At 43.2% G+C, this 71,699-nt stretch overlaps 2 protein-coding genes across 4 annotated transcripts; both read left to right on the plus strand.

Moving 5' to 3' along the window:
• The first annotated feature begins 1,138 nt into the window (after nt 1-1,138).
• RBBP5 (RB binding protein 5, histone lysine methyltransferase complex subunit) lies at nt 1,139-36,407 on the plus strand. 3 transcript variants are annotated; one of them, XM_056119172.1, is made up of 14 exons: nt 1,139-1,211; nt 7,305-7,330; nt 8,320-8,492; nt 14,987-15,127; nt 16,753-16,915; nt 18,671-18,780; nt 19,501-19,620; nt 19,716-19,869; nt 19,961-20,032; nt 21,408-21,525; nt 23,296-23,365; nt 23,692-23,921; nt 25,490-25,681; nt 34,510-36,407. In XM_056119172.1, the coding sequence occupies exons 1-14, from the start codon at nt 1,193-1,195 to the stop codon at nt 34,536-34,538; spliced, it is 1,617 nt and encodes a 538-aa protein (XP_055975147.1). In that variant the 5' UTR covers nt 1,139-1,192; the 3' UTR covers nt 34,539-36,407. The 3 variants fall into 3 exon arrangements, with proteins under 3 accessions (XP_055975147.1, XP_055975148.1, XP_055975149.1); XM_056119173.1 differs by having other exon boundaries at nt 25,490-25,567; XM_056119174.1 differs by lacking the exon at nt 34,510-36,407 and adding an exon at nt 33,903-33,943 and having other exon boundaries at nt 25,490-25,567.
• A 1,550-nt stretch (nt 36,408-37,957) lies between these two features.
• On the plus strand, nt 37,958-38,752 carry TMEM81 (transmembrane protein 81). The gene has a single exon (XM_056118815.1). It carries the CDS (start codon nt 37,958-37,960, stop codon nt 38,750-38,752), a length of 795 nt encoding a protein of 264 aa, XP_055974790.1.
• Nucleotides 38,753-71,699: the final 32,947 nt, after the last annotated feature.

The following is a 71,699-nucleotide window of genomic DNA, read 5'->3' on the forward strand; positions in this document are numbered from 1 at the left end:
GCAACGTTTTGGACTTGACATGCAAGGAAACAGCGTAGCATTTCTGATTCTCAATGACTGTATTTGGTCAGCGTGGGGGAATCTTACTGGCCAGAAAACAAGTGAGATAATTTTAATTTAGGAGAAAGTAAATTATTTGTAAACAACAGCTAACACTTGCTGGTGCTGGCAGTTCCAAAATTGTAATATAGGTCACCTCACTTAATTTTTACATCAATTCCATAAAACCAAGATTCTCATCCCCACTTGAAATAGCCCAGGCACAGAAGGTATCGTAGAGCAGGGGTAGAATTAGTAAAATTCAGAGTTACATTTATTGGGATTACTGACATTCAATCTAGCGCGAGCTGGAAGAGGCAGCAAAGGCTCGAGCTTTAATTCCTTGTAGGGCGGAAACGCTGTTCCAGTCGCCCCAAAACATCCACAGGCGAAACCTATCTGCTCAGAATTGGTCTCTCGTTAGTTCCCAACAGCTCCGGTCAATTGCTCCGAGATGTCTCATCAATTTCGTGCGGAGGAGCTTCGGGGCACTCAGCCTAACTTCGCCTTCCAATTCATTCGGGGCGCAAGAAAGTACTAACACGTGCTCCTGTACATTTCTATTATATCAACCGCCGACTTTACAATAGTAGAGACTTAGCCCAGGAAGAGTCAGTCCTCTCCGTACAGATCAATAATACACCGCCGAACACCCAGCACAGCCCCAAACAAGCTCTACCCCAGGACTTTTCCCGGAACCTTTCCAGCACTCCCGAGGCAGCCCGTCGGGACCACGCCGCGGAACACACAACAGTGCAAGCCTAGTAGTCCGAGGATATGCCTAAAATGTATACCTCACTTACGGGATGCGGAGTGGGGGAAACGTTTAAAATCCGTGCACTTTATCAATGAATCACGGAGCAGGATTGTTTCCTCTTAAATCATGGCGCAATAAAAATATCCAGAGGGCGTTGCTTCTTCCTTTTTCTGTTCAGGCATCTCTTTGGACAGCCTCCTCGAAACGAACAAGGCAGGCGGGGGGAAGAAAGCGGAAGCTGCGGGGTCCTCGGAAGCAGAAACTCTCCGGAGCCTGCGCTGGCCTCTTTGCGGCGCCCCCCTCCCCCCCGCCTTTAAACGCAGGTCTTGGAAGCGGCTTGCGGGACCGGTGTCCGTCGCGGGAGCTGGTGAGGCGCGGAGAGCAGATTCCTCAGGGATGAACCTCGAATTGCTGGGTGAGGAGGGCTGATGGCTGCCTCTCCGAGAGCGCCCTGGGTCCTGGAAAAGGAGCAGAAACTCGGGCGGGCAGCGCGGGGGTGGGGAGGGGGAGCGACGCAGGCTGCAACCTCACGGACACTTCTTGCTGGCGCTCACTGAGTGCTCCTGGGATGGAGCAGCCGCCGCCGCTGCAGGCACAGCTCCCCCCCACCCGCTCCCCAGCTGAATGCATTGCTTCCCACCCCCCTCCCCCCGAGGCCACGCTCAGAGCCACTGCGGGGGGGGATGGAGACCAGACCGTTTGCGACTTGAGTTTGGGTTCCTGGGCGCATCATAGGTGCTGCTGAGAGCTGAGAGCAATCAGACGGACCGAGGCTTGCGGGGAAGCTGGGAAGACTTGAAACAGGCGGGGGAGGTTCAGTGCTTGGATAGGTTAAATCTTTTAGACGCACGGGATGCCTTGAAGATGCAGGATCAGTGTCATTGACTGAACTAGTGAATAGTAATAAAAAAAAAAGGCTCAGAGGATAGCGGCTTGAAGGCACGTGACATAGTTGGATCCATCCAGCTTTCATGAGTTTCTGTTTAAAGGTCCTTGACGAACCAGGGATGCGGTGTGAAACTCTGAAGCGCGGACTATTATAGAGGCTTTTTGTCACCCTCTTTGAGTCATTGGCTCCCTCCTCTCTGTCAAGATGATTGAAAACTAATCCTTGCAGGCTTTTTTCAGTAGGCGATATTTAAAGCATGGTAACCTAGGGATGCCTGAGGTTTCTAAGGTCTCTTCGAGGAAAGAATGTGTTTGTTAGTTATGCGGACTTGCTCGAGAGCGATAAAAATAGCTAAATGGGGGGAGGAGGGCCAGAGAGATAGTGCAGCCGCTTGTCTTGCATATAGGGCTTGAAATCCTGGCACCCTGCCTGGTCGCCTGAGATCACCAGGAGTGATGCTTGAGTTCAAAGCCAGGGGTAACTCCTGAGCATGACCGGGTGTGGCCCCCAAACCTATGTACATGTTTAATTTATTTGAAGTTACCTCTAAGGGTCATTTTGTTAAACAGGAAAATTAAGGAAATTATGCAGATAGCCATGATACATTGTTTTACCGAGGTGCCTTTAAAATCATCCTCAAATGCTGAGAGCATTCAGGAAGTGAATGGGTGTCTTTGTGCTAAGGAAGAAAGGTAATCTTAAACAAAAACCATGTGAAGGGGGCGGGGTGTTGAATTGACAAATTTTAAGATTGGCCGATGAAGTACATTGCATACTACCTGTGTGTTTGAGCTAAGACAGCAGGGAGAGAAAGTCGAAAGAATTTTCCTTTTTGGACTGGAGAGATAGTACAGTGAGCATTGCACGCGACCAACCCAGGTTTGATCCCTGGCATCCCATGCGGTCCCTCCAGCACTGCCAGGAATATTCCTTTTTTCCTTTTTTTAAATTCTGTTTTCTGGTCACACTTGGCAGTGCTCAGGGCTTACTCCTTGCTCTACACTTTGGAATTACCCCTGTTGGTGCTTGGAGGACCATATTTGATGATGGCGATCAAACCATGTGCAAGGCAGACGCCCTACTTTCTTCACTATCTCTCCAGCCTCCACAAGGAGTAATTCCTGAGTACAGATCCAGGAATAGCCCCTGAGCATCACTGTGTGTGTGTGACCCTGCCCTCCCTCCCACTCCCATCCCTCCAAAAAAGTTTCCCTTTTGGGGCAGGAAAGACAGTATGGGGGTTAAGGTATTTGTCTTGCTCTCAGCTGACCCGTATTTGATCCCAGATACCACATATGTTTCCCTGAGCAGTGCCGGGAATCATCTTTGACATAGAATTTACCTCGCCAAGTGTGGTAACAAAGCAAAAAGAATTTTCCTGGTTCTGAGTAAAGAGAAGACCAGAAGTTGGGGGTAGTGCCATCTATTTTGTGGATGCTCTTGAATGCCACACTGAGAAGTTTGTGCTTTGTAAGGAGTTTGACCTGGTAAGAAGCTCATTTTGAGTTGTGATTTTTCTTTTTCCTATTTGGTTAGCCCCTCACCAGAATTAGAATTTTTATAAATCTGTTGGACAGCAGTGTGTTGTTGAGTCTTGGAGGGTGAGGAAAAGTTTGGAGGACTAGATGAGTAATAGAGAGCTGAGCTAGGAAATGGGAAGAAATGACATGAAGGAAGTTGAGCAGATGAAAATTGAGAAACAGAGTTGGAGCAGTGGATAAGGAGCTTCCCTTGCGGGCTGCCACCCGGGAATCAGTCCCTGTACCATTTATGGTCCCTCCAACCCTGCCAGTAGCAATCCCCGAGCAGAGACCAGAGTATAGACTGAACACTGCTGGGTATGACCCCAAAACAAACAAACAAAAAACCCACAAGAAACTGAGTGCAGATGGTCTTTGTGTCAAGGAAGAGAGGTAGAGTCATAGGACAGGGTTGTTTCTTTTAACTGTATAGGACATTCACAGAGGTGACACTTGGAAAGAATCTTTAGCATTGGCAGGGTGGGCATTTTGGAAAAAAAAAAAGAAAAAAACTGGGTCCAAAAGATATGTCTCTATGGAAGGGACTCTTGAGATTTAGAAGAAAGGCCGTGTTCAAAATAACAAGTAGAAGAGCAAAAGTGATGTGTTTGTGGAAGATACTTAGTGGTATTTTCCAGATGAAAGCAAGGATTGATAATGTGGTTTTTTTTTTCTTTTGGAGTGACAAGGCCTACACTTGGCAGTGCTCAGAGCTTACTGCTCACTCTCTGCTCAGAGATCACTCTAGGTGGGCTCCGACACCTTATGGGGTGATCAAACCAGGTCATTTGCATGCAAGCCCCCTACCCACTGTGCTGTCTCTCTGGTCCTGGTGATGTGTTCTTGTGCTCTTATTGTGGACAATCAAAATGCCAATTTTACTTCTGCAACCACCTTTGTTCCCTTTCCTTTGTTGTTGCAGTTTCTAGTATTGTGCTCAAACACCCAACTGGGTTTCTCACCTGTCGCATACTAGTAAACCATTTCATTAGCCTTTGCTGTGTTGGCAGCAAGCACAGGAACTACAGAGTTTTTTTTTTTGTTTTTTTTTTTTTTGCTTTTTTTTGGGTCACACCCGGTGATGCACAGGGGTTACTCCTGGCCATGCACTCAGGAATTATTTGGTGCTTGGGGAATCATATGGGATGCTGGGGATCGAACCCGGGTCAGCCGAGTGCAAGGCAAATGCCCTACCCGCTGTGCTATCGCTTCAGACCCCAGGAACTACAGAGTTATTAAGAATTGGAAGGGGTGGAGGGTAGAGGGATATTTGGGGAGGGGAGGCATTTGCTTTGCATGCCTCTGGACCCATTTCTTTTCCTGGCACCACCAGGGGTCACTCCTGAGCAGTGCCAGGTACACTGCCCTCTATATCATCACTTCCCTGTAAAAACAATTTCAGGGGCAAGAGCCATAGTACAGTGGGTAGGATGCTTGCCTTGCACGTGGTTCACCTGGTTTTGATCACTGGCATCGCATATGATCCTCTTGCATGGGAAGCATGTGCTCTCCCACTCTCAAACTTCCTTAGTTTGGATTTTGGACCATACCCAGTAGTGCCCAGGGCTTACTCCTGGAGGGCTTGGAGGATTGTATGTAGTAATGGGGATTGAACTTGGGCCAGCTGCATGCAAGGCCAGCACCATACCTATTATATTATTTCTCTGGCACGCACTTGTTTTTTTTTTTTTTTTTTTGCTTTTTGGGTTACACCCGGCGATGCACAGGGGTTATTCCTGGCTCATGCACTCAGGAATTACTCCTGGCGGTGCTCAGGGGACCATATGGGATGCTGGGAATTGAACCTGGGTCAGCTGCGTGCAAGGCAAACACCCTACCCGTTGTGCTATCGCTCCAGCCCCATGGCACTCAAACTTTTACCACAACTCATAGTAAGATATTTTCTGTCATCAAACATTACTTATAAATTTCTCAGAATTGTATGTTATATCTTTTTAAATGCTCATTGTCCACTGATGCCTTCAGTTTTTTTAGTGTAGTCTATTAAAATAACTTGTTGGGCAGGGGAGTTGGCTCAGAGGGCTGGAGTTCATGCTTGCGTACTCAGAGACTTCGGTTTAATCCTGGCACTGGTGTCCCTCTTTAGTGTAGACTTGAGGTCTCCTGGCGCTGCCCCACATGGCAAGCTTCCAGCCATACTTGGGGGCCTCCCAAGTCTACACTCAGCCTTTACAGGGTTGGTCAGGTATTACTGGGAATGGCCCTCGGATCCCTGAGCATTGCTTGAAAGGATCCCCACCAAAAAAAGAAAAAAATATTCTGAGCTTGCACAAATACTGTATCACTCACCACAGCTTACTAATAAATTGAGAAAACAAATCTGGTGCCAGAGCAACAGATAGCTTGTAGGGTACTTTCCTTGCACACAGCAGACCCGGGTTCGATTCCCATGTCTCATATGGCTTGCCAGAAGTGATCCCTGAGCACGGAGCCCAGGAGTAAGCCCTAACTGCCAGAAGTGGCCCAGCTACACTCTCTATTTCCCTGAGGGGTGAAATGACATTTTTAAATTTTATGTCCAGTTCTTTGACCGTGCCTTAGTTTAATCGGTCTTTTGCTTAGTGGCCACCTATGTTTTTGACTTGATCATTCATGTTCTTCGTTGTTTCAGTATATACATTTCTATATAATACAGGTAATAACTCCTCAGCCATCTGTTGCAAGTACTTTCTAAGTCTTTGATAGAGTTTTCTTTTAGAATGTTCTGATTTAGGGAGGGGAGGTGGGTAGACTGCACCCAGCAGTGCTCAGTGGCTACTCCTGGCTCTGCCCAGTGGTCACTGCTGTTGGTGCTCTCGGGGAGCGTGCAGAGCCAGATATCAATCCAGGCTCACCTGTGTGCAAGGCACGTGCCTTCACCCACCCCTGTAATATCTCCGGTCTCGTGTCAGGTGTTTCGGGGCAGGAGTGCTAGAAAGACTGAGCTAGACCTTATATGCAGGAGACCCAGATTCTTTGCCAGCACCGCAGGCTCTCCTGAGAGCTGCCAGGGCAGCAGTGCTGGCTGTGGCCTCAGAACAGTTTCTGTATTAAAATAACTATACTTCCTTCATTTTTATATTCTTTGTTAGCTGTTGGACCTAAGTTTTCCTGTGTTTTAAAATTTTACTGTAGTTTTCTATTAATTGGGGGCGAGGTTGGGCTACCCCTGGTGGTGCTCAGGACTTCTGGCTCTGCACTTGGGGATCACTCCTGTGGTCTTGGGGACCACTGTGGTGCTGGGGATGGAAGCCAGGTTGGCTGCATGCAAGGCAAGCACCTTGCCCACCCTATCTCTCTGGCCCCTCTCCATTAATTTTAATAAAGAAAAAATGATGAAACTGATTTTCAGACTGAAATGAATTTATTAAACCTTCTTTTAAAGACTCTGCGCCAAACATAAGGGGTGGAGGCCGACTAATATGGTGCCCGGAGCAAGACTGGGTGAGGCAAATAAACAGAAACCAGAGTAGAGGTTTATTGGATGCCAAATCTGCAAAGCCACTTTCTTGAGTTTGTGGTTCAGGCAGCGGGGCGGCGGGCAGAGCTATCTGCTGCAGGAGGCGCTCTGGGGTGCTGGGCTAGAAGGAGGGTGTGTTTTCTCCCGAGGGCTGTGTTCCCGCTGAGGCTGGTAGTGCTGGTCAAGAGTGCATGCCTTGACTGCCCCGTAAGGTTTCTCCGGCTGTACCGTTCCTGAAAAGTAACTGCTTTGTCAAACAATTTTCTGTTCTAAGAAAAAGGGCTTTGCTGCAGTTTTTCTGGGTTGGGGCAATGTTCGCAGGAGTCACGCCCCTTGCTCAGGGGAACTTAGGTGCTGGGAATCAAGTCGTGGTTGCCCCAAATTTGGCCTCGTGCCAGGCTCCGGCACATTGCCTCTCTGGCTCCTTGTTGTTTGGCTTTTCACAGATCCCGTTTAGGTGCTCTTGCCCCACTGGCATGTCTGCCCTGGGCAGGAGCCTGAGGGCAGCTCTGTCCCGGGGGGTGGGGGGGGGGGGTGGGGGGGGGTGGGGGGTGGGGGGGGGTGGGGGGGGGTGGAGAATGCCTCAAGCTCGGCTGCCTATGCACTTGGTCCTTCAACTCTTTCTCTGTTTTGTTGCAGAGTCCTTTGGGCAGAATTATCCAGAGGTAAGAACATTAATTTTTATGATTTTTTTTTTCAGTACATAGTAACTTGCTGCCTTTGAAATGTATCATTTTTACCCCCCCCCTTTTTTTTTTGACAACAGCAGCAGTGTCAAAAACACTTTTTATACATCTTATTATGTATCTTTTGCATAAGCTACTAAATGTTTAATTTTGGGGTGAGAGAGTTTTTATTTTGGTTTAAAAAATTTTTTATTTTAGGTTTTTGGCCACACCCAGCAGTGCTCAGGGGTTTCCCTTGGCTCTGCACTCAGGAATCACTCCTAGAGGTGCTCAGGGGACCATATGGGATGCAGGGATCAAACCCGGATTGGGTGCGTGCAAGGCCCTGCCCTCTGTACTATGGCTCTGGCCCCAGGAAAGAGGCGTTTAATGGTACTCCTTTTTCACAAGTGTGGGGTTTGTTTTTGGTTTGGGGCCACCCCCTGGTAGATCTCAGAGGCTCTTCCAAACTCAGTGTTGCGGATTAATTCCCAGCAGTTTGGGGACCATATGGAACTGGGGATTGAGCCCAGATCTCCTTCACTTAAAGGGGCATCTCCCCCATTGAGCCATCTCTGGGCCCTGAATGTCCCCTCGACTCTGGGACCAATTCTGGGGAACCATATGTGCCAAACCACTGGCCATATTGACCATGGGTCGGTGGTGTGGATGGCTCCTGCCTTACCTGCTGTACTGTCTCTGGCCCTCAGACAACGCTGAGTCTTGGTTAATATGTTGCATGATTGCTTCCACAGTGTTTGTGCAAAGTTACAGTAGTAATGTAAGAGGCTGCTGGTAACTGTTTCCAAAAATTCTCTCTTACCTCTTATAAACATTTTCTCATTTTTGCTAACCATAAGAAGAGATAGATTATTTTAGTGTAAATTTTAATTTAAAGTCAATAGGAGTATGATATTAGAGATCTTTAAGAAATGATTTGGATGTCTGGGTATTACTTTGTTTGTCATTGTGTCCATGTTGACTTTCAGGAAGCTGATGGGACCTTGGATTGTATCAGCATGGCCCTCACCTGCACCTTTAACAGGTGGGGCACGCTGCTTGCAGTTGGCTGCAATGACGGTCGAATTGTCATCTGGGATTTCTTGACAAGAGGCATTGCTAAAATAATCAGTGCACACATCCATCCAGTCTGTTCCCTGTGGTAAGGAATTTTTAATTATTTTTTTTTTTATTCTTGGGCCACACCTGGTGATATTCAGGGGTTAACAGTCAGAAATCACTCCTGGCGGTGCTCGGGACCTGTCTGGGATTCTGGGGATTGAACCTGGGTCAGCCCCAGAAATTTTTAATATTAATATGCTAGATAAGAGTTAAATTGGAAGGATTAATGGTGACTGATCATTATTTCACTGTGAATATTTGTTTATTGGGTTTTTTTTTTTTTTTGCTTTTTTTTGCTTTTTGGGTCAAACCCGGCGATGCACAGGGGTTCCTCTGCACTCTGCACTCAGCAGTGGCTCTGCACTCAGGGATTACTCCTGGTGGTGCTCGGGGGACCATATGGGATGCTGGGAATAGAACCCGGTCAGCCGCCTGCAAGGCAAACGCCCTACCTGCTGTGCTATTGCTCTAGCCCCTGTTTATTTATTGTTTTGGGGCCACACTTGGCTGTGCTCAGGTTTTACTCCTGGTTCTGCAGTTAGGAATCACTCTTGGCAGGCTTAAGGGACCATATGGGGTGCCAGGGATCAAAGTTGGGTTGGTCGTGTACAAGGGAACTGTCATATCCTCTGTACTCTTGTTCCAGCCTCACTGTGGTTATTTAATCGAGTCTCAAGTATTTAGCTGGTAGTAATACAGTTTCTCAGAATCCATATAGACTTTGAACCCTGATGTCTTTGAACTACCTTTGTGGGGAAATTTTAATGTGATGATATGATATCCATCAGGCTTTGAGAATATTTTAGTACAGAAATGAGATATTTACAGAATGTACGTATAGTATATTTATAATGATGACCTTTAGTTTCAAATGCAGCACCTTGGTTAGGAGGGATGCTTGGAAGCTGGCAGTCCAGCTTTGACAGGTTCTCAAAATCCAGCAATTTCACCCATCACAGCACATCTTTTTATTATATTTATTATGACTTTTACCATTACCATTATTTGGATTTGGGATCATAGAGATGATATTTTTTCAGTACATAGTAACTTGCTGCCTTTTAGCTTTCAGTGAAATATATCATTTTTACTCCCCCCCCCCCCCTTTTTTGACATCAGGAGCAGTGTCAAAAACACTTTCTGCCAAGGATTAGGGGGTCACTCGTAGCAGTACTCTGGGACCCATGGGGTGCCTGGGATTGAGCCTGGGATTCCCGCATGCAAAGCAAAGCATATACTTCCGTCAGCTGTCTCCCTGGGCCCTTATCCGGTACAGGGAGCTGATATCTGATATAGTCTCAATTCCTCCAGTATTATTCTCTGAGACTTAGCTTTGTTTTTGAAAATTTTATTTTGGGGGAACAGTGGCTTCATTTAAATCAGGGGTGGAATGCTGGAACGATAGTACAACAGTGAGGATGCTGGTCTTGCATGCTGCCCCAGGAGTGGTCCCTGAGCTCAGGGCATTGGGGTGTGGTCCCTCCCCCCCAAAAAAAAACAAAGTATGAGGTGAAGAACCTCTTTTCTCCCAGGGGTGGTTTGCTTCCTTCTGACATGTTGAAAGCTGTGTAGATTCCCAGCCTCGCCCGCCGCAGTGTCTTCCCCCTGCAGTGTGAAGTGTGCAGTATCATCCTCTAATACTCGCCCTCCTCTCAGAGCGAGAAGAGACTTCTCCGTGGTTTGTTACTTTCTGAAATACGTGTCTCTCTGAATGCAGTGTGATGAGTCTGCTCAGGGGACTGCTGGTCTTTTCCCTGTGAGCCTTCAAGTGACTGCCTACGGCCAGCCTTTTTCACGTTCTCTTTGTTTTTCCGCTGGGTTGTCTTGGCTGCCAGTGCTCTGGAGCTAGTGGGAGAGGAAGTGTCAGTCTTTTTGATGAACTTATTAGTCACTTTATATACCTTTCCTGGTCTGTCCCTGCTGTCCTTTGTCCTAGAAAACTGGAGACTGGGAACACATTTACCTTGTCACTGATAAAAATAACCGATTTCTTTTCTTTTTTTTTTTTTTTAAATTTAATCACTGTGAGATATACAGTTACAAAGTTGTTCATGATTGGGTTTCAGTCATACAATGTTCCTGCACCCATTCTTTCACCAGTGTACGTTCCCCGCTGTCCCCAGTTTCTCGCCTGCCTCCTTTGCCCAGCCTGCCTCTATGGCAGGCACTTTCTCTCTTTCTCTTCCCTCCCTCCCTCCCTCCCTCCCTCCCTCCCTCCCTCCCTCCCTCCCTCCCTCCCTCCCTCCCTCCCTCCCTTTCTCTCTCTTGCAATACAAGTATTGAAAGGTTATCATGTTTTTCTTTTTACCTACTTTCTGTACTCATTTCTTGTTCAGTGATTATTTTCAACTATCTTTGTAATAGTGTTCCCTTCTCAACCCTAGCTGCCCTCTCCCTCCCTCCAACCCCAACCCCCAACCCCCCCCCCCCCCCCCCCCAACACACATACTTACAAGCCTCCAACCCTGCACGAGTCCTCCTGGCCCTTGTTTCTACTGTCCTTAGGTATTAATCTTATACTGTAAGGTATATGGAGGACAGTGTGGGTGGAATCTTCTATGACATTGAAGCTAAAGGCATTTTCAAAGATAAAACACCACTGACCAAGCAAGTGGAAGCAAAGATAAATGGGACTACATTAAACTAAGTTTCTGCACCTCAGAAGAAACAGCAACCACGATACAAGGAAAGCCCACAGAATGGGAAAAACTATTTACTCAATACCCCTCTGACAAGAGGTTAATATCAAAGATATATAAGACTTTGGTAGAACTTTGCCAAAAAAGAAAAAAACCAAAACATCCAACCCCATCAAAAAAATGGGGAGTAGAAATGAACAGAAGCTACCTCAAAGAAGAAATTACCACAAAGACACATGAAAAAAAATGCTCTAGATCACTAATCATCAGGAAGATGCAAATCAGAATAGCAGTGAGAGATCTCACACCACAGAGACTGGCACACATCCAAAAGAACAAGCGCAAGCAGTGCTGCGCAGATGCAGGGAGAAAGGGACTCTCCTTCATTGTTGGTGGGAATAATGACTGGTCCAGCCTTTTTGGAAAACAATGTGGACTTTCTTCAAAAAATTAGAAATTAAGCTTCCGTATGACCCAGCAATACCACTTCTGAGAATATACCCCAGTAGCCCAAAAACGCGGCAGAAATGCCAGCTGCTCTTCTGTGTTCATTGCAGCACTATGCACAGTAGCAGAATCTAGAAACAGTCCAAGTGCCCGAGAACAGGTGACTGGCTAAAGAAACTATGGTACATCTACACAGTGGAATACTATGCAGTCACAGGGAAAATGAAGTCATGAAATTCGCTTACAAGTGGATGGACGTGGAGAGTATCATGTTGAGTGAAGTGAGCCAGAAGGAGAGGGACAGACATAGAATGATTGCACTCATTTGTGGGATATGATTGCTGTTTCTTCAGTACCCTTTCAATGCCCGGTATTAGCCAGGTTGTGTTTATTATTTTATTTGGTGAGGGGTTGGGAGCCTCACCCAGTATTGCTCAGCCGCTGAACCCAGATCTCTGGCACACACAGCAGGTGCTCAGCCCTTTGTGCCCATTCTCTTGCTTCTGAGTGGCTGTTAAATGTATTTTGATTTGCTCACCAGCTTTCTGCAGGCAGATGACAGGACTCTCATGCTATAGATGAGGAAACTGAAAAGAAATTAAACAGCCTGCCTGAGATCACACCACTTGAAGGCATAACATCAGCTTGAGCATGAGTCTGACCCTTGAACTAATGTCCTGTTTTTGGAGGGGCGTTCTCCCGGTGGTCACGGGGCCCTGTAGTGCCAGGGAGGGAACACTGAGTTTCTGCACAGCTTGCATTCTAGCCCTTGAGCCTGTCCCCAGTCCCTAGAGCTAATGTCCTTGATCACAGTGCTGTGTTGGCTGTTCAGTTCCTCAAAAGCAACTTGTCTTCATGTGAAATTTGGATAAGTAGTGATTATGATTTTTTTTTTCCCTGTTTGTTCTTACGTTTTCTTCTCTCTGTGTGTGGTGTCCTTCACCTGGTGGTACTGGGCGCTTACTCCTGGCTCTGCGCTCAGGAATTGCTCCTGGCAGGGCTTGAGGGGGCCATATGTGAATCTGGGGTTTGAACCTGGGATGGCCCTGTGCAAGGCAGATGCCCTACCAGCTGTACTGTTACTCTAGTCCACTTTAAGTTTCCTTTTACCATTTCCTTTCCATATAGAGAACTTAGCCATTCTTTTCGGGTAGGTCTGCTGGTGACAAGTGTCTTCGTTTATTCATGTTCCTGAAGGCTTGTCTCTGGATAGCGATTTGACAGTTCTTTCAGCTCTTGAAAAATACATCACTTCCTTTTGATCCCCATGGTTTCTGATACAGATTTGCAGCCATTCAGATTGCTGTTCCTTGTACCAGAGATGTTCTCTGCTTTCAAGAAATTTTTTGGTTTTCAGGAGGAATTTTTTTTTTTTTAACTTGTTTGAGGGTCTTTGAGCTTCTTGATTCTGTAATGTTTTCGTCTTTTGCCAGATATGGGAAATTGCAGCCATTATTTCATCTGCTTTAAAGAAACCTCCCCCAACTTCCAGGATTTCCCCCCCACCCCCTCTTTGGGACACATCCAGCAATGCTCAGGGGTTTCTCCTGGCTCTATGCTCAGGAATTACTCCTGGCGGTGCTTGATGGACCATATGGGATGCCAGGGATTGAACCCGGGTCAACTGCGTGCAAGGTAAATACCTTACCTGCTGCACTATTACTCTGGCCCTGACTTCCAGGATTTTGTTGGCATGTTTTTGCTTTATAGAATCCTCCAGGCCCCTAAGCTCTGTGCCTTTTTTCTGCTTTATTTTCTTGTAGCCATTCCACATTGAACAGTTCCTTTTCTGATTTCTGGTTCACTGATTTGTCCTCTTTATTTTCCATTGGCTGCAGTATGCACTTTTGAGTTTCATCTTTTAGTTACAATTTCTCAGGTGTTTTTGTTTTCATTTTTGCTTTATTGGGCTATACCCCAAACCTGGCAGTGCTCAGTGCTTTCTCCTGGCTCTGTGCCCAGGGATCCCTCCTGGCAGGCTCAGGGGACCATGTGGGATGCGAGGGATTAAATCCAGTTGGGCTGCATGCAAGGCAAATGCCCTATCTGCCATGCTATTTCTCCACCCCAGATTTCTCAGTTTTAAAATTAGCTTTTTTCCCCCTTGTTTTTTAGTTGAGACTGTGTTTTTGTTTTTCATTTCAGACATGTTTTGTTACTGTTCTTTGAAACACTTTTATTTTTGCTTTAAAATCCTTGTTGGATCATTTGAACATCTTTGTCATGTCTGTCTTGTTATCTGTTGATTATCTTTCCTCAGTCAAACCAAATTTCCTTAGTTTCTGGGCTGAGAAGTGGCTTTTAGTAAAAGCTGGACACTTGGGGAGATATGTTCTGAGAGCTTATATACTTTTTCAGCTGGCTTCCTCTGGCCAGGAGCTAGGGATGGATATCTTCTAGTTATTGCCAGGTGGACTGGAAATTCAGGCGTCCACTGCGCTTTGTCGTGCCCAGAGGCGGGGTCTCGGTGGCTCCACTCTCTACGCAAGGCTAGTACTGCTCTAACTGAGAAGTGCCAAGTGCCTGTCTTGCTCCCCAGAGAGCCTCTAATATCACTTCCTTACCACAGGGGGCTCTGAAGTTTGGGTTCTCCCCGTGCCTTCTCAGACCCAGCTACCCCACGGCGGGTGGTGACCTTACCATGCCTGGGCAGGCGTGGGACCCTCACCCTCCTTCCCGTCTTGTTGACTGGCATGGAGATGGACTTGTGGGTTTTTTCTGGGGGGCTGCTGGGGTAGTGTTTGTCTCTTGGACTGCCTTTTCCTGGTCCTCAGCAGGAAAACACAGACTCAAGGACCACTGTGTTGTGCCAAAGGCCTTATTGGGCAGTCCCTGTCTGCACTATCAGGGCAAAAAGCAAAAAGCCCAGGACCTCTAGGGGCTGCGTCCATGGGACCACGCCCTGGGCCAGGGTGGTTTCTCCTGTCCACATTGCTTCTGTTTTGTATTTGATGAACAGTGTGTTTAGCTGTCTTCAGCAGGAGAAATTAAATCCTGTCTTCATTTCAGCAGATGCTTTCTTTTCTCGCTTTGGTGAAGCTGCTACTTTTATAAGGATTCTATCCCACCGACAGTGATGCCACATTTCTGGACCAGCTTCTGCCCTCAAGGAAAAACAGAACAAAACAAAACCCCGTTTTTTGTAAAAATCAGCATGTAAGGACACCCTGAAATGTCTAGGCTTCTTGGGTTTTTCACAAAACCCACTTGCAGTGTTATTTTCAACTTAAAAGCTTCAGTTTACTAGTTACAGAAACACTGTGGAAATAGTCTTAATCCTTGGACTGCTTGTTGTGAGAGTGTGAATTTACGAAAAGGCACTGTTACTGACGCACACAACCAGGGTGGGCTCTTCATTAAAAAGAAGTGTTTAGGTGTGCTTGAACAGAGAGGTGCGCTTATGGCTCCTGAGTCTGGCCCCCTTGACCATGTTGCCTTTACTCCGCAGCTGGAGCCGAGATGGCCACAAGCTCGTGAGCGCCTCCACGGACAACATAGTGTCGCAGTGGGATGTCCTCTCAGGAGACTGTGACCAGAGGTTCCGCTTCCCTTCACCCATCCTAAAAGTCCAGTATCATCCACGAGACCAGTAAGTTTAATTTGAGCTATTCCTTAGAGGTGGGGTGTCATTTCATGCAGTTATCTTGTCTCCCAAGCCTCAGTGTAAACTTGAGGAAGCTAAAGGACACATCTTTAATATACAATCTTTCTATCAAGGGTGTATGTACTGAATGGCGGGTTTTTTTTTTTTTTTTTGGCAGGGTGATGGTGGGGACACCCAGTGGTGATGGGTGGGCTGTGCTGGGGTGGGGTTGCTGTTCTCTGCTTTGTTTTTAGGGGAATCACTCTAGCAGTGCCAGAGATTGAACTGAAGCTAAGCCCCTTAAGATAGTGCTCTGCCCATGCCTGAATCCCTTTTAAGAGAGTACCCAGGGACAGTGTAGAGGCTAAGGTATTTGCCTCTCATGTGGCTAGCCCTGGTTTGACTCCTCATCATATGGTTCTCTGATCAGATCCTGGGAGTGATCCCTGAGCACAGAGCTAGGAGTAAGCCCGTGGCACCACTAGATTAGTTTGGATTTCTCTTTTTTGTTTGGGGCCCACACGCAGCAGTACTCAGGGACCAGGCAGAATGTAAAGCATGCGTTCCAGCTTTCACTACCATTTTCAGTTTTCTTTAGTTGGGGTAAACCGCTCACTATTCACATTTACTTGAGAGGTGCCAAAGTGAGAGTACAATGGGTAGGGCATTTACCTTGCATGCGGCCAGCCCCAGTCCAATCCCTGGCACCCCTTATGGACCCTCAACCCCAGTAGAAGTGATTCTTTTTTTTTTCCTCTCTTTTTGGGTCATACCCAGCGATGCTCAGGGGTTACTCCTGGCTCTGCACTCAGGATTACTTCTGGTGTTTCTCGGGGTCCCATATGGGATGCCAGGGATTGAACCTAGATTGGCCACGTGCAAGGCAAATGCTCTCCCCGCTATACTATCACTCCGGCCCCTAGGAATGATTCTTGAGGTGAGAGCCAGGAATAAGCCCTGAGCACTACTGAATGTGTTCTCCCAAACAAGCAATGATTTTAAAAATATATACAAAATGTTGGCAAAAGATATTTAGGAAAAAGAGCTACCTACACTTCTATTGCCAAGATTTATCTTTTCATGTCTCTGGGTTCTCTTTAAATTCTCTGAGCTTATTATTTAAAGTGTTTCATAGCTCATAATGCCCTTTTCCAAATTAGAAATACATAGTATGTACTTTTTATGTAGTATTGGTATTTCACTTTCGTTTTGTTTTTGAGCAATACTCCAGGGTTTACTCCTGGCTCTGTGCTTACAAGTCACTTCTGGTAGCGCTCAGGAGAACATATATGGTGCTGGGGATCGACCCCAGGTCTGTTTCGGGGTCAGTAAGGCAAGCGCCTCCTTATCCACTGTGCTAGATAGCTCTCCAGTCCCAATATTTTGCTTTTTCATGTTATGTTACATTTTATTGGTTTACTACATCATCATTTAAAAATATTGTTAGATTTTTGTCTGTCGGTTTCCTTAGTCATCTCCCTTTTACTGACATTTAGATTTGGGGTTTTCACTGTTCTAAGTTCACAGGTCCCTGGACTGGAGTGTATTGGTGAGGGTGGTGGCCTGGAATTGGGGCCAGGGGCATTTGATACCAAAGCAATAGCCAGTGTCCTATTCCTATCTTCAAACAGGAACAAGGTCCTGGTGTGTCCCATGAAATCTGCTCCTGTCATGTTGACCCTTTCAGATTCCAGACATGTCGTTCTGCCTGTGGACGATGACTCCGACTTGAATGTGGTTGCGTCTTTTGATAGGCGAGGGGAATATATCTATACGGGCAATGCAAAAGGCAAGGTAAGCTGAGGTGTGGCAGAGTGGGTGAAGTTGGCAGCTGGGTTCCCAGGCATTGGCTCGTTTGCTTACTCTTCCTCCTTGAAAGTTTCTGTTGCCTCTAGACTGAACTCGCATCCTGCCTGTGGCAGGTACAGCCTAGCTCTTTCTCTTGCCTCAGTAATGGTGTCTGTACAGTAGATTTAGAGACGTCAGAGACTGTCTGACTTAGAACAGAATGGATGGACTTTTATTGCATGGTAGTAGAGTGCAGTCTTTACTGACTCATAAACTTTAGGATCATCTTATCAAATGGAATACTCCATGAAAATACCCTATAACTTGGCCAGTACATATGAGCCAGTTCAACCTGACTTATTCAGAGGTTCTGTCGAGTCAGAGGTCAGGGTAGGTGCACTTTTCTTCTTGCTTTTTTTTGTTTTGTTTTGTTTTTGGCTACGCCCCACTGTGCTCAGCACTTACTCCTGGCTCTGTGCTCAGGGACTCGGGGATCAGGTGTTGGGGTTCTAATCCTGGTTGGCTAAGTCAAGTGATCTCCTTGCTGTACTGCCACTCCAGCAAACTTTTAGGTGTTTTTTAAGTTCTATTAGAGCACCTTGGCTTTTTTCTGGTTTGAATCATTGTGAGGTAGACCCTTACAAAGCTATTCATGATTAAGTTTCAGTCATACAGTATTCCAACACCCATCCCTCCACCAGCGTACGTTTATTTCCCAGCACCAGTGTCCCCGGTTTCCCTCCCATCACCCCATCCCTTAGCCTGCCTCTATGGCAGAAACTTCTCTCTCTCTCTCTCTCTCTCTCTCTCTCTCTCTCTCTCTCTCAGCATGACTATTTTAGAGAGTGGCTCTAAAGGAAAATCATAAGGGTTAGAGAAGTAGCTTAGCAGGCAGGAGTGCGTGCAGCATTGCCGGTTGTTGAAGGGCCTGAACAGTGCTCTTGTCCACCCTGCACAGTCGCAGACTCTGGCCAGAAGTGGTTTTGAGGCCTCCTGAGTATCCTCCACAAATCCCTTCAAAAAATTATGCCCCATTTTAGCCTTCCTAAGTAGACATCGTCAGGCCCTGAAGTGCAGCATATCATCGAGCCCCAGCCCCACTGGCTGTCTCCAGAGCTCCTTCCTCCCGTTGCTACGTCTGCACCCCTGGCAGACACCAGCTTTCTTGTCCCCTGGCACCTGTCATCTCACTTTCTCTGCAAGTATTTGGCTACTGTAATACTGCGTATAAGTAGACTCCGAAAGCATTGACTGTTTTGTGACTTTCATTATTGGTATTGTTAGTATAGTGTCCTCCAGGTTCCTCTTTGCTCTGGTACCTGTCAGCATTTCCCTCTTTCTGTTGTACATCACACTTTGTTTAGCCACCTGGTGAGAGATACTTAGTCCCTTCCACTTTGTGACTGCTGTAACACTAAAACATTTTATTTGGCTTCTGAGCCACACCCATTAATACTGGCTCTGCTTGGGTTTTACTCCCAGTAGTGGTTGGGAGACCACTACTACCAGGGATGAAGTCTGGGCCTCATACATGCAGAGCATACATAGCCCTCGCTGAGAGCTCGCTCTCCAGCCCGAAACACTGTATTTGAAGAACTGAGTAAGACACTCGCCTCTGCTGTCTTCAGGGAAAAGTCAGTACCATGTTGAATACATGGGACAGAGATTTTTATGTTTTTGCCCAGATTTAGAAACAGAAGCCAAATCTAATTACTGTAAGTTATCAGCATGCTTACATTTTTCTCCTCCTTTAAACTTTAGATTTTGGTCCTAAAAACAGATTCTCAGGATCTTGTTGCTTCCTTCAGAGTAACAACTGGAACGAGCAATACCACGGCCATTAAGTCAATAGAGTTTGCCCGGAAGGGGAGGTGAGTAAGACCTTTCTAGAGCATTTTTAGGAGTTTATAGAATGCAAAAATGCATTGAGATTTGCAGTTTTTGTGCATATTGTCTTAACTGCTTTTTAAAAAATTTTCTTTGAAATAATTATTGCAAGCCTCTGGATCTTCTTGGTTTTGCCTTTTTTTTTTTTTTGGCGGGACCAGGGGAGGCGGCAGTGGAGGGAATCCCAGGGCCTCCATCTGTAAGACATGTGCTTTACAAAACTCTTGAGCCACATCCTTGACCCTAAAATTTGGATATTAAAGTAGCATTCTGTTTATCAACTCATGAGTTCATTAACAACTAATTTCTTATTGTGTAGAGAACAGGTCAGAAAATTGCAGTATTTCTCTACAGCTGAGCTTGTGAATTTGGCATGTGAATTTCGGTTCAGAGGGCATGGATCTCAGTTAGATGCTCAGAAGCTAATGATTATTAGTTTGTGCATATAGAGTTCCAGAGTCTATATAAGAACATAATTTCACTTCAAATTATATTTTGGTTTAGAAGGTGACAAATAGACACACGTGTGTCCAGTACGTTACTTAGAACTTTAATCTCTCCCAGACATATTCCTTATTTTATGAGACAGTTCTAAGTAAGTGGTAATAACAGAAAATGTTGACAGGAATTTTAACAGAAAATGTTTAACAGAAAATAAAAATATTTATGAGCTCTGCTGTTGATACCTGTATTCTTTTTTGTAGTTGCTTTTTAATTAACACAGCAGACCGAATCATCAGGGTTTATGATGGCAGGGAAATCTTAACCTGTGGGAGAGATGGAGAGCCTGAGCCCATGCAGAAGTTACAGGATTTGGTAAACAGGTATGTCTGTCCCCCAGCCTGGAAGAATATGGGATGGTTCATGAGTCGGGCTCAGGTTCCAGTGATGCCTGTGTCTTTCTTCCTTTGTCCTTTAGGACGCCATGGAAGAAGTGTTGTTTTTCGGGGGACGGAGAATACATAGTGGCAGGCTCCGCCCGGCAGCATGCCTTGTATATCTGGGAGAAGAGCATCGGCAACCTGGTGAAGATTCTGCACGGGACCAGAGGAGAGCTGCTCTTGGATGTAGCTGTGAGTAGGAGGAGAGGTTTTCGTTGTTGCTTGTAAAGAAAATCTTGGATCCATTTTTAGGACTGTTTTTCTTTTCTTCATTAAAATTTAGTGGCATCCTGTTCGACCCATCATAGCATCCATTTCTAGTGGAGTAGTATCTATCTGGGCACAAAATCAAGTAGTAAGTATGCTTCTGGTTTAATTGCTTTGAAACTAAATAGACTTTTATTAAAGAATCTCAGAAGTAGTAAGCTAACGTTGCCTTATTTATTTGTATGTGATCCACATTGCCTACTTAAGTTGTTTCATTGCATACAGTTTTGCTGAACTTTTTTTTTTTTCTCTAGACAGTTTAGTGATTCTTTTATTTTTCACATTTTTCCAGTTGTACAACATTGTTTTATAATACTTGTGGAGGTTTAAGAGGCTTTGCCTTATTTTGATGGAAAGGGTTTGTTCTAAAGCTGATTTACTAGCTCTGTTTTGTCTCCACTTTTTTGGGGGGGTCGGTAGGGTGTATGTATTTGGGAGCCCCACCCCACCGGTTGCTTGGGGGTCGCTCCTGGTGATGCTCAGGGGTCCATGAGCTCAAAAGGGCTACAGGTCTTGGAGCTCTGGCTCTGTCCCACTCCTATCTTCATTTGGAGGGAGAAAGTCAAGTGTCTTTCTGCAATATTTTTTTATTCCTTAGATCTGAGAGATACGTTTATGTTTCTTACTTTCATCTGAGTTTCTGGTTTTTTTTTGTTTTGTTGTTTAGAGCCACACTCGACTATATGCAGTACTCTGGGGATTGATCCTGGGTTGTCTGTATTCAAGGCGAGCACCCTACCCCCTGCATTCTCTGGCTCTTAGTTTTTCTTCTGTGTCTTGTTTTTATCTTTAACACCTTTAATTACATGTATAGTGGGGCTGGAGCGATAGCATAAGGGCTGGAGCGATAGCACAGCGGTAGGGCGTTTGCCTTGCACGCAGCCAACATGGCCGACCCGAGTTCGATTCCTCCGCCCCTCTCGGAGAGCCCGGCAAGCTACCGAGAGTATTCGATATGCTAGACACAGTAACAACAAAGTCTCCAATGGAGACGTTACTGGGCCCGCTCGAGCAAATGTATAGTGGTATAATAAGAAAAAGTTAGTGGTTTACTTCAGCGTTGCATCTTCAAAGATTAAAGAAGACATTTTTATATTTTGATTTTTGAGCCATACCTGCTGATGTCCAGAGGGTACTCATGGCTTGGTGTTCTAAGTTGTTCCTTGCAGTGCTCCGGGACCATGTGGTGCTAGGGATCTACCCAGGCCTTCTGTGTCCCAGCCCATTAAGATATCTCTGTGGGCCTAACAAGACAGTTATTTGTGGAAGAAATATAGTTAGTAACTTGAAGTTTAATATAGCAACTGTGTTAAGCAAATGAAACCTATGAATATTTCATTTTTATTACCTGCCACCTTTTCTCAGAATTCTAAATTTCAGGCTTAAATCTTTCATTTATATAATGTCTGGATTATAGACTGTTGTTTCCATATGGTTAAATGTCTGTTTTATTTGTGGTATAGGAAAATTGGAGTGCATTTGCTCCAGATTTCAAAGAGTTGGATGAAAATGTAGAATATGAAGAAAGGGAATCAGAATTTGATATTGAAGATGAAGATAAGAGTGAGCCTGAGCAGACAGGTAATATTTCACAGTTGCAAATTAATTTAATTAAATTAATTTCTCTTAAATTTATTTATTCTTGTGTCACATTTTTTTTCCTTGGGGCCACACCTGGTGGTGCTCAGGGTTGACTCCTGGCTCTGTTCTCAGAGATCACTCTTGGTGATTGCTGGGATCATATGGGGTACCAGGGGTTGAACCAGGTTGGCAGCTGCAAGGAAAGTACCCTGCCCCTGCCTTTTTTTTTTTTGTAAATATTATCACTCTGACCCTTGTGACTTTTTTAAATGAAGCTTCACAATTTTGAGCTTTGAGAGTCTTCAGTGACTTAAAGGCTTACTTTGGGTATCACAAGAATTCAGGTAGCTCTCAGTGTGCTCCTCTCTTATTTCATTTCATGATTAAATGAGGTATCTCACAGCATGTAGTGAGACACCCATGTCCTGTCGACCACCTTCCCTCAGGACCTCACCCGCGCGCGCGCACACACACACACACACACACACACACACTCACACACAGACATTGAGACAAACTGCCTCAGGCAAAAAGCTTGTTCTCATTTTTTATTTTTCTTTTTAAATTTACAGTATTATTAATAATAGGGTTTCATGCATAAAACGATCCAGCACCATACTCTCCACCAGTGTCCTCTCTCCCCCCAAAATATTTCTTTCTTAAACTTCAACTTTCTCACTTGTCTGTAGGATGGTAATAGTATCTGCTCTTGGGGAGTAACGGAGATCACTTCTGGCAAGCATTTAGTGTAGAGCCAGGCCATAATGAGCGTGTTATTTTACGTTATGGTTATCATCATACACATGGATTTTTTCCAAATTTTTTTCTTTGGTTTTTGGGGCACACCCTGAGATTCTTCTGACTCTTTGTTTAGGGGCTATTCCTAGTGGGCTTGGGGGAACCCTATGGGGTGCTGGGGATAGAACCTGGCTTGGTCTAGTGCAAGGCCAGCACCCTACCCACTCTGTTCCATCATTCTGGCCCTGATTTTTTTCCTTGAATTGTTGTGGGGCTTCTTCTGATGCTGCTGGGCGCCACCTGGACAAGCCACATCTGAGAGTAGATTCTTGGGGCCTTGTGTATGCAAGTCATGTGCTGTACCTCTTGAACCACACCCAGCCCTTCACTGTTAGGTTTCTCTTCTGAATAGGAAGCTCCTTAAGCAATGATTGTGACTTTCTGCCTCTGGTGTCTTACACAGGGCTTTACATCAAATAGGACTTGTTGTGTATGATGTTTAGTTTGCCCATTTGGCACCATCAGTGAATATCATTGACTGCTGGGTCACTTGATGGTGCTTGGAATTGGGGAATTAATTGGGATTGAGATTCTTTCCAGCCTGAAAGTGCTGGTCCTTGCTTCCTTGATACCAGGTGATTTAATGCCTAATGTATTCTTCAAGACCACTAGGGAAGCAGAGGTTCTGTATCCATTGGCCTTGTTGGACTGTCACACCTTCCCACACTGCACCCAAATTTGTTAGTCCATCCATCTCCTTAGCATAGTGTGTGTAAGCCTTGCTAACTGTTAAGTGGGTTGAAATGATCCCTTAAGTCTGTCTTGCCAGTTAGACTGTGAACCTTTTGTAGAGGGACCAGTTCAGTATATTGTGGAAATTCAGTACTTGCTTGTCTGATGATTAAAATGTTTAGTTTTTAGTGTTTAGTTTTTTTTTATCTTTGTTCCTACTGCATTCCATTATGAAAATTGTCAATCTGTACCCAAAAATAGTCTTCTACTTCTGTCCTTACCTTACTGTCTGTTCTGCAGGGGCAGATGCTGCTGAGGATGAAGAAGTGGACGTTACCAGTGTGGACCCAATCGCTGCCTTCTGTAGCAGGTGAGGACTGCCAGAGATGCCCTAGGGATGCCCCCCCTCAGCCTCTGCTTATTCAGTCAGAGAGAGCTCTGTTGGTGTGGTGTACAAGAATCCTTCCCTTCTCAAAATCCGTCAGAAATGAGCATCATTCATTGATACCACTGTTTTTTACTATGGATTTTACTATTCATCTCAGACTTCCTTTTACTCTTGTTTCTCTTAAAGTTCTAGATCCCTGCCTGTTGCTTATGGCTACTATAGGTGATTTTGCCCAAGAGGAAGGGTTCATGGTTTAAGCAACTGTCTCCTCTTTTTTCCAATCCCTTGTCTGACCCTGTTCCAAATAGTGATGAAGAGCTGGAAGATTCAAAGGCTCTATTATATTTACCCATTGCCCCTGAGGTAGAAGACCCAGAAGAAAATCCTTATGGCCCTCCGCCAGATGCGGTCCAAACCTCCTTGATGGATGAAGGGGCCAGTTCAGAGAAGAAGAGGCAGTCTTCAGCAGATGGCTCCCAGCCACCCAAGAAGAAACCCAAAACAACCAATATCGAACTTCAAGGAGTACCAAATGATGGTAAGAGCTGTTGTCTGCGAACGTGCTTTCATTCTCCAGCTACCACTGTCTACCTGATAGTTTCCTGTTTGGGTGATTAGGGAGGCTGAAGTTTTCCCTTGACTCTGTTTGGGTGCCATCTGCTTTCATTTCTCTTTCCCTTTTTTTTTAAGTTTTTGGGCCACACCCAATGGTGCTCAGAGCTCACTCCTGGCTTTTCACTCAGGGATCACTTCTACACAGGTCAGCGATCATATAGGGTGCTGGGGATAGAACCCGGTCAGCTGTGTGCTTTCTCTCCAGCCCCCACCTTTTTAAAGTGGGGAAGTTCTGCCTTTTACTTCTTCTTCTTTTTTTTTTAAATATAGGAGTATTGCTATTTATCTGCCTTTTACTGCTGTCCCTAAAATGAACACGTTCATATTTTCTGACTTCTGCCTCAGAGTTTGTTTCTGCCATTCTTTTCTCTTTCCCCATAGTGTGATGTTATTGAGTGTTAATGTGCTTTTCACACTTGAACAATCTTTTTTTTTTTTCCTTTACAATAAAGTAATAAGACTCTGGAAGTCGTGTGTGTGTGTGTGTGTGTGTGTGTGTGTGTGTGTGTGTGTGTGAGAGAGAGAGAGAGAGAGAGAGAGAGAACACATCTGGAAGTCTTGTTATCGTGTGTGTGTGTGTGTGTGTGTGTGTGTGTATGCACTGATGAACAGCTTACAATTTTTAACCAAGTAAAATTCAGTTATTTAGACATTGCTCCTACTGGTGCTCAGGGTTTATTCTTGGCTCTGTGCTCAGTGATCACACCTGGTGGCGCTCAGGCACCATGCTGGGGATTTGAACTGCTTGCAAGACAAGTGCCTTAATTCCCCGGTACTATCTCTTGAGCCTGCTTTTGCTAATTTTTATATCAACTCTGAAAGTTTCTTTACTGTCAAACAGAAAAGAAAATTGAGGGGGCCAGAGAGATAATATAGGCGTTGAATCACCTGCCTTGCATGCAGCGAACCCTGGTTCAGTCTGCAGCACCACACCTCTGAGCACTGCCAGGTGTGACCCAACTCTCTACGCCCACGTGCGCCCCCTTCCCAGCCCCCCAAAAGAGAAAATTGACTATCCTTTTTGGTTACATTCTGGCATACATGTCTGACTCCTGTCTTGCTGTGATTATCCATACCAGTGATTCTTTGCACTCCCTTTTCAATCCGGAGCTTCTGGCCTGGTGTGAACCCTGTAGGCCACATGTGTCCTTGGGCCAAGCAGCTGTTTTTCACTTAGTGACCATTTTTTCATAGTTTTCTGTTTCTGGGCTTAGCTTTTGCCCACACCAGGTGGTGCAAGGGGCACACTCTGGCCCTGCTGGGGGTTGCTCCTGGCAGCGTGATGTGCTGGGGACTGAACGTGGCCTTTCAGCCAACAAGGCTTGTGCCCAGCCCTTTGCGTTCGCGCTCCAGCCCCCTCCTGATAGTTTTACAACGAAAGGGCAAAGAAACCTCTGTCCTGGGGTGTGAGGGCACGCCTCTGCTCAGGGAAGGTGCCATGCGTGTGCTCGGGTGGTGTGTGGAGTCCTTTCTGTGCCTCTCCTTTTACAGAAGTCCATCCACTACTGGGTGTGAAGGGGGATGGCAAATCCAAGAAGAAGCAAGCAGGCCGGCCTAAAGGATCAAAAGGTAAAGAGAAAGATTCTCCATTTAAACCGAAACTCTACAAAGGGGACAGAGGTTTACCTCTGGAAGGATCAGCGAAGGGTAAAGTGCAGGCGGAACTCAGCCAGCCCTTGACAGGTAAGGACACATTGGAAGCGCTGTCTGGCTTGCTTCGTGGCCTTGCTTTGTGCAGCCCCCGACTCCATTGAACTGCAGCCTTCCTTCCTTCCCTCCCCCTTTCCCCACTGGCAGGCACTCTCGTTTTAAGCTGCCGCCAAAGGCTGCAGTAGCCAGATTTGGCTTGATTCAGTGACTCTTAACCTTGGATCTGTGAATAGGTTTCTAGGGATGTACATTCTCCTGATGTTATAGGCAAATACTCCATGAATAATTTTGTAAGGAATATGCCCGTAACACTCATCCGATTCCTGTAGATATCTAAGATCCCCGGGAGAATAATAATCTCTGATTTAATTCTTTTTTGGGGGGCTTTAGGACCATACTTGGTTGTGCTTAGGACTTACTCCTGCTCTGTGCTCATGGATAACTCCTGGCAGTACTCAGGAGACAAAGGGACTATATCAAATTCTAGTTAGTAACATGGAAAGCAAGCACCTTACCCATTGTACTAAACTCCAGTCCTGAGTCTTGATGTGACTTCTTCATGCCTAGACCTCGATATCTATTGAGTTTTCTGACTTTTATATAAATGAGGGAATATTATTGGGAATATAGACTTTTTTTAATATATATGATAAGTGCTGTGACTATTAGCTAAATGATAATATTGCTTGGATAACATTAATCGAATTAGAGTTTATTTATGGAAATGTTGAATTTGGGAAAATCTTTTGTCTGACATGTGTAAGTACGATTTTAGTTTACGTAATACATTTAAGGTTTTGTGGCTGGGCAAGTAGACTCAGAAGCAGTGCTGATTAAATGTGTCTCTTTCCTCTTAAAATTCTAATGTAGATGTGTTAATCCAGATGCGATGATGGGAACTAGCATGAGAAACAGTTCCTTGTTCAAGTTGTAGTTAGTTCACTTTAGGCATTGTCACCATGAATTCTCTGCTATACACAAGCAGAAACAGACTCGGCTACTCCTCGATTTGAGTATTCCGTCTCAGACCAGCCACATTAGACTAGAATCTCAGTCGTCTCCACGTTCTGTCCGCCTCAGACCATGCCCGTGTTTTCACAGACGCCTAGAAGCGTCTTTCTTGGGCATTGCGAAGAAAGATGGCAGATGAGCTATGGCCTGTATATATGTAAATAGAAGTGATCCCTTTGTAACCCACTTCTTGGACAAACTCATGCCATTTTTCTGAAGAACTTCAAGGCTTGTGTGTGTGTGTGTGTGTGTGTGTGTGTGTCTGTGTGAGTCACACTTGCCATGCTTCCAGGACTCAAACCAGGGTTCCAGGACTCAAACCAGGATGCCCAGAAGCAAAGCATGCGCTCCAGCCCTTTGAGTCATCTCCCTGCTCTGAAATGACTTAAAGCTGAAGTAGACTCCCCTCGCCCAAGGAGATGGACTATTTCAGGATGATTTTGTTGTTGTTGTTGTTTTTGTTTTGGGGTCACCTCCAGCAATGCTCGTGGTTACTCCTGGCTCTGCACTCAGGAATTTCTACTGGCAGTGCTCGAGGCACTATGTGGGATGCCAGGGACGGAACCCGGGTTAGCCATATGTAAGGCAAGCTTTACCCTACCTGCTGTCCTATCGCTCCAACCCTGTTTCAGGATAATTTAAAATTCAGCTAAACATTCAATTCATTGAGTTTTCTAGCTTCTTCAAAACTTGTATATAATTAATTGTTTTTAAAGAATAACTGTATAGTTTTTTTTTTAAAAAAAAAAAAACCTCAAACATTCACAGTGGCTTGCTTTTTTTCCTATTTGGGGCCACACCCGGCAGTGCTTATATGTGGGGCCAGGTTTCAATCCAGGGTCAGTCAGCTGCATGCGAGACATGTGCCTTACCCACTATGACTGTGCCCCTACAATTGGTTTTTCAAGCACACCTTCTTCTGTAATACAGTGATTTCAGCTTTTCATTGTCTTGGCGTGCCCACCCACAGCAGCTGTCTGCTGTTTCTCAAATTGGGTTTTTGTCAAAGGTAGTTGGCAGTGCTGCTGGGTTTTACAGCTCAGAGTAGACTTTTGGTGGGGTTTCTCAGTTATGCTTCAGAAATGTCTAAGTGAGAGTCAGAACCAAAATGTGGGAAAGTTTACTCTGCCCTTATTCATTAACATTCTCAACATACCCGACAGTTTGCAGTGGGATTTCGAGCTCATAGCAAGAGTGGATAGATGCTCTTGTCAGAGGTCTGTTAGAAGCTCAGAGCTATGTCTGGTTTCTTCCATTCCCTTTGCTGACAGGGTGCCGGTCTCAGAGAATCTGTGTCTTGGATTAGTGGGGTCCTTCACCCTGGATTTTTTTTCTTTCCCCCCATCTGTTATTTCTGTTAGACACTTGAGTTTTCAGCTTCAGAGGCAGTGTTTTCATGGCTTCACCCTTACCTGGGCGGGAGGAGCCTGGGTCCCAGGGCCAGGGCACTAGTTTCCTCACCACACAGATGCAGCATCTGCCTGGGCTCCTGCACATCCCCTCCAGCCTCTCATGAAGCCCACACGGTCACTCTGTGACAACGCATTCTTCCCTCTCTTCTCTTTTCTTCTTTGGTCTTGGTCCTTTGACCTTTTCTTGAGTGGAGCCTCCACACTGAAACGGCAGGTAAAACTCCCAGGGATTCTGAGGAGCAGGATTGCTAATAAGCTCAGCAGGTCCACTATGACTTGGACCCAAACGGAAGAAGAATGTATCCACTTTGTCCATCCCCTGCACTGTGCCTTGCCCTTGCCAAGGCTGCGGGGTCGGGGCAGAGTGGTGGCAGTGGGGAGCTGAGTGATTAGATAAGCCCATCAGTGGCCTGCCTCAAGATGACTTGGAGCATCTGAGTGGGAGTCCTTGGTTATTTTTGGTGAGTGCCAGTCTCCTTGGTGTGAGGTGATATCTCTTTGTTTGGATTTGCATTTCCTAATGGATGGAGCGATAGCACAGGGGGTAGGGCGTTTGCCTTGCACGCAGCCAACATGGCAGACCCGAGTTCCTATTTCTCCGCCCCTCTTGGAGAGCCCGGCAAGCTACCGAGAGTATCTCGCCTGCACGGCAAAGCCTGGCAAGCTCCCCGTGGCGTATTCGATATGCCAAACACAGTAACAACAAGTCTCGCAATGGAGACATTACTGGGCCCACTTGACAAAATAGATGAACAATGGGAGGACAGTGACAGTGACATTGAGTGATAATAGAACGTGTTTTCATAGGCCTTTTGGCCATTTGTTTTTTCTTTGAGGATGTTTCTGTTCATCTCTTTTCCCCATTTTTTTTTAATGTATTGGTTGTTTTTTTCCCTCTTATAAAGTTCTACCATTGCTCTATGGATATTAGCCCTTTATCAGATGAGTGGTGGACAAATAATTTCTCCCAGCCTGTGGTCTGTCTTTGTATTCTAGACATCATTTCCCTTGAGGCGCAGATGCTTCTTAATCTAGTCCCATTGTGGGTTTTTTAATATATATATGTATACATATATGTATATATATATAATTTTTGTTCTCACTTGCTTGATCATTGGCAGTTCATCCTTAAAGATGCCTGTAGCTTGAATGTCATAAAGAGTCCTGCCGATGTTTTCCTTTGTACCTTATGGATTCACATCTAATGTTGAGTTTTTTTTTAATCCATTTTGATTTGATTTGATTTTTTTGCATGGCAATAGGAAGAGGTCTGAGTTCATTTTTTTTGAATGTGACTAACCAGTTTTCCCAGCACCAGTTATTGAAGAGGCTTTCCTTGATCCATTTTACATTTTTTGCTCCTTTAGTAAAGATTAATTGACCAAATGGGGTTATATCTCTGGGTTTTTATTCTATTCCATTGATTTTAGGGTCTGTCTTTATTCCAGTACTGTGCTTTTTTAAATTATTGCTTTGTAGTATCGTTTGAAGTTGGAAAGTGATGCCTCTCATCTTTTTCCCAAGGATTGCTTTGACTCTTCAGAGAGCTTTATTGTTCCATATGAATTTCAGGAGTGTTTGATCTATTTCTTTGAAAAATGTCATGGGTATCTTTATAGGAACTGCATTGAATCTGTACAGTGCTTTGAGGGGTAATGTCATTTGATGATACTAATCCTCCCACTCCATGAGTGGGGGGATGTGTTTTCATTTCCTTGTATCTTAAATTTCTTTAAGAAGTGTTGTTTTTGTATAGGTCTTTCACCTCTTTGGTTAAGCTGATTCCTAGGTACTTGATTTCTGAGGCACGGTTGTGAATGGGATTTGCTAGTATTTTGTTGAGGATCTTTTCATCTATGTCATCAGGGATATGGTTTGTAATTCTCTTTGTTTGTGGTGTCTCTGCTTTTGGTGTCAGGGTAATGTTTGCTTCATGGAAACTGGGAGTGTTTCTTAAAGTTCCTGAAAGCCTGAAAATGATTGGCAGTAGGTCTTCTGTAAAGGTTTGAAAGATCTCGCTAGTGAATCCATCTGGGCCTGGACTTTTGTTTTTGGGGAGATTTCTGATTACCTTTTCAATTCCTTTGATAGCCGTTGGCCTATTCAGGTGTTCTATATCTTCTTGGTTAAGCCTTGGATGGTTATAGGAGTTTCTAGGAATTCATCTGTTTCTTCTAGTTTCTCTTATCTCATGGAATTCAGATTTTCAGAGTAATTGCTGATGATCCTTTGAATTTCCGTGGTATCTGTTGGGATTCCGCACCCTCCACCCCTTCATTTCAGCTTAGGCTTATTAACATTCTTTTTCTTTGTGAGTCTTGCTAGTGGTTTATTTCATTTATTCATTTTTTGCTTTTTGGGTCGCATGCATTAATGCTCAGGGGTTCCTCCTGGGTCTGCACTCAGGAATTACTCCTGGCAGCACTCGGGGGGACCATATGGTATGTCGGGGATCGAACCTGGGTCAGCTGTGTGCAAGGCAAATGCCCTACCAGCTGTACTATTGCTCCAGCCCCACTAGTGGTTTATTGATCTTGTTTATTTTTCCCACAGAACCAGATCTTAATTTCATTAATATTTTGGTTTTTTTAGAATTCCAATTAATTTATGCTCTTAACTTTATTATTTTCTTTTTCCTGCTTTAGGTTCCTTTTGTGGGTCATTTTCCAGTTTCTTAAGCTGTGAAGTCAAATTATTTATATGGCTCCTTTCTTCCTTCCTGATGAGTGCTATAAGCTTTCCTCTTAGTACCACTTTTGCTGGGTTGCACAAATTCTGTGTTTTTATTCTTGTTTGTTTCCAGGAATCTTTTGATTTCCTCTCTGGTCCATTGGTTGTTCAGTAGTAGGGTATTTAATTTTCTTGAAGTTTGAATTTTTTCTGTTGCTGTTTGTGATTAATTTCTATTTTTTGATAGTTGGTGTAAGAAATGGTGTGATTCATGTCATCTTTGTGGAGGTATGTTTTGTGACCCAGGATGTGGTTTATTTGGAGAATGTCCTGTGTGCATTGGAGAAAATGTGTATTTGACCTTTGAAAAGTCCTACATATACATATATATATATATATATATATATATATATTAAACCTCTTTTATTTCTTCCTCCAAGGCTTTTTTTTTCTTTTTTGTGGCTGAATTTTAGTCTTGTTGATCTATCAACAGAGCTATGGTGACAGAGCTATGTTGAGGTCTCAAACTACTATTGTGCTGCTATCAGTGTTTTCCTTTATGTCTGGAGCAGTCGTTTTAAGTATCTTGCTGGACCCTCAATGGGTGTATGAGTTCTTCCTGACCTACATATAGATTCCTTGGTTATTAAAAAAATGTTCCTCTTTTAACTTTTTTTAAGCCTGAAGTCATGGTTGTTAATACAAGTATGGACACCCTGGCCTTTTTATGGGGACTGTTTGCTTGAAACACCATCTTTGAACCATTGACTTTGAGTCTTTTTGACTTACTCCAACTGTGTTTATTGTAGGCAGCAGAAAGTTGGATTCAGTTTTCTAATCTATCCTGCAACTCTGTGTCTCTTTTCTTTTTTGGTGTTGTTTTGCTTTTTGGGTCACACCTGGTGATGCACAGGGGTTGCTCCTGACTCTGCACTCAGGGATTACTCCTGGCGGTGTTCAGGGGACCAAATGGGATACTGGGAATCGAACCCGGGTTGGCTGTGTGCAAGGCAAGTGCCCTACCGACTCTGCTATTGCTCTAGTTCCCCCCCCCTTTAAATTAATTAATTTTTAATGTGATGCTCAGGGTTTACTCCTGACCCAGCACTTAGGCATGACTCCTTGTGCTGCTTGGGGAACCATATGGGCTGCTGGGATCAAACGTAGGTTGGCCGTGTGGAAGGCAGACGCCCTCCCAGCTGTACTGTCAGAGTTCCACCCCAACTCTGTCTCCTTAGTAGTGTATTTAGTCCAGAGACATTAAGTGACACTGTTATCATGGAATTTTTCTTCCATCCTCCTGTAGAAGTTACCAAACTTCTTTGTGACATTTTGTTCATTTATTTTGAGTTTTTCCCCCATCTTCTGTTCCAGTCGGGAGGTTTTCTGTAACTCATCTTTGAGCTTGCTGTTTCTGAGTTTTTATTTTACCCGCCACACTCTTTAGTTTTGTCATTTCTGCTTGTAAGTTTTCTCATTTTGCCCTCATCTCCACTTGTGTTTTATTGTCTCTCCATTCCATTGTTCCTTACACATCCTCAACATTTCCTCTCTGAACTCCTTATCAGAGAGGTTTTGTAACTGGCTGAGTCTTCAGGGCTACCTTTGTGGCTCTTCTGGTGTGTCATGTGGCTTGAAGACTGGAGTTAGGATATCAGTGTGTGCTCACTGTGAGATATGAAGAAATTAAGTAACGGCGATGGCATTTGCAGCCATGGCTTTGCAGGGGTCCTAACCTTGGAGACAAAATGGTGGGTGGCTCCTGAGTACTGCTTCCTAACACTGGGTTCCAGTGGGCGCACTGCTCAGATTCTTGGGATCAGGGCTTGGGGGGAGCCAAGCTGGGTGGCTGGCAGGCTCCCCTTTTTGCAGGGCCCTGACTTGGAGAATGAAATGATTGGTAGCTTCTGAGTACTTCTGATAGACAGGGCTCCAGCGGACATGCTCAGACTCTTGAGACCTATTCTTATTTTTTTTTTTTTTGAGAAATACTGTTTTCCCACCGACAGTGAATGAGGGTTCCTTTTCAGAATATTCCCTCCAAAACTGTCTCCAGTTTTGTCTTGGGGGGGTTTGTGTGGGTTGGAGGGGTCATGATGGCCACACTTAGTGGTACTCAAGGGCTATTCCTAGCTTTGGTTGAGGGTTACTCCTGGTGGTGCTTGGGGGCTATAAGTGATGCCAGGGAACAAACTGGGGTTGGCCAGTGCAAGGCAGATGCTTTACCCCCTATACTGTGTCTCTGGCCCATCCAGTGTGTTTGTATATGCTGTTTTCCCTTGTGTGACGATATCTCATTGTCATTTCGACTTCAGTTTCCCTAATAAGTGATGATGAGAACCTGTTGAGCTTTGTTAGTGCCTTCTGTATCTTGGATATTACCCTTTTATCTGATGTATTGTGTGGAAATATTTTCTCCCATGTAGAAAGACAGGTTTTTATTTTAGCCAATCCTTTTTGCTGTGGAAAAACTTTAAAATATGATGTGTATAGTCCCATTAGTTCACTTATTTTGTTATCTTCGTCAAACTCTTCACATTATTGAAAACCTCTCTGAGCTCCATAACCTGGAATGTCCTTGCTATGTTTTCCTCAGTGCATTTTATGGATTCTAGTCTAAAGTGTCAGCATATGTGGTGCTAGACGCCAAACCAGAGCCATCTGGTTGCAAGACCAGTGCCTTACCTCCCTTTCTCTCCAGCCCTCATTTTTTGGCTTATGGCTATCCAATTTTTGTCGGTGGGCATACATATAATCCACACAAGTTGCATATATGTTACATGTATTTGTGGGGTGGGAGTGAGTTGGGCCATCTGGCCTTGCATGGGGCTTATTCCTGGCTCTGGTTCAGGAATCACTTCTGGTTGTGCTGATGGACCATATGCAGTGCTGAGGGACCTAACTGGGGTCAGCTGCATGTAAAGCAAAGAATTTTAACACCCTTTCCTATCTCTGGGCATTAAAAAACGTTTTATTGCCAGTTTTCGTCTATACAAATTAAAAGAAGTTAAAAGCAAAACTTATTAACAGGTACTTTTCTAACTTGAGTGATGGATGATGTTTTTTTTTTTAACCATTTTACCTACCAGTGGCATGTTTCCCCATTCTAATTGACAACTGGGAGGTTTTTCTTCACCTTGTTCTCTTTTTACACTTCGTAGTTAATAATTCCCAGCAGCCCTTTTAAGGATGCCCCTCAGAGGCTGAACAGCTGCTATGGAGTCATCAGGGAAGTGTGTCTTTGATTTTACTGTTTAGGAGTTTGTTTACCGATCACTTAGGCATGTAGGAATGCGGTCAGTAGTTGTCATTCCCATTTCATCATTTGGGGCTTTCTCAGGCAGCAGGGCTGGAAAGGACTTGGTGCTCATTTTTAATCATTTAGTGAGCAGGCTGATACATGAAAGACTGAAAGATACTATAGCCTAGAATTCCCCCTCCCCCCCTCATTTAACAGACTGCTTGGATTATAAAGTAGTATTTATTATACATTGGGGAAGGGTTAGCGGTCTAGAAAATGTGAGAAACAGATCAATATGCATTATTCTGCACCCGCAGGGCTGTACTAAGAGAAGTATTAGGTTAGAGGTTGGGGGTCTGGATGATTTGTAAAGTAATTGGGATTGAATTCGATTATTACTTTCAGGGGGGAATTTCATAGCCCATGTATGCTTGGAATGTGCCATCCAGCATCCATTAGTACTTCTGTTCTTGTAATATGAAATTGGTGCTAAAAGTTTTTTTTTCTTCTTCTTGATCACTCTTCAGCAGGAGGAGCAATCTCAGAACTGTTATGAAGACACTTGATGTTTCCTTGCTCTTCTCTGCTTTGCCATCGTGTGGCCTTTGGACACTGGTCAGTCATTTGCGTCTGACTCTGATTTAAAACAAAGGCCTCTGTGCAGGAGGTGGAAGGAGTGAATTTTCTGTTTGAATGAAGAAGTGAATTATGGAAGAAGATACACGTCCCTTCCCCTTCAAGCATAGTCCAAATAGGCTCTCAGGAATGAGGATTTGTGAAGACGTCATCGAATGGGAGTTTGACTCACTTAGACACTGATGCTTAGTTACATTGCTGGAGAAAGATCCCTGTTTTTGCTCATCAGACTTGATTATGCCCAGCATCATTTTGGCCTGTCATTTCCTATCTCCTGTTTGCTTCCGTCCTCAGTGTATATCCTCGAGTGACCGGTTCTTATCTGAAACTTTGCTTCCCGCAGCCTAGGAAACTTCTATTGGTATTCTTCCAGTTTTAAACTTCCCCTCTCACCAGATTCCTCCTCTGTATCTATATTGTGTATGAAAGGTGGGCAGAAAAGAAAGCGCTTGGAAGATTTCACATTTTCAGAAAGCTAAGACAGCCTTCCTCTTCCTAACTTGCCCATTTTGCTCAAGAGGACGGGCGGGAGGAGGGGCAGGGTTTGTCCTTGTTTTCCTTTCTTTGCATGTTTCCCTCTGGTGTTGGTTTTTTCCCCGTAATCATGGCTTCTGAAGATAGCTGTAGATCTGTCTCCAGCAAAGAATCATCACGATTGCTTGACCCGTGCTGGCTTCCAGAGCTGGAACCAAGCCAGTTCTCAGCAAGCTTCTTTGTTATTATTTTTTTAAATTGGGGTGGGAAATCTATGCAAGGACTAAAGTAAAACTGTCCAAAATCAAAGCAGCAGCAGCAGCAACAACAGTTCAAATCAAAGATCAAGACAAGAAATTTTGCCATTGCTTGTGAGCCCCGTGAGTCTTCACGTTGTCCCTTTTACTCTCCGTGCTCCTTTCTCCAGACCCCACGTTTCCAGCCACTTCCTTTCTGTGAAAGGTTGCCTAGCTTTGAAGACACTTTAATTTTTACCTTTTGCTTTTCCCGTTCCTTCCCTAAGAAGTAGCAGCAGGTGGGATGGACCTGGACCTTAGGTGTTTGAAATTCTCCAAACGCCCTGAGGAAGGACGCCAGGGCCGGAAGGGGCTCGCCAAGCCTCGGCGTAGGCTTGCACCGGCGGGACGTGCTCAGCCAGGGCCCGTTTGCACAGGCCAGCGAGACACTGTGCTTATTGTGGAACGAGGCAGTGGGCCGTGCTCCGGCGGGCAGCTCAACTAGCCGATTGATTGCCTTTGGGATTTTAGGGTAGAAATCAACGAACACATCAGGATGACCCTCCTTCCCTCCCATCCGTAGAACTCAAAAGAAGCTGAAGTAAAGCTTCCCATCAGCCCACTGGCTGAGGTTGGTTTGCTGGGTTTCGTTTCGCAGGTCCTCTTTCCATTCCGTTCCTCTGAACGCCACACCGCCTGGCACGTGTACTGCAGAGGTTTCTGCCTTACTCCATGTGCACAGCAGTTGGGTGCCCTGTGCATTTGGACATTCACTGCCCCATCCGTCTCCTGAGCTGGCCCCGAGAATAGAGGGCATGCCCTGGTAGCTGGGCCCTGGCCGCAGCGCCTGATCCTTATTTATGCTTTGGAAATTTTTCTCAGCTTCTAAGGCCTCTTCATTTCAGTTTGAATTTCTCCATTTGTACAATATATGCTTGTTCATTCCCCTCTCATCACATCTGCCTCCCCTCCCTGTTTTGTTTTTTAATGTTCTGTAGTTTTGTACGAGATGAGACTTAGCCTTGAGTACTTCTTGCTGAGCTTTAATGCTTTGTAAATAAAATCGGATGTTTATTAAAGTGGAAGTGTAAAATGTGTGTTTGTAAATACTGATGACTTCTGAAACTCACCAGCCACTTAACTTTGTTTGCACCATGGGAAAAGCACCTTCTGGGTCAACCTGATACTTTCTTTCTGAGTAGAACTGGAAAGGATGGTGGGCAAGGTAGCCTGTATGTCTCATCCAGACAGTGTTACAAAGAAACCATTAAAGCCAAAAGCTGGGTGTAAGGGCCAGGGGAGCTGGCTCAGAAAGTGCACGCAGGAGCTCATGGTGCCCCGAGCACCAGTCAGGAGAGGCGCCCTCCACCCCCAATAACTTGATTTATTTATTTTGCCTTTTGGGTCACACCTGGCGATGCACAGGGGTTACTCCTGGCTCTGCACTCAGGAATAACCCCTGGCGGTGCTCAGGGGACCATATGAGATGCTGGGAATCGAACCCAGGTTGGCCGCGTGCAAGGGAAACGCCCTACTTGCTGTGCTATTGCTCTAGCTCCCCCCCCCCCCCCAACAACTTTAAACTGAAAAGATCATCTCAGAGCATTTTCTCTCCACAGAATCTCACACTCCGCATATTTGGGAGAGGCCAGAGGGAAAATAAGTCCCTTAGGCTCTTCTGCCTTCCTGAGTTTCCTTAGTGTTAGTCCTCCTAAAATCCCCACTAATGACTTGCCCCCAGAATAAATAGCTTTAAAATTGGTTGAATTGCTTATTGTCTGTTAAACAGTATTTTATAAAGCCTTTTTTAATCACTAAAGCTTTGTTGCACTGTGACAAAGAATTTGTCTTTGACATCACAGCTGTTTCATAGCAACCCTGACCACAGGTGCCTCTGAGGCACAGGAGACGCTTACGCCTCCCTTGGGGTCCCTGGAACGGGCTGTGCCGCATGAGGAGCTCTGACCACTGATGAACACTTCAGTTTTAGAAGGGCTCCTGGCTTTTGTCTTTGTGGGTTTTCATTTGCTGCAAGTCGTTTCCTGAGGACAGTGATGCATATTTTAACTGTACTCACCTGGGTGTGTCATGGGATGCTCAGCTGTCCTTCCTGAAGCAGGGTGGCTGTTTCTGTTTGCAGCAAGAAGAGTCATTTGCCTCCCAGGCCAGCTCTCTTGATCATTTTCTCGAAGGTTAAGGAACACTTAGAGCTCATCATAACTTAAATTCATTTCTCCTTTTTAGACTTAGTATTTGATTCCCCATTTGGCCAAATTTAGCTGGTTGTTTTGAAACTAATACACTGAGATCTCCCCATTTGGAAGGGAAAGAAAAAGGGTGAAGGAGGGCCCAGCCTCTGTGGGACTTTGAGAATCCACTGTAGAAGACTGCATTTTTGTCTTCCCATGAGATGGATTTAAATTTATTAAAAAGGAAGTGAAAAGAATGAAAATGGTAAAACGGTCCTTAAACAGGAAACTGCAGCTTTGTGACTTGACTACCTGGGGCCTCATCTTAGCTGCAGGACAGGGCGGCATTGTGGAGCTGCTCTGATGGGCCAACGTTGCATTGCCCACTTGGCTTCTCACCTGGGGTGTTGGCTGAGGAGGTGAAGTGACTGCTGAGCACGATGACGCCTCTGGCCTTGCCTTTCCTCCTTGGGGTTCTGGCTTGGACCTTCCGTCCGTCTTTGGTTGCAACTTCACCGAAGATGATGGCCATCCCTGAGGAGCTGCAGGAGGCTGTGGGGAGAGTGATTATCAATACCACCACCTGCAGTGTCACCTGCGGCTTGGGCTACAAGGAGGAGACCGTCTGCGAGGTGGGCCCTGACGGAGTGAGACGCAAGTGCAAGACACAACGCCTGCAGTGCCTGACCAGCTGGATCTGTGGGATGCTGCATTTCACCCTGCTCACCGGGAGGCGCTTTCAGCTGAGCTGTGTGAGTGCTGCTGACATCCTGGAGGACGGCCAGGAGGTGTACCGCTTCACCTGGAGGCTCGCTCGGGGCATCATCTCCACCGAGGACGAGGTCTTCAGGCCCCTCCGCGTCAGCTCCTACTCTGTGAGATTCTACTCTCTGCGGGAGTATGACTCTGGCACCTACCGCTGTGACGTGCAACTCTTAAGAAACTTGAAACTGGTCAAGAGGCTCTACTTTGGGCTGAGGGTTCTGCCCCGGCACTTGGTGGACCTAAATTTTCATCGATCCCTTACCGAGAATCAGAAGTTAATAGACGAGGGTCTAGAAGTGAACCTGGACAACTTTTCCAGGCCTTCCCGGCCCCCGTGGAAGCGGAAAGTGGCTGTTGCCGTGGGCCTAGGTGTCCCCATCGGTGTGGCTGTGGGCGTGTTGCTGATCTTGACCCTCTGCAGGTGGCTCAGAAGCAGCGAGGACCTGGGGTCTGGCCAGCCCGGGACCTGAGCGGCCGAAAGCTCAGGAAGCCAAGCGAGCTTAGCGGCGATCTGGCCACCTGGTCATGGCTGACTCAGGGGAGACTCCCACAACAATGGCTGAGGTCAAAGAAGTGGAAAGGTGGCTAAGGGGGAGCTCGGGCACGATCATGATGACTTCCTGCGGTGACAAACATCTCCTGATCACTCCTGTCTCCTAGCTTGCCTGCAGGCCTCTCCCCTGCTGCTGGGGAGAGCTGTTTTCTAAACTTGCATCTGTTTTCCACCGTTTTTAATGTGGGTATTGCCCCACCTCCACCCACCTTCTGAGCAGATAATTGTGTAGGATAGTGTGCCTTTTTTTTCCCTAATGAAAATGTTTTTTATTTCTCTTCAATAAAATTAATTCACAGTAGCTAAGTGAAATCTGACTCCTTTCTGCTTTTTCGCTTGATTCCTTGTCATCTTTTCAATTGCCCTGTAATCAACCCGGATTTCCTTCTCAGCTTCTTAGACTGGACTTGGAACATGTAACTTTGTGGGGTGCGTGCATACTCCCCTGCGTAGCGGGTGTGGGAGTGGGATAGGGAAGGTGCTTTGGGGCAGTGGGCTGAGGAGAGTGGTGGAAGAAAGAGGCATTGTGGTGTAGGCAAACTTTGTGCATGAAAAGCTACCATTGACAATGTTGTAAAATTGTAAATCACCATCGCTAAAATACCTTTTCAAGTTTGAAAAGCTCTTAAAATGCAAAATTATGAATCATTTTGAGTTCTTCCCCAGACCTAATCAGAGTTAACATTTTGTGTTATTTATTCCCAGGAAATATATTTTAGCAATAATATGCTTGTTTTTTTGTATTTAATATAGAATGTTTCTGGATAAACACAATAACACAATAGGGTTTTAATCGTGTGGGAGGAAAATAAATATTCATGACTATATACTAGATATAAACAGATGCTGACTCTTGGTGATAGAATTATAAAGTAGTTATACTTTGTTGAGAAAGCTTTAAAATCATGTATAGTGAATACTGATTTAGTCATTAGGGGGGGAAAAAGTAGAATTTGAGAGACAGAACCATATTACAGATATGTTTCAAAATAAGGTTTTCTTGTCATGATTTCCCCTACCCTCAAACCACTTCTTTTTCTTCTCACTCTTTTTGTTTTTTGTTTTGTTTCTGGGCCACATTCAGTGATACTCAGGGGTCTGTGCTCAGGGATCATTCCTGATAGTGCTCAGAGGGACCATAGGATGCTGGGGATTGAACCCTGGTTGGCTGCATGCAAGGCCAGCGCCCTATCCACTGTACTATCTCTCTGGCGCCCTCACTCTTCTAGAGACAGGTCTTTGTAGATTCTGCTGTCTTGAGACATTGAGAGTTTTCAACACATTTAAGGAAAGAAGGTTAGTATTAGCAGGGGAGGGAGCTGATGCTGGTGGGGGTCCCCATGTGATTTATATGAGCGGGGAGGAGAGAGATGACAGCTTTCTCTCTATGCGCCTCTGCCGTCCTGCAAACAGCTGGGAAACGTAGGAGTGATAGAGTCTGCTTCGAGCCTTGCTCTTAAGGAGAGGAGAGAGAAGAGGGCTTCTCTGGAGTGGAGAGAGAACCCCATATACATCCCAGCCATGAAAGTATGAAAGTGCATGTCTCAAGAGGGGGACGTGGGTGTCATATGCTTGGGCACCATGTACCCAGGCAACGCATGCATGCGTACGACACGTATGCTTGGCAGCACATACGCGTACGTCTTTTGTTCTATGTTGGCGCTCATAGGGTTTCTCCCGAGCTGCCCAAGGGTCCCATAAGTCTGTTGTTAGGGTGGTTGCCAAGAGGGTAGAGTTGGCAATAGTTGATAGTCTTTGATATTCCTTTCCTGGCCTGTGTTCCTGCTGGAGCTTCTCTCAGAGGGGGGGTGGGGGTGGGTCTAGCCTTCTCCTAGTCTGTGTTGGGGCCAGATGAAGGTCTTATCAGGCCTTAGTTCCTGTGTCCACAGAGTCTTGGCAGCTGTAGGGCTATTGACAGAGTAAATCTCATCTCTTGATTTTATTATGCCCCAGTAGCTCACTGCCAGAGGGCTCCCCTAACTCCTTGCCTGCCTACCTGCCTGCCTCACAGCCATCAACCCTGGATGCATCACCCAAAGAACCTGAAGATGATGATGGCCCTGCAGTGGCACAGGTGGATGGAGAGGATGATGCTGCATCCACCCCTATTCCCACCCCCACCCACGGGACAAGCAGAGGGATCAGTAAGGTCTCTGCAAGAGCGAACAGAAGGAACAGAGAGACAACACTGAGGAATAACAAGCGTTTCGAGGTCTGGGAGGGATGAACTCTACAGGAGTCTAGGGTGACAACATGGGCTAAGAGAATGAACATTGTGCTAGAGAGAGAGTGTAGCAGGGACAATCTCCATACAGTTCCCCAAGCATCATCTGGGACACTCCTGAGCATAGGGGTCAGGAGTAGCCACTTAGAAAGCCAAGTGTGGTCAAAAAGAGATTATATAAATTTAAAAACATTATTTGGGACTACAGCAGTCTGATACAGTAATAGTAGGGTCACTCAATATGCCAGCAATATTTTTAACGACCACCAGGTGGCATAGTAGTTTGTCAAAACTAAAAGTAATTTATACTAGCAATGCTAAAATAAATCTACAGAATAGAAAGCCAAGAAAGAGGCCCACATAAATATAGCTGTAAATATAGCCAGTGATATACCTTTATACCCTTCACCAGGTAAGTGAAAGTAATGGAGAGAGTTTTTACGACGAGAGTCTTTATAACAGATAGTGCTGGAGTATCTGAAAATCCAAATGCATAAAACTGAATTTATGCACAAATCTTACACCCTTCAGAAAAGTTCAAAGTGGATTGATCACTATAGAACTTCTAGGAAGAAGGTAACAGGAAGAAATTGACCTCATATTTCGTGATGGCTTTGTAGAAAAGACACCTTAGGCTGGAATCATCAGATTAAAAGCTGAGCTAGAGAGATAGTACAGCAGATAGGGCACTGGCCTTGCATTCAGCTGACCTGGGTTTGATTCTTGGAATCCCATATGGTCCCCTGTGTACCATCAAGAATAATTTCTGAGCACAGAGCCAGGAATTACTGAGCACAGAGTTACTAAGTGCTCCCTCCCCCCAAAATAAAAACTCCAAAAGATAAGCTGGACGTTATTAAATTTTTTTTTGCTCTCAATGATAAGAAAATGAAAAGATAAGACTGGGAGAAAATATTTGCAAAATAGTTAACTAATACAGAATTTATCCAAAATTAGATTATGAAATCTTAAAATTCAATAAGAAAACAAATCATTTTTTAAACCTTTTAATTGAATCGCTGTGAGATAGACCCTTATAAAGCTATTCATGAAAAGAAAAACAAACCAAAAATCATTTAAAAAATTGAGTAACAAGCTGGAGAGAGCTCAATGGTTGCATCAGTCCTTGGCACTGAATAGTCTCCTAAGCACTGCCGGGAACAAGCCCCTGCAAAGAGCAAGGAGCAGTTCTTGAACACTGTGTATGTGACTCCAAAAACAAAATATTGAGTCAAAGACCTTAGAAGTAATTTTCATCATGAAATATATACAGATGGGAAATAAACAGGATGCATCACACTACGTCATTAGAGAAATGAAAAATTAAAGCAATAATGAGATATCACTAGAAACACAGTTGCCCCCCCAAATCCTGAACATGAAAAACACCAAATGTTGGTGACGATGCAGAGAAGGAACTCCCAGTCATTGATATTGAAATGTAAAATGGGGCAGCTTCTGTGGAAAACAGCTTGGTGATGTCTTCCAGAAACTAAACACACAGCATGAAGCAGCAATTGCAACTCCTTACTGTTGGCCCAGCAGAACTAAAAATGCCAGCACAAATAGAAGCCCACGTGTGGAGGCACCAAAGATGTCCTTCAGTGTAAAAGTGGATGAACTTACACATTCCAACAATGGGACAGTATTTGGCACTAAAAACTAAATTAGAAGAAAGGGCCAGGAAAATAGCTCAAGTGGTGGGTGTATATAATGTGTGTAAGGGTCTGGGTTTGCTACCCAGCCCTAAAGGGGCCTGAGAACCAACCAGGCTGAACACAAAGGCCACATGGGCCGAGCTCTGCCATGAGTGGCTCTGTGACCTCTGAGCACCGCGGCCGATTGTAGCCCCTGTTCAAAACAACATCAACAATTTTTAAGCCACACGTGCATGCACGCGCGCGCGCACACACACACACACACACAACATGGAGGAAACGCATCATTAAGAGAAAAAGGACCATTTGAAAATAACTGCTTACGGCATATTACTCTAATATAATATTCTTTTTTCTTTGTTTTTTGGCTTTTTGGGTCACACCCAGCGATGCACAGGGGTTACTCCTGGCTCATGCACTCAGGAATTACTCCTGGCTGTGCTGGGGGACCATATGGGATGCTGGGAATTGAACCCGGGTTGGCCGTGTGCAAGGCAAACGCTCTACCCACTGTGCTATCACTCCAGCCGCTCTGATAAAATACTCTGGGAAAGGAAGAACTATAGAAACAAAAAAAGATGAGTTGATTGCAAGGGACAGGGACTGTTAAGTTGAAGTTGCAGAGCACAGGTGATCCTGAGGGCGGCAATGGAACTACTCTGTGCAGTGCCCAGATGATGGTTACAAACCAGTATACATTTGTACAAACCATCAAATGTATGACATTAAGACTGAACTCTAATGGAAGCTGTGGACGTGTGTGATTATAGTGTGTCGTTACAGCTTCACCAGTGGTAGCAGAAGTATTACTCTGATGGGGAACATGGATGATAGAAAGCGATGGACATGTGGGGGCAGGACATGCAGGGCCCACGCTGCGTCTTCCTGTCGGTTTTACTCTGAACCTAGAACTGCTGTACTAAAGAGTCACATTAAATAAATTAAAAATACCAACTTGTATGTAGGTTTGTTTTTTCAGTTGCGGGATCACTTTCAAATGGTGTTTTGGGACCAATGCCACACCCAGTGCCACAGATCAGTGGCTACACCAGGGGCATGTGGTGCCAGAGATCAAACCCAGGATCTGACATGTACACAGAGTATATGTTTTACTTCTCGACCTATTTCTCTGGCCCTTCCTTTAAAATTTCTTTTAGTTTTTCAGTACCGGTTACTATCCCATTATTGGAATGGAGCAGTTTATCCATTTTGTATGCTGACATTCTCAGTCCTAAAATGGGATTTTCAGATACAAGAAATCAGTTCTTGACTTCTATAAGTATGAAAGTGTTTTATGATCTTAGTCTATGCACCTTGGCTAAAGAGTATAGGAATATGTGGGCAATTTTTTCCCTATTAAAACTTTAGCCCAGACCCTAAATAGGTAAGATGAAGCATTTTAATTAGACAGCATTATATCAGAATTAGGGCTGGAGCGATGGCACAGCGGGTAGGGCGTTTGCTTTGCACGCGACCAACTTGGCCGACCCGAGTTCCATTCCTCAGCCCCTCTTGGAGAGCTTGGCAAGCTACCAAGAGTAGCTTGCCCGCTGGGCAAAGCCTGGCAAGCTACCCATGACGTATTCGATACGCCAAACACAGTAAGTATTCGATATACCAAACACAGTAACAACAAGTCTCACAATGGAGACGTTACTGGGCCCGCTCGAGCAAATCAAAATGAACCATGGGAGGACAGTGCATATCAGAATTACTTTGTGGTCATAACAATGGCAGTAAACAAAACATGTTCCTGCCCACAGGAGAACAGGTACAAAGTCATTTTCTCAGGGAAGGAGCAGAAGACAAAGAGGAACAGAGAAAAGAAAACTTTTTCAGTTAAGAATTTTATTTAGACATCAAGGGTTTGCCTATCTTCCAGTGGAAATTGGGAAGTCAGCCTGTGCTAAAAGGCCTGTTAGTGCTCCTTTTGACCTACTCCTCTCTCCTTCCCAAGCCACTGAGCATTGCAGTGTGCCTGGCTTCTGTCTCTTTGACTCCCACCCCACATCCTCCTCCTGCAATTCCTCTTTCTCCTGAAATATCTCCTCCTACTCCACCTCCTCCAACTTCTCTTCCTCCAACTCTCCTCCAACTCTGCTTTGAACTCCCCCCTAAAATTCCTCCTCAAACTTCTCCTTAAATTCCTCGTTTCTCAAACTCCACTCTCTCCTTGAAATCCTCCTCTTTCTATTTTCTCCTGTTCCATCTCCACTTCCTCTCCATTCCTTTACATCTCCACTTCCTTTTCACTCCTCTCCCTCTCTCTCAAGGGCTGGAGCGATAGCACAGCGGGTAGGGCGTTCGCCTTACAAGCGGCCAACATGGCCGACCTGAGTTCGATTCCTCTGCCCCTCTCCGAGAGCCCAGCAAGCTACCGAGAGTATTCGATATGCCAGACACAGTAACAACAAAGTCTCCAATGGAGACGTTACTGGGCCCGCTCGAGCAAATCGACGATCAACGATTTTTACCTTTACCCTCTCTCTCACACCACACACACACACACACACACTTCTTATGCTCTGCTATGAACACCAGCATAAGGAATAAGATGAAAGAAATTATTTTATGCTTCTTCTTTTCAGTCTTTGCAAAACCTAGCAGCTAATGATTGCCTCCGATGTTGGTGATAATTACAATGATCTCATAATTTTCTCATCTAAGTAGCACTTTCTCACATCACGCTTGGCAGAAATAGGCTCTTTTGAAAAAGGGAAGTTGCACTGACCCCAAAATATCTGATAAATATTTAAAAATCAAATATTCAAGCTTAGACTAAATCTGGTAACAAATTTTGTATCCCCTCCCTCCCCTCCCCCCCGCCACTTCCCAGCCTATGATGAACATTTTTTTTTCTCATGTGCCTATTGGTCATCCATTAAGTTTCCTCAGAGAAGTCCCTGTTTATTTCCTCTCTTCGTTTTTGCTGGGGCTTTTGGATTTTTTTTATTTTTGGGTCACACCCGTCGTTGCGCAGGGGTTACTCCTGGATCCATCAGGAATTACTCCTGGGGTGCTTGTGGGACTATAACTATATGGGATGCTTGACCCGGGTCCGTCACATTCAAGGCGAATGCGCTACTGACTGTGCTATCTCTCCCTGGATTTTTCTGTTGTTGCTGATCTTTGGGAGTACTTTATATATCCTGGAAATCAACCCTTTTTCTGATATGTTGAATGCAAATATTCTCTCCCATTAAGTCAGCTGTCTTTTAGTTTTAGCCTGTGTTTCTTTTGCCATGCAGCACTGTCCTCCCATTGTTCATCGATTTGCTCGAGCTGGCCCAGTAACGTCTCCACTGTGAGATTGTTGTTACTGTGTTTGGCATATCGAATACGTCACGGGGAGCTTGCCAGGCTTTGCTGTGCGGGCAAGATACTCTCGGTAGCTTGCTGGACTCTCCAAGAGGGGTGGAGGAATTGAACTCTGGTTGGTCATGTCGGTTGCGTGCAAGGCAAGCAGAAACTCTTTAATTTGATATAGTTCCGTTTGTTTATGTTTGATTCTGTAGCCTTTGCCGATAGCATCATATCATTGAAGACACCTGTGAAGTCCAGATCTCGGAGTCTTCTGCCTATATTTTCCTAAATGTATTTTATAGATTTTTGTCTGATTTCAAGATGCTTGATCCAATTTGAAGGATGTTGGGGATCAAACCTGGGTCTAGGCAAGTGCTCTATCCACTGTACTGCTCAAGCCCAGGAGTAATTCCTGAGTGCAGAGCCAGGAGTAACTTCTGAGCATTGCTGGGTGTGACCCAAACCCCATGCCCCTAAAAATCAAGAGAGCTTAGAGCAGTTGGTGCTATAGTGGAAATGGGAGGGAAGGTCTCTGGGAGAAAAGGGCCAGGTTGGGGGTTCAAACTCTCTCCCACAGGAGGTCACCTCACTGAAAGCAGCCAGTACACTCACTGGACAGCCATACACAAATTTACCTTGGGATGTAGATAGAAGGCCAGGCTGATAATGTAGATATTGTCTGAAATGGATAAATAAAAGGGCAGGAGTAATTCATAAATGATAAAATCATGTACAAAGTTGGATATAAGAAAGCACGACTAATAAAGTTGAAAATTCTTTTTATCTATGAAGCAACTAGGTAGATAGAAAAAAAGTGAAACTGTATATTGGGGTAGTGTATTGTCATGCTACTTAACTACATTTCATTTTTACTTGTACCCTACATTTTTTGCTTAAGAAAATTTAAAAAGTTTTAATGATCTCTTGTTTAAATGATTTTTATAGTTGCCGCCCTTATTTTGGGGGTGGGGGGCTGGGGTAAGTGGTTCTCAGGGGTTATTTCTAACTCTGTGGTCAGGAATGGCACCTGATGGCATTGGGGAGACCCTTTACTGTCTCTCTAAACCCCTTTACTATCTCAATTCCGATGGTCCCCATTTTTAACAGAAGGAAATGAAGTCCTATGATGACCAGCAGATGGCACTATTTTCTCTCTCGTCATCTTGTCTGAAGCCTTGCCTCATCGTTTCTTCTTTAATTTGATTACATTAAAATGTTCAGCACCATGACTGAAATGTATGCACGAAAGTTTCTAAGTCTAACTGTACCTCCGGTGATAAATAAAAAAATAAAAAAATAAAAATGTTTAGCACCTCCTTGCTAGAAATTATAAACAAGCTTATCTTCAATGAAAAAACAGATTTTTAATACATTGTTTTTCTTTTTGGGTGACACCCAGTGATGCACAGGGGTTACTCCTGGCTCAAGCACTCAGGAATTGCTCCTGGCGATGCTCGGGGGACCATAAGGGATGCTGGGAATCGAACTTGGGTTGGCCATGAACAAGGCAAAAGCTCTACCCGCTCTATTGCTCCAGCCCCGATTTTAAAATAATTAACCACAAATATTTCTGTATTGACTACACTGATATGAAACTACCAAACTAATACAATATTTTATTTTTATTTAATAATTTCAGCTCACTTTGTTTTTAAATAAAAAAGATTATTTTGCTTTGGGTCACAACCTGCAGTTCTCAGGGCTTACACTGTCTCTACACTGCTAGCCAACTTGGGGGATTATATGTGGTGACAGGGATCGACTGAACCCAGGTCAGTTGTATGACAGACAAGAACCCTACCCACTGTACTATCATTCTGGTCCCAATTTTTAAAATATTTAAATTGAAATAACATTGCATTACATAAGTTTCATGTATTCATCATTATGAATATGCCTGTATATGCTAATAAAAAGGAACTAAAATTTTTTTAGTTTTAATATACAAATTCTACCAAAAGAAATCTTTTCACTCTTATTTATGTAGATAAGACAGTTTACCATATGGGATGCCGGTATTGGTTGACTGCAAGATAAGTGCCTTCCCTCTTATGCTACTGTTTTGTCCCTCCTCAAGCTTTCTTTAAGATAGGGAAGAATTCAATCTTTTTTACTCAAGATTAAGAGAAAAAAATCATATAATAGGGTTAAAAACTACATAACAATTACATGATTGGTAATTCAGAGTCTCTGGGGGGCAGTTTAGAGGAAAATTGAATAATTTGCCAGCCTGGCCGACCCGAGTTCGATTTCTCCGCCCCTCTCGGAGAGCCCGGCAAGCTAACCAGAGTATCTTGCCCCCATGGCAAAGCCTGGCAAGCTACCTTTGATGTATTCAATATGCCAAACACAGTAACAACAAGTCTCTAAAACGATATTACTGGGCCCGCTTGAGCAAACTGATGAAGAACGGGAGGACAGTGCTACAGTGCTATCATTTTTTTTTATTGTTGTTGAATCACCATGAGATAAAGTTACAAAGCTTTCATGATTGAGTTTTAATCATACAATGGATTGAACACCCATCCCTCCACCAGTGTACATTTTCCATTATCAGTGTCTCCTGTATCCCTCCCCGCCCCATCCCACCCACTGCCTCTATGGCAGACAGTTTCCTTCTTACTCTCTCTACTTTTGGGCATATAGTTTGCAATATAGATACTGAGAAGCCATCATGTTTGGTCCTTTATCTACTTTCAGCACACATTTCCCATCAATGATGGTTGGAGGGATAGCTCGGAGAACTGAATAATTTGACATCAGATCTAGTTTCCCCAAACCTGGAGGAAGTGACTTTCCCAGCACATAGCTACATACATGAGCACAAACCAGGTTATGATCACATTTCTTTCTGCATCTTTGTCCAAATTTAACGTACTTGTATAGTTTAATATTTTCAATAGCTTGTTGTGTATGTACACGGCAATTTTATAAATATGTTAGTCCTGGTTAGTACATAATTTTTAAAAACAGGTCTTTATGTTCCAATAGTAGTAATAAAGACAAATAATATATTTTCACAATGTTAACAAAAAAAACCCTAAGATGCTTTTGTTAAGATCAAGATTTCCTGAATATATTCAATTAGATATTTTCATTTTTTTGTTTTTGCTTTTGTTTTTTGGGTCACACCCAGCTATGTTCAGGGGTTACTCCTGGTTCTGCACTCAGGAATTACTCCTGGCAGTGCCCAGGGGACCATATGGGATGCTGGGAATCAAACCTGGGTCGGCCACGTGCAAGGCAAATGCCTTACCTGCTGTGCTATCGCTCCAGCTCCATGTACTTCATACTTTTCTACATAATGATCTTGTTATTAACTCCAGACAAAAAAACTTACCTGCTTCTAATAATGTGCCTGGTCCACAGAATCATTCATTTTCTTCAATAGACATTGGGTATTATTCTTAAGTAATTTCTCTTGATAGATACGCATTTATTAATTTAGAACAACATTTGGATTTTTTTCCATATACTTTGCTCACGTCTGATAATTTCTTGAAACATGATAAAATATGCAACATAGAAGTTGGAGTGATAACACAGCAAGTAGTGCACTTGCCTTGCACATGACTGACGGGTGTTTGATCCCCAGCACCCCATATGGTCTCCCAAACCCTGTCAGGTATGTGCATGACATCTAATGGCCTGTTGACAACTTTAATTGATATATTTTAGACTGAAATCTGAATTATCTAAGATGTAAAAATCACACAATTGGTATAAATTGCTATAAAGACATTCTGAACTGATGGGATAAATGCCCTAATGCACAGTTAAGTCACACATCAGACTTCTGAACCAGGATTGAGTTAGACAGATCAGAATTCTCTGGCAACTAGTTTCAGGAAGTAATTAAATTAAGATGTGATCTAGGAACCAGAGAGATAGAAGGGGGTAAGACACTTGTTTTGCCTGGAACTGACCCTACTTCAATCCCAGGCACTGAATATGGTCCTTCAAGTACCACCTGAGCATAGAACCAGTAGTAAGCCCGATTGCTACAAGGTGTGGACCCCAGTTACCCCTTAAAAAGAGTTATGACTTAAAGAAGTTACTCTGTCCCCACCCCAAAAGCACTCAGAAACATGAAGGTTGGATTCCCTTTTAAAAGCAGGAAAAAAGGTTATGATAAGTACACAAAAGAAGAAAACTAAAATTTCAAATCACTTCCTGTATGACAATATCCTGACAATTTCTATGTGTATAAAAAAACTCACATGAAGGCAATTTAGAAAATATCCATATGTAATGTCTTCCAAGATGCAATTCAGGGCTCTCTTTCCTCTGGGGAAAGGAGACATATTCTTTCTTGAACTGGCTACACTTTTCCCTCTTCTCTTTCAACAACACTTCTTTATTTCATTTTTTTTTTGCCTCCTCTTTAATTCTTCTGTGGGACAAGACTATGGCAAACATGGAAAAATTGGGGAGAGATTTGAACTGACTTTCTTTTTATCACAAAGATCAATCCCTTACTCTTGACTGAGGCTAATGTTCCTCCAAATTTAGATGAAGTAAACTTCAGGTGCAGTGTGGTTACTTCCCTGGGGAGACTGTTAGAACCCTAGCATCTATGCTATACAGGATCTTATGGCAAACTTTACCAGTCTAACTCACATCCCCACCCTCACCTCCTCCAGACACTTCTGGAGGATGGAGAAGGGAACAGCTTGTTTTGATTGAATCTATCACTCCCTTGGCTCTCCTTATTTTCTACCAACATCAGTACAAATTCATGAGAGGTGAGAGTGGTAGGAGAAATTATTAGGGAATAAGGTATCACGATTTTATGAGACAGTCAGGATTTTTATGCTCATGCACATGCAAAAGTAAATATATCAGTAATGTTTAGAAATGTTGATAGAAACATGCACCCCAATTTTAGGTAGTATACTTCAGAACTATAAAATATAGCACTTTATATTTGTTGCACGATTTTTATAAAAAACTAATATTTTAATGTTAGTGTAATTCTTTTCAAAGCTTTATTTAATCTTTCATTAAATGAGCTGTTTCTTTCATTTTCTTAACCTTTGTACTGAGGAACTAAAATTATAGTGAGAATTATTGCAAATTGCTTTTGCTCAAGTATCTATGCTCAATATACTACTTCTTTAAAATATGTAAACTTGAATGAGTGATCTGGAACAAGGAATAAGACTACGTTAGCAAGAATTTGGTGGGTAACAGGGGGTGGATCTTGTTGCTGTCTATTTCTTTCTCATTTCACTCCAAGTCCAGAAGTCAGAAGAATAGGTATATGCCACAAATTGGAAAAAGTTAAGAAGTTTCTGTATTGCTTAAAAATAAATTTTTTGAGGATTGAAATACTTAAAAATTTAGAAATGAATTATTTCTTTTTTTCCCCAGTTTTTCTCATATTTGGTACTTTGCATGCAATAGTATAATTTTCTTTTGTTAGCACTAATATATAATTTCTAGTACAAAGCACTACACTTTTTTCTATTTATTTATTTGCTTTTTGGGTCACACCTGGCGATGCCCGGGGGTTATCCTGGCTCTGCACTCAGGAATTACCCCTGGCGGTGCTCAGGGGACCATATGGGATGCTGGGAATCAAATCTGGGTCGCTACATGCAAGGCAAACGCCCTACCCACTGTGCTATTGCTCCAGCCCTAAGGAACTACACATTAAGTGTGAAATAAACTTATAAAATATAAGTAATCTTGTAGTCTAGTTTTGAGCATAGATTGGGGACAAGATTATGCAAACTTGGAGACTCCCTGCTTAAAGATCAGTATTCAAAAGACTAGAGTTGCTATGAGAAAAAAACAAGTTTATTCAGAAGTTGTCATCATCAGAAGATGAAATACTGATACCACTCCAAAAAATCTTGTTTTTATTGTAATAAGAAGCGTTTTTTTTTTTTAAAAGAGAGAACACAGAAGAACATTTTTAGGAAGAGCAGATTATAGACTTGGAGGTGATAATAAATTTAATAAGAGCTGGTCCCCCGAGGCACATTTATGATATAATATCAAACAAATAGTTTTGATTAAGGTTTCTCATCCTTTAGAAAGAGATAAGGGCACATTTTTTTTTCTTTTTTAAATTTTGGTCAGCTTTATTCAAATATGTTTTATACTTTGGTTTCTCTTCAGATTGTATAAATCTTTTGCCTTTTCAAATATATGTTTAAAACTATATTCCATTTATTATTTTATTTAGAGGCACCATTTAGTTCTTCGTTGGATCATTTGAATTTGTCCTACAGTTCTTCTGGTTTTATATTTTTTTCTAGTATTTTTCTACTTCAGCTGCTGCCGGGGATCTGCTCGGGGTGGGAAGGGAAACTCAACCCACCCTCCTCCAAGGGGCCCCGGTGAGGACAGCCAGGCGCGGAGGCAGAAGACTGCTGAAGACCTCTGGTTCCAGCCATAGCTATGCTTAAGACCACTCTCCACACATTTGGACGAGCCTCACACATAAAGGAACCTGCAGAGAAACACAGGTGTTTGGGACCCTGGGCGTAGATCTCCAAGCCTGCTCGGATTGGGACTGGGCCTTCTCCACCCAGATCCCCCATCTTCCAGTATGTAGGCGTTACACCCACCAACTGCCCCCGGCACCGTGTACTCCCATCAAGGGCCAAGACACAGAGACTATAAAACCCAGCTCTTATTATCTAGTTCTTACTCTGGAGAACCTGGCAGGCTACCAAAAGTATCCTGCCCACATTTCAGAGTCTGGCAAACTCCCTGTGGCGTATTCAATAAGCCAAAAACCAGAAACAATGATGGGTCTCATTCTCCTGACCCTGAAAGAGCCTCGAATGTGGCAGTAAATTGCTTTAAAATCCGTATCATATTTGATTAAAATCAGATTTACCACTTCTTGCTAAAATGACAAAAAGTATTGTAAAAACTAGTGACCTTGATTTGTTTAACTGATTTGCTTAGAAAATGATTAAGACTATTTTATGTCAGTTTTATCATCATCATCAGGTATATAAATATAGTTTTGAGATATCTAATTTTAATATGAAGTTTTTAAGTTCTTTGCTACTTTGAGTAATTATTTTTTTGGCTATCTTTGCTTTAAGCCTTCTAAATGCAAGTGTTGCAGGAGGCTTTTCACAGACATCGAGATACATTAAGTGGCTGATTTGGAGAAAATCACATTTATTTAAACGAACTTGTGATCCATTAATATTGATCCCAGTTAAATCTTTGATTTTCTCCCATTGGGCTCCTTCTTTTTTTTTTTTTTTGCTTTCTGGATCACACCCGGTGATGCACAGGGGTTACTCTTGGCTCTGCACTCAGGAATCAACCCTGGCGGTGCTCAGGGGACCATATGGGATGCTGGGAATTGAACCTGGGTCGGCTGCGTGAAAGGCAAATGCCCTACCCGCTGTGCTATCTCTCCAGCCTCGGGCTCCTTCTTTTTGAGAATCTAACAAATCTCAGAAAATTTGGATATTGATCTACAAGGTTTCTAGCGGGTACAATTCAGGAATAAAACCCCCGCTAAACAGCATTCCATTACCTTTAGTAAGAAGTATATAACATTTCCATGGGCTGGAGAGATAGCTGAACAGGTAGAGCACATACTTTGCATGTATGAGGTCTGGTTTGATCCCTGACATCACATGATCCTCAAAGCACCACCAGAAGTAATCCTGAATCACTGAGTGAAAAGTAAACACTGCTGAGTGTGCTCCCCTGCCAAATATTACTGAGATAAGACAGTTACAAAACTAGATTAGATATCACTTCATATTCTTTTTATAAAAAAGTCTTTTTTATTTTAAATATAGACAAAAGCCACAACTGAGGGTAAAAGTTGATTAGATAACAAAACTCCAATATTAAAACTGATAAGTTTAGGGGCTGGAGTGATAGCACAGCAGGTAGGGTGTTTGCCTTGCATGCAGCTGACCGGGTTCGATCCCCAGCATCCCATATGGTCCCTCCAGTACCTCCAGGGGTAATTCCTGAGCACATACCTAGGAGTAACCCCTGTGCATCACAGGTTGTGACCCAAAAACCAAAAATAAAAAAATTAAGAAAATAAAATTGATAAGTTTAAAAAAAACATTTTTTTTTACGTGAAAATTGTTATATCTCACTACAGGGTTGTTAAGGTTTTGTCTAAGGATTTACTAAGCCGTTTGTTGCTAGCTCAGCCTTCTGTGTTATTGCTTTTGTTTTCAGTTTAATTGGCTTCTAGGTTACTTTCCCAAGTGCTCTTACTAGAATTTCAGTATTGTGAAATTTGGAGGTGCCACTCGGCTGAGCTGTCCAGAAACTTCGGATATGTAGAACTGGGCTGATGAATTTTGCTGGTGGTGGCATGGGAGGTGGATGTGGCTGCCGGAGCTTCTGATAGTAAAGAGAGGGGGTGTGTGGGTGGGGGGAGGCTGTCAACCCCACTCCAAGAAGACCCCAGAGTTCTCAGCCTGGACTCTGGAGCACTGAAATTTTTACACTTTGGTGTTTCTGCAGAAACATTCACTAAATCTGATTTTATAAAACAAACCTTAATATTGAAATAGTTTCTTTTCTTTTTTTTTTAAATTAAGACACTGATTTACAAAAAGCTTTTGATAATGGAGTTTCACGGTCATGGTCCTCCCATTGTTCATCGATTTGCTCGAGCGGGCCCAGTAACGTCTCCATTGTGACACTTGTTACTGTGTTTGGCATATCAAATACATCACGGGGAGCTTGCGGGCGAGATGCTCTCGGTAGCTTGCCGGGCTCTCCGAGAGGGGCGGAAGAATCGAACTCGTGTCGGCCATTGGCTGTGTGCAAGGCAAATGCCCTACCGCTGTGCTATCACTCCAGCCCAGTGGAGTTTAAGGAATTCAATATTCCAACTCCAAATGCACTACTAGTGTTGTTTTGTTGTCACTCTGCCAAGGACCCAAGAAATACATATAACTTAAAAGATGTTGTTTTGGCCCACACTTTAGTCATGCTTTTTTGTGAGTTAGGATCACAAAATGAGAGAAGCTCAGATTCTGAAGTTATTCACTCCTTGCCCAAAGCTCATAATTTGGATAAAGAGGTTCTTATCACAGGACCAAAATCTACGTGAGCCACTGAGGATAATTTGTCTGGGAGTTTAACCACACCTTATACTGTATTTAATACTGTAATTCACTCCTGAAGTCAGGTTTTCAAACTTATCACACTCATAATTTTTTGTTTTTGTTTTCACAATTTTTGTCTATAGTATGACAATTATAACATTTTTCACTGTGCCTAATTTAATTTCAGTGGGTCTTTTGAAACTCAATAAATAATACAACTGAGGTTATAAACAATTGATAAACTGTTTATAAAGAAATAAACAACCGAGATTTGGATTCATTTTAGTTTTTTATTTAATTTTTTTATGTAGGAGTATTGCTATTTATTCAGCCATTGATGAGGCTGATTGAATTTGGCATGAGCTCCACCGATATGGATTCATTATAAGGAAACATTTCAGATAGTCACTGACTCTCAGATATGAACCAAGTACCCGCTAGAACAAGGGACATCAGAAAACATCAGAAAACAAAGGATTTCTAAAATTACCCTTAACTGAATTTATCAATGTTTCACATAAAATGATGTTTGATAATTTTTACAAAGACAAAAATAAACTAATTCAATACATTCATAAATACAGAAGATCATGCTTTGATCTACTTCCAGTCATCTGCCTTTCTATGTCTATTTTTATTTTGTAAACATGGAGATTCCCACTGAGGAACAAGATTTTGAGATAATTGATACATGGAAATAATTACAAGCAATGAATTTTAACAGGAAAATATTTTAGTATTGAATATCTAAGGAAAACTGTTAAGGTCAAAATGTTCTAAAGCGATATGTTCTTTCATTAACAATGATAAAATATGTAATAAGGACTTGGAGTTCAGTAGTTTCGAGTGTCTGCCTTGCCAGCATAGGCTGCAAGTTCAATTGATGGTGCTTCTGCACGAACTGAGTATGGTCCTGATGGTTCTGCTGTTTGTGTCTGGCAGCTCTGCTGTCTGCGATCAGTGAAATCACCAGCGATTTCTGACTACATAACAGTCAACTGTGCATGAGCAACCCTACTCAAAGGGATGCAATACCCTGAGAACATTATAGCTTTTAGCACCATCACCAGGAAGTGCAGCCACTATTCAGTGTGTGAAGGGGACATAGCAATCCCTAGTGAGAAAGTGGCATGCTAAATGTTCAGGGAACGTTGTGTTACCCCTGATGATTGTAACAACTTTAATAAAGGTAAGAGAGTAAAAAAATAAAATTGATTGATAGATTAATTAGAAAAATAAAGGAATGAGAACCCATTTAAGTTTCAAGAATTTGGAGAGGAAGTGTTGGGCCACACCTAGGTGTACTCAGAGCTCAGTACTGGCTCTGTGCTCAGGGATCACAGCTGGTGGTGCTTAATGAGACCATATATGGTTTGTGGGTTAAATCCCAGTTGGCATCAAGCAAGACAAGTGCCTTGCCTACTGTATTACTTCTCTGACCCAAAGCAATAAACGTATTTAAAAACCAAATGCAATTTTTTTTGCATGTATTCCATATACCCTGATCACGGGGACACCTCACTAGTCTCTAAAACTTTCTAGAACCAACGTGACAATAGATTAATGCTGATGCAAGCAAGATGCTGAAATTTCCATGATGCAGGATTATCTAAGATTATATTAAACCTATATTTAAAAAAATGTTCCATAGGAATTTTGGATTCCTATTATTTTCCTTGCTGCTCTCTGCAAGGAAAGAGAGAGAGAGAGAGAGAGAGAGAGAGAGAGAGAGAGACAGACAGACAGACAGAGACAGACAGAGACAGACAAATAGACACAGACAAATAGAGACAGAGAGAGGGGAGGAAGGGAGGGAGGGAGAGAGGGAGAGGAAGGAAGGGAGGGGGAGAGACATACCGACCTGGATTTGATGCCTGACATTGCACATGGTCTCCTGAGCACCACTAGGAGTTATTCCTGAACCCAGATCCAGAACAGCTGGGTGTGACCAACCCCCCCCCCAAAAAAAAAACAAAAAGAAAAAGTGTCCATATTACAAGACAGATTACATGTGGTAACAGGCAGGGGCTCCCGGGATCTCCTCCCACCTGTGCATGACCTTACATAAGTCCCTACACATTGGCATTTCATTTATCATCTGTAACACGAGAGATACCTAATTGTTTACATAAATTTAAGAATAAAAAATATGGAATCATTTCTATAGATAGTTTATCAAACACTTTGAAATATATTTTTAATCTGACATTGGAAGATTAAACTAGGAAAAATCTAGTTTTCAGTATCTGCATGAAATTTGAAATGCCAAGCCATTGTGAAAATCTCTTTTACAACTTTCCAATGTCTGGCCAATCAGGCGAACAGCAACCCATGTGAATTGAGTAAGAAAGAAGATTTATTTTAAGATAGGAAGTCTTGCCCCATAGAACTTGTGTCACTATGAAAACTCAGAAATGTCAAATAACAATTTCTTATAGTTGCTCAATAGTGGTAGAAAAGGTTAAAGAAAAGGGACAAATTGCCTAATGCCACCCCCCTCCAAAAATAAAGCAAAACTATCATGAAGCAATTATATAAAACCAGGAAATTCTAAGACCGAAAAATAGAGAAGTAAAAAATGTCTAATGAAGTAAAATGTTAAAATAACAAAATATATGAAATAAAATCTATAGGAAATATGGAAATCAGAAAATGGATTAGTTCAGTAGGGAAGTAACTCTTAGGGAAAAACCCTGTAGTGCTCTGGCACCTGACAAGATTCTATGAGGCTGCACTCTAAAACTGGTACTCTACACTTGGATTTTTGCTTATATGTTCCATGCTCCTAAAAATATGATTGGAATTTAGATAAGGATTACAGCGGATCTACATAGTACTTTGGGAGGGATGGTCATTTTGTTAGTGTTAATTCCTCTGATCCATAAACAAAAATGTTCCAGTATTCTGTATCTTCTGTTTCTCTTAACAGTGACGTAGTTTTCTTTCACAAGTCTTTCGCCTATTTTGTTAAGTTGATCTTTGATACTTGGTTTTTTTTTTTTGTAGTGCAATTGTGAATGAGACTTTTCTTTCCTTTCCACATCATAATTTGCATAATGGAATTTCTGTAAATGCAACAAATTTATGCCTATGGATTATGTATCCTATCACTTTACTGTATATGTTTATTGTTTCTAGGAGTATTTTTGTGGTGTCTTTTTTGTTTTCTATATATAACATAGCTTCATTTGATAATAATGATAGTTTGGGTTCTTTTCCAATTTGAATACTTTCAATATACCTTTATTGCCTAATTATTGTGTCCTGAAAGTATGTTTGCCTTGAAATTACTTTTTTCAATTTAATTTAATTTTTAAAATTTATTCTTTTTTAAATTAAATCACAGTGAAATACATAGTTACAAGCTCATTCATGATCAGATTCCAGTTATATAATATTCCAATATCCATCACCAGTGTACATTTCCTACCACCAATGTGGTGTCTCGCAAGGAATTATTCTATTTGGTTTTTTTTGTTTGAAACTATGATTTTTTAAATTTTTTAAATTTTATAATCCTCAGATTGGGAAAGTTTTTAACAACAACTTTTTAAGCTATTTGTCTTTACCTTGAGGATTCCTATAACTTACTATTTTTCCTTTCAAAGTTACCCCTAATTTCCTGATAACTTCATTTCTTTTCTTTTCTTTTCTTTTTTTTTTTATTCTTCTTCTGCTCTTTACTGGCACCTGAGCTGCACAGGAGGAAGAGAGCGGCCTGGAACGCCTTCAAGAGCATCGTAGAAATAGCTAAGAGGACGAAGAAACTCTGGCTCTGGGCACATCTTTTTGACTCCATCATTCTTTCTGCATTAACACACGCCTCAGAAACCTGGGCCCTACGAAAACAGGATGAGAACGCTATTGGGGTCTCCCAAAGAGAAATTGAAAGAGCTATGCTTAGAGTATCCTGCTTCACTCAAGTGAGAGAAGAAATCTGGAATTCCGACCTCTGTCGCTGATCAAGAATCAGGGATGCAGTCTTGTTTGTCAAGGTGTCAAAAATCAGATGGGCTGGACACATAATGCGATTTGGAGATGACCGCTGGACTAGAGCTGTTACGGACTGGATTCCACGGGACGTCAAAAGATCTTTTGACCGCCCACCTACGAAATGTTCAGACTTCTTCGTCAAGACCCTGAATGATCGGTATGAGGCTCTTCGTGTTTCTGGAACGAGCAGACGCCATTGGGCTACACTAGCACGTCACAGGGACGAATGGAGACATTACTAGTGCCTGCTCAAGCAAATCGATGAGTATCTGGATGTTAAGTGATCAAGTGACCTTCTAATTTTTATTGGTACTCTCCTTTTTTTTTACCTTTCAGTATACTGATTTATTTCTCATCTTTGACTCCGCTGCTGATTGCATCAGATGATTTTGTTGTTTTTGTTCACCTACCATAATTTTCAGTTCAGTGACTTCTGGCTGCAATTTTCTTATACCATTTTACATACTTTACTTTCCTTTGTTGGAGGTCTGGTCTATTGTTTCCATCAATTCATCGAACAATCTTTCTATGTCACTTTGCAGTACTCATCTATGCGATTATGTGGCTGTCCGGTGCTTGGGAATATTCCTGGTATTTTGTCTTCGGCTATTTTGCGAGCTTCTATGCTTTTTTTTTTTTAATAGTGAGTTCTGTAATGATAAAATGTGGTTTGGGGACATAGATTTATTTTAACTCTGCTGCTCTTTTTTCAATCCCCACTTACCCACAAACATGGAAACAAACTATAGTATTTCTCTCACACTCTAAGGAGATGTTTGAGGGTTCATAGGGAGGGAAAACTGAGGAAAACAATCCTCAATCTTTTTTTAAAAATATGAATTCACTCTTTAAGTGAATAGTATTCTGCCTGGACTGTTATTACCAGAGCACCAGCAGCTTTCCTTTCTCTTTTTTTATTTATTTTTATTTATTTATTTTTTATTAGAGAAACACCATGAGGTACAGTTATAGACTTATAAATTTTTGTGCTTGGGTTTCAGTTATACAATGATCAAGTACCCATCCCTACACCAGTGCCCATCCTCCACCACCACAGGTCCCAGCATCCCTCCCACCCCCCAGCCCCCCATCCCACCCTGCCTCTGTGGCAGGGCATTCCCCCTTGTTCTCTCTCTCTTCTTTTGAGTACTGTGTTTTGCAAGAGAGGCATTGAGTGGCAATCATGTTTGGTCTATAGTCTACTTTCAGCATGCTTCTCCCACCCTGGAAGGATCCTCACAACACCCTTTATTTGGTGCTCTCTTCTCTATCTGAGCTTCCTTTTCCCCTAGCACGTGTGGCTGGCCTCCAAGTCATGGAGCAAAATTCCTGGTACTAATCTCAGCCATTCCTGGGTGTTAGTCTCCCATTTTGTTGCTTTATGTTCCCCAGATGAATGCAATCTTTCTGTGTCTATCCCGCTCTTTCCGACTCATTTCGCTTCTATGCTTTTTAAGGTTGCGTTTACTGCATTGTGAGTGCTGTGCCTGAAGGTCTGGTTTTGTAAAATATTTACATTCGCCAATTCCATAAAGAGCCTTTGTGGCTGAGTTTATGTTGTGCTGTTTGCTGCTGAGGCTTCTGTGCAAACAGTGCTCCTTCCTTACAGTAGCACTATAAGGAAGTCCAGTGCTTCCCAGTGCTTCACTCTGACCCCATTACCTCAGCCACTGAGTTTGAACAGCCACACCCACTTAATACCTTGGATCAAAAACTCCTTTCTGGTTTTGAATGAATGACTCTATTCATTCATTCGCATTGTGGCAACGGGACAATCTTTGTCAACAAATCATACATGTAGCAGTTTGATCATCACTTTGGCCTGAAATACTGGTGGATCACACTTCCATGCCTGGAATTATAGTTGCATGCTACCCTGTTCCCTTCCCCACCCCAGCTGCAAGTGCCATTTGGGACCCTGTCATACCCAGGTGTAGCTTTCCTTCCAGACATTGTGTACATAGAAATTTGTAAGTATTCTCTTCTCAGTTTCTTTACCCTGGCAGTGACTGGCCCATCTGTTTTACTCCTCCCCAAGGCAGGGACAGCACTGCTTCATCTTCACACTGTTCAGAAATTCTTGATATAAAAACTTGCCAAGAGTTGTTTGCAAGTGGGATCCTTTGGTGGTTTCTGTGTTTGTTGTATCTTGGATCTGATACAATTCACTGGGAATTCTATCAGCTTGGCCCATGTGGGATGATTTTCTTATAAAAAATTGGAAATAGGGGGCTGGAGCAAGAGCACAGTGGGTAGGGTATTTGCCTTGTAAGTGGTCGACCTGGGTTCGATTCCCAGCATCCCATATGGTCTCTCGAGCACCGCCAGGAGTAATTTCTGAGTGCATGAGCCAGGAGGAATTCCTGTGCATTGCCGGGTGTGACCCAAAAAGAAAAAAAAAAAGGAAATAATGCTACTGATCAGAGATATCTATGATTCTCCTTTAGACACTGTAGTCACAGATACTTCCTTTTAGATCCAAATGTTCTTCTCCTGGAAAAACAACTCATGAACTAAACCCTTAATTTTCCAAGATTTTCTGATGCTTGAACTGATCCTGTGAACCCGTGAACTTGTGGAAGACCTGACACTCCTGTTCCACAGAAAGGCATCTCGGATCCCAAGTGGCTCAGATAAGTAGCCTCAAATATGTGGACTGGGAAAAATTGGAAGAATTTTACAAGATAGTATCTCTATGGACTGGAGCGATAGCACAGCAGGTAGAGCATTTGTCTTGCATCCGGCCGACCTGGGTTTCCCAGCATCCCATATGGTTTCCTGAGCACTGCCAGGAGTAATTCCTGAGTGCATCACTGCGTGTGACCCAAAAAGGAAAAAAAAAGATAGAATCTCTACTCCTTGTTCTCAGAGGGACCTGTTCTTTAGGAGAGGCTCCTTCTTAGCCCATCATAAACATCTATGGCTTCACTAACCAATCTGCCCATATGTTCATTCCTTATCATCTATTGGCTGTGCATAGACAAAAGAAAGTGAGAATTAATTCTGCCTGTTTTGCCAGAGGTTTGTTTTACTAAATTTACTCAAATACAGTTCACCTGGTGGGTCTGGAGATGACAGGGGTATCTAAACAAAGAGAAAGAGTTCTATATCTATTTCAGATATAGACCTGTTGCCTTTTTCTTGGTAAGGAGTAGTCACAGAAGAGACACAGCCCTGGTATGTAGGAAAAGTCCAGAATAGATGTTTCTCAAGGGGAAATTTGCTAGTGTTATTATTATTATTTAAAAATTATTCTTTGTCTTATTCAGGAAATTGGTGTAGCCGATTCTTTTTGGGTTGGGGTTGAGTCACTTCACAGCCAAGTTGTTAACCAGGTGAAGATCTCAGGGAAGAAAGCTAAGCAAGACTCATAACTCGTAATGGTATTTCTCCCTAGTTTAACTTATAAGGACAAGATACAAAACTGAGACACCAAGTCACAGAATGGATTCACATCAGGACCAGTGTAGAATCACTATTTTGAGAAACCTGTCAGGTTGCCTCCATAGTCAGTTTAAGTTTTTCTAACTCAGGTATTTGTTTCCCTCTTGGTTTAAAAAAACCAAATAAGTTTTCATGAACCTCAGTTATGCCTTATAATTTTTACGGCATCATTTAGAAAAGCATACCTTGGGATTCTTCCCACTAAAATATCAACATATAGGGGTTAAGGCACTTGCCTTGTATGCAGCTGACCTGGTCCAGTTCCTGGCATTACATATGGTTGCCTGAGTACCTCCAGGAATGATCCCTGAACAGAGTCAGGAGTAAGCTCTGAACACCGCTGGGTCTAGCCCAACTCCCCCATACCCCACCATTTGGGTGAGCTATTACTTATTTAACTTATGAGCTATTACTTAAATAAGCTGTTACTTATTTAACCAGGCTGGAGCGATAGCACAGCAGGTAGGGCATTTGGCCCTACATGTGGCCCACCTGGGTTTGATTCCTCCATCCCTCTCGGAGAACCTGGCAAGCTACCGAGAGTATCCTGCCCACAGAGCCTGGCAAGCTCCCTGTGGCATATTCAATATGCCAAAAACAGTAACAACAAGTCTCACAATGGAGATGTTACTGATGTCCGCTCAAGCAAATCAATGAACAACGGGAGGACAGTGCTACAGTGCTATAGAAATGAATTCCAGACATTAACAATAAAACATACGAAGTATAAATAAATTGCTCCATACACAATAGTATAAAGCATTACATACATTTATATTACATACAAATTTATCCATTGAAAAATTCAAGACTTTAAGAAATAGAAGACACAAAGTAATGGTATAATATCTTTTGCTCATAGATCAGAAGTAGTAATATTATTAAATATAAATAATGAATAAATAAGTATATATAAACATTTAGTGAAATTCCTATCAAAATTCAGATTTGATCATATAGCAACAAATTGCATTATTTCATATTTTCTTATAGCTTAGTAATACTTCATACATATAAACCCCAGTTTTTTCCTGTAAAGAATCTTTTATTTATTGCTTTTTTAAAAAATTGAATCACAGTGAGATAGACCACAACAAAGCTATTCAGAATTGGATTTCAGTTGTACAATATTCAAATGCTCATTTCTTCACCAGTGTACACAGAGAGAGGAAGTGCCTCTCATAGAGACAGGCTGGGAGGAGAGGGGACCAGTCAGCATTTCCACCAACAATGAATGAGAGTCCCTTTCTCCCTGCATCCATGCCAGCAATGGTTGTTCTTATTCTTTCTGATGAATGCCTGTAAGGTAATATTTCATTCTTGTTTTGGTTTGCATCTCCCTGATGATTAGTGCTCTAGAGCATTTTTTAGAATCCAAACAGAAAAATGACAATAAATTCTTGTGTTTTCTTGTTAAACAACAATGATTTGAACTCATTAATCAAAAGGCACAGTGATAGGATGGATCAGAAAATAAAAACCCAACTTTCTGATGTCTACAGACAACACTTGACTTTAAAGACAACATATGTTTAAAATAAAAAAAAACATAAAATCAGTCATACAGGCAAACAGTGGCATAAAGAGGGTACAATCATACTTACATAAAGTAGTATGCAGGCTTTAAAAGGGTAGTAAGATAGGATCAAATATTATATGATGAATTATGGATCAGTTCTTCCAAAGGTCATACACTAACTACGTATATGTACCAAATAAAGAGGAGTTTATTAAAAGACCGAAGAGAAACATGAACTGCAATGTAATCGTGGTTAGGGTATTAATATCTTTATTAATTAACCAGATTAAAGATTAACCAGATGAAAACTAAACCTAGAAACCATAGTTACATTGGGGGAGTTGGACCACATTGTCTTAACAGATATTAGAGGCCTTTCCATTGAGGTTTAAAAAAAAAGAGGTAGGTTAAATATACACTTTTAAATATATACTTTTCTCCAATATACATAAAACAGTCTGCAGGGTACAACACAGGATGGATACAGAAATTTCAATAAATTCATAAGAATTGAAATTTTAGCTACTCTTTCAGACCACAATGCTATGAAGCTAGAAATCCCCTCCCCTCCCAAAAAATAAGCAAAAAAAAAAAAAGCCCTCAAATATATGGAAAAAAAATTTGCTTCTGAACTGGAGCAATGAAAAAAATCAAACAGGAAATTTAAAAATACCTGGAAATAAGTGACCATGAAAGTATGAGCTATGAGAACATATAAGCACAACCAATGCAATGCAAATAGGGAAGTTCATAGAAATACAGGTTTACATCAGGAAATATAAACATTTTTCAAATAATCTATTCACACACCCAAAGGTACTTTACAAAAAAGAACAAACAAAATCTAATTTTTTTATAAGAAAGAAATAATAAAAACTAGAGCAGGAGCAATAGCACAGCGGTAGGGCGTTTGCCTTGCGCTCAGCCAGCCCGGCAGAGCTGGGTTCGATTCCTCAGGCCCTCTCGGAGAGCCTGGCAAGCTACCCGCGAAGTATTCAATATGCCAAACACAGTAACAACAAGTCTCAAAAAATGGAGACATTACTGGGCCTGCTCGAGCAAAATCGATGAACAACGGGAGGACAGTGTGGCAGGACAGTGTGATAGAGCAGAAATAGAATTCAAAAATATAAGAGGGTGGTAGGTGTTTAGGTCCAGGGCACAGGCTGCTGTTTCTCTAGTGTGTGACCTGCACCAACCTTTTGGCTGTAGAGAAGCCTGGAGGAGCAGCTGCAAGGCTGGGAAGAAGTCACTCTGATGACTGACAAAGCCCTCCTGGGAACAAGCTGGGAAAGAGCCTGGTTCCTGCTGACCTTCACTGTCCAGGTGTCTTTGATTTTTTTTGTTTTGTTTTGTTTTTGAGCTCAATTTCTTTCTTTCTTTCTTTCTTTCTTTCTTTCTTTCTTTCTTTCTTTCTTTCTTTCCTTCCTTCCTTCCTTCCTTCCTTCCTTCCTTCCTTCCTTCCTTCCTTCCTTCCTTCCTTCTTCTTTCTTTCTTTCTTTCTTTCTTTCTTTCTTTCTTTCTTTCTTTCTTTCTTTCCTTCCTTCCTTCCTTCCTTCCTTCCTTCCTTCCTTCCTTCCTTCCTTCCTCTTTCTTTCTTTCTTTCTTTCTTTCTTTCTTTCTTTCTTTCTTTCTTTCTTTCTTTCTTTCTTTCATTTTTATTAGTGAAATACCATGAGGTACAGTTGTAGACTTACAAATTTTTGTGCTTGGTTTTCAGTTATTCAGTGATCGAGTACCCATCCCTTTACCAGTGCCCATTCTCCACCACCAGTGATCTCAGTATCCCTCCCCCCCCGCCACCCCCCTATCCCACCCCCGCCTCTGTGGCAGGATATTCCCTTCTGTTCTCTCTCTCCTTTTGGGTGCTATGGTTTGCAAAAGAGGCATTGAGTGGCAATCATGTTAGGTCTATAGTCTACTTTCAGCATGCATCTCCCATCCTGGGAGGATCCTCCCAACCCCCTTTATTTGGTACTCCCTTCTTTATCTGAGCTGCCTTTTCCCCTAGCATGTGCGGCTGGGCAGAAAGAAAGATTGCATTCATTGGGGAACATAAAGTAACAAAATAGGAGACTAACACCCAAGAATAGCCAGATAAGTACCAGGAAGTTTACTCTTTGATGTTTTTGACCATCAAATATCTCCACCTGTCTGTCCTGTCTGGAGTTTCTTGTTTTGTTATGCTTCTATGCTTGGCAAACTACTTTGTTACCATTCTCACATCTAGAATTTTTGTCTCCAATAAGTACACCGTTCCATGAGCTACAGCTAAGATTCCATGAGATCTGCAGCAATCTGGAGAAAAGTTGGCACAGGACCATGGGCTGGTGGTAGGACCTCTTCACATGGAAGGAACCCCCCCGCCCCCCCCCCCAAATATCCATCATGACCATGGTCATCTCTCTTGCTGTGGTTGCTTGGGTGGGACAAGAGCATAACCTTCTGCTCACCCACTTGATAGAGACTTTCTCTTAACTGCTGCTTCCCAGACTAATTCAATGCAAAATTATTTTGAAGTACACTGGAATGGGCAAATAGGAGATAAACAAGCTTTTCAAACAAACATAAATGAGAAATGGATAATTGGTTTTATTCAATGAGAGAACAGATGGGATATGCATTGTCCTTGGGAGGTTTCTATCATGCTATCTGGATACTGAAATGTTACAGAAGCAGCTCCTTACGCTTTTTTCCTCCTGCCCTTAGCTAATAGAAACAGACTGGCAGAGTCAGGCTTTGTGCTGTCTTCCTGTCTAGCTAACTGGATGCATTCTCTTCCCTTGACCTTACACGAAAATCTTGACTTGTTTCGACTTTCTCACCCAGACTTCAGTTGAATTCTTTTGAAGCAATTTCCTTTAAGGTAATATAATAGTGACTTTTATCCAGTGGTGCAGTGAACAATGGAAAGATAGTTGTTTGAGCTGATCTTGGCTTGAGACTCGGTAGTGGTCACTGGTTCTGCTGTCTGTTTCCCAGTCTGTGTGTGAAACTTCAGAAATACAGAGACCAAGTGGATGCTTCTGATGAAGAGACAGAGTGAAATTCATTCCTCTCCTGTTTCTCTGAGTGGGAGCATGTAGTGTGACTACTCTGAGGCCCTTGGCTCCTCCCTAGAGCAGAATGTACCAATCTGGGGGAAACATTGATGCTTCCTCTCAGGTTTATACCTTCTTGTTCTCTTGTGCTTAGACTTCAGGTTAGTCCTTACAGGCATTTGAGCACAGAGCAAACTTTCAGAAGGCCAGCTTTCGGATTCTCAGCTGACTGAAACTAATGCTTAAAACCCATGTCCAAGACCTTTACTCTAATATCGGTTCTTGGGAAAAAGAAGATGAGAGATATCACCTTCTCCAACTTCAAACTGTACTACAAGTGGTAGTAATTAAAACTACATAGTATTGGAATAAAGACAGGCCTTCAGATCAATGAAATAGATTTGAACATCCCAATACAGACCCTCAGGTATATGATCAGTTAATTTTTGATAAGGAGCAAAAATATGAAATGGATATGGAAAGCCTCAACAAGTGGTGCAGGGAAAACTGGTCAGTTACATAAAAAATAAACTCAGACCTTTTTCTACCTCCATGCACAAAACAAACAAACAAACAAACACTGTCCTCCCGTTGTTCATCAATATGCTCGAGCGGGCCCAGTAACGTCTCCATTTTTGAGACTTATTGTTACTATGTTTTGGCATATTGAATACATCACAGGTAGCTTGCCAGGCTTTGCCGTGCGGGCAAGATACTCTTGGTAGCTTGCGAGGCTCTCCGAGAGGGGTGGAGAAATCGAACGTGGGTTGGCCAGGCTGGCTGTGCATAAGGCAAACGCCCTATTGCTGTGCTATCGCTCTAGCCCCCATGCACAAAAATAAAATAAAAATGGATTAAAGAACTTGAATTCATACCTGAATCCATAAAGTATTGGAGGAAAACGTGGCAGAAATCTCCTTAACATTGAAGCTAAAAGCATACTCAAAGATGAAATACCACTAATCAAGCAAGTGGAAACAAAGATAAAGAAATTGGACTACATTAAAATACGAAGTTTCTGGACTTCAAAGGAAGTGATGATCAGAATACACAGTCCACGGAATGAAAAAAATTATTTATCCAACAATCATTGAGAGCGAATGGGGCGTCAGGAACAAGGCTGTTTCTCATAAACATTGCCTTCGTAAGATTCAGCTGTAGTCCTACCTTTCCACACTCACGGTCAAAGTCGGCCAGCATTTGTGCCACTTGGCTGATGTTTGGTGTTATTAAAACAATGTCATCAGCAAAGCGGAGGTGGGGTAGTTGCCGACCATCTATCTTCACTCCCATTCCTTCCCATTCCAGTCGTCGCATGATGTTCTCAAGGGTGGCACTGAAGAGTTTCGGTGAAATGGTATCACCCTGCCACACCCCTCTCTTGACATCAACGATCACTTCTTTGTAGATTGGTGAGATCCTGGTAGTGAATCTGCAATACAGCTCACGGAGGATCCTGATGTATTGGGCTTGAATGCCCTGATTGGCTAGGGCTTCAATGACCGCTTCTGTCTCAACAGAATCAAAGGCCTTCTTTAAATCAATGAACGTTAAACAGAGCGGCATCTTGAACTCCCGAGAAACTTCAATGAGCTTGGTTATTGTGTGGATATGGTCGATGGTGCTGAATCCTTTGCGGAACCCTGCTTGCTCACATGGTTGTCCTTCATCTAGTGTTCTGCCAATCCTATTTAGGATGACTCGAGTGAACAACTTGTAGATGACAGACAATAGGCAGATCGGGCGATAGTTGCCAATGTCATGGATGTCTCCCTTCTTGAACAGTAGTACGGTCCTGCTGGTTTTCCATTGGGACGGAACCTTGCATTCAGACAGGTAGCGAGTGAAGAGCCAAGCCAGTGTATTGATGAGTACTGACGGCAGGTTCTTCAGGTGTTCAGATCTGACCTTGTCTGGGCCGGGTGCTGTTTGTTTCTTTACTGACGAAATGGCGTGTCAGATTTCGGAAGGGAGATCGTTGGGAACGACATATCCATCCTGTGGAATTTGGTATGTCGGCAAGTGGACATGGCTATCAAAGAGATTTGAGTAGAAGTCATGGATAATCTTCTCCATTGCCGTTCTGGAGGATGTGATGGATCCATCAGGATGTCGGAGGGCAGTCATCTTGGTCTTATAGTTGGCGAAGGACAGGCGGGCGTTACAAATACTTTTCCCGGCTTCTGCCGCATCTACCAGTACTTCTGCTCTTCTCTCTTTGAGGTCTTCCTTGATCGCATCTCTTCACTGCTTTGTGAGCTCGGACGTTAGCTTGCGGTTGCCTGAGGCATGCGCCAAACCATGCTGGCGAATTAGCTCAAGAGTTTTCGAAGATAGGCGATTTTTTGTGGCTATCTCTCTCTTGGCGTTCCTCGCACATTCATGGAGGTGCTGAACCAGTCTATCGTATTCCTCGTCAATGTTGTCAACAATGGCATCTTCCTATGTTGCCGCAATAGTACCAAAGAGTTCCCAGTTGGTGGTCATTCTGGGAGTTCTTTTTTTGAACTTTGCAGCCCTTTCTCCCCACTCTGTGAAGTAGAATTTTGCACGAAGGAGATGGTGGTCCGATCCCGTTCGAAATTTTGGGACAACAGCGACATCAGTCAGGCAAAACCTTCAGTCAGGCAAAACCGTCGATTGAATATGATGTGGTCTATTTCGTTGTGGAATCGTCCACCGGGAGACTCCCATGTCCAACGTTTAGATTCTGCCTTCTGGAACTGTGAGTTACCATGAATGGTCTTGGTCGACATGATGACAGTCTCTCACCCTGTTCGTTCCATTCTAGGCCATGGGTCCCGATGTGAAGTTCTTCAGCTGATCTTCTCGGTCCTATCTTGGCATTAAAATCACCCACAATGATCTTGTAGAAGGTGTGGTCTTCTTTATAGAACTTCTCTAGCTCCATGTAGAACTTCTCGATTTCTCTTTCATCATAATGAGATGTTGGTGCGTAGACAACGAAGATAGAAACTGCAGGCAGTGAGTCACAGCTGAATCTTACGAAGACAATGTTTATGAGAAACTGCCTTGTTCCTGACGCCCCATTCGCTCTCAATGGAACGACCATCTCCGAATGCAACAGCTATGTGTACCTAGGCCGAGAGGTCAACATGACAAATGACCTGGCACCCGAGCTGCACAGGAGGAAGAGAGCGGCTTGGAACGCCTTCAAGAACGTCGAAGAAATAGCTAAGAGGACGAAGAACCTCCGGCTCCGGGCACATCTCTTTGATTCCACTGTTCTTCCTGCATTAACATATGCCTCAGAGACCTGGGCCCTATGTAAACAAGATGAGAATGCTATTCAGGTGTCCCAAAGAAGAATAGAAAGAGCTATGCTTGGAATATCACGTTTCACTCAAATGAGAGAGAGAATCCGGAGTTCTGACATCCGACGACGATCAAGAATCTCATATGCCAAGGTGTCGAAAATCAGATGGGCTGGTCACGTAATGAGATTTAAAGACGACCGCTGGACTAGAGCTGTTACTGACTGGATTCCACGGGATGTCAAAAGACCGCGTGGCCGCCCACCTTCCAGATGGTCAGACTTCTTCGTCAAGATCATGAACGATCGGTTTGAGGCCCTTCATGTTCCCGGAGCGAAGAGACGCCATTGGGCTACACTAGCACGCGACAGGGACAAATGGAGACGTTACTGACGCCCGCTCAAGGAAATCGACGACTAACGGGAAGTTAAGTGATTAACTGATCCAACAATCATATGATAAGGGATTAATATCCAAGATATATAAGGCACCGGTAGAACTTTACAAGAAAAATCCAACTCCATCAAAAGATGGGGGAAAGAGATGAATAAAAACATCCTCAAAGAAGAAATAAAAATGGCCAAAAGACATGTGGGAAAGTGCTATGCATCACCAATTATCAGAGAGATGCAAATCATGCTGGGAAGAAAGAAGCTAGGATGGAGAAGTCAATGATAGTTGGAGGGATCGCTCAGGATAGGAGATGTGTGCGGAAAGTAGATAAAGGACCAAAACATGAATACCTCTTATTTCCTGCATTGCAAACCATAATGCCCATAAGTAGAGAGAGAAATAGGGAAATTGTCTGCCATAGAGGCAGGGGGAGAGGTGGAACGGGTAGGGAAAGGGATACTGGGGACATTGATGGTGGAAAATGCACACTGGTAGAGGGATGGGTGTTCAATCATTGTATGACTGAAAGTGTAGCTCACAGTGATTTAATTAAAAACAAATTAAAAAAAAGAGATGCAAATCCAAACAGCAATGAGAGATCATCTCATACCACAGAGACTGACACACAGCAAAAAGAACAAGTGCTGGCATGGATATAGAGAGATAGGGACTCTCATTCAGTGCTGCTGCGAATGCTGACTAGCCTTTCCAGAAAAACAATATGAACATTCCTCAAAACACTAGAAATTGAGCTTCCATATAATCTAGTAATACTACTCCTGTGAATATACTCTGGGGTTCAAAAACACAACACAATGCTGGAGCGATAGTACAGTGGGTAGGGCATTTGCCTCACATGTGGCAGATTAGGGTTTGATCCCTGGCAACCCATATGTTTTCCCAAGTACTGCCAGGAATAATTCCTGAGTGCAGGGTCAGGAGTAACCCATGA

Source organism: Sorex fumeus, unplaced genomic scaffold (genome assembly GCF_029834395.1).
Source record: "Sorex fumeus unplaced genomic scaffold, SorFum_2.1 ptg000039l, whole genome shotgun sequence".
Taxonomy (NCBI): domain Eukaryota; kingdom Metazoa; phylum Chordata; class Mammalia; order Eulipotyphla; family Soricidae; genus Sorex; species Sorex fumeus.

Bases quoted from the DNA above. Each gene is read 5' to 3' on its own strand.
- RBBP5 (XM_056119172.1), top strand. The intron at 19,621-19,715 runs GTATGTCTGTCC...TTTGTCCTTTAG, and splicing joins TTACAGGATTTGGTAAACAG to GACGCCATGGAAGAAGTGTT. The intron at 21,526-23,295 runs GTAATATTTCAC...TCTGTTCTGCAG, and splicing joins GAGTGAGCCTGAGCAGACAG to GGGCAGATGCTGCTGAGGAT.
- TMEM81 (XM_056118815.1), top strand. From the start codon at position 37,958: ATGACGCCTCTGGCCTTGCCTTTCCTCCTTGGGGTTCTGGCTTGGACC.